Source organism: Budorcas taxicolor, chromosome X (assembly GCF_023091745.1).
Source record: "Budorcas taxicolor isolate Tak-1 chromosome X, Takin1.1, whole genome shotgun sequence".
In the NCBI taxonomy this organism is placed as follows: domain Eukaryota; kingdom Metazoa; phylum Chordata; class Mammalia; order Artiodactyla; family Bovidae; genus Budorcas; species Budorcas taxicolor.
The window spans coordinates 43,179,342-43,248,168 of NC_068935.1; the positions used below are offsets into that span (position 1 = coordinate 43,179,342).

Here is a 68,827-nt window from a genome sequence, read left to right on the forward strand (position 1 = left end):
TGTCACTTCCACCGTATAATTGTAAGGGATTTGATTTAGGTCATACCTGAATGCCTTAGTGGTTTTCCCTGCTTTCTTCAATTTAAGTCTGAATTTTGCAATAAGGAGTTCATGATCTGAGGCACAGTCAGCTCCCAGTCTTGTTTTGCTGACTGTACAGAGCTTCTCCATCTTTGGCTGCAAAGAACATAACCAATTTGATTTCAGTATTGACCATCTGGTGATGTCCATGTGTGGAGTTGTCGCTTGTGTTGTTGGAAGAGGGTGTTTGCTATGACGAGTGTGTTCTCATGGCAAAACTCTGTTAGCCTTTGACCTGCTTCACTTTCTACTCCAAGGCCAGACTTGCCTGTTACTCCAGATGTTTCTTGACTTCTACGTTTGCATCCCAAGCCCCTATGATGAAAAGGACATCTTTTTTGGGTTTAGGCCTTGTAGGTCTTCATTGAAGCTTTCAACATTAGATTCTTTGGCATTAGTGGTTGGGGCATTGACTTGGATTACTGTGATATTGAATGGTTTGCCTTAGAAACAAACAGAGATCATTCTGTCATTTTTGAGATTGCACCCAAGTACTGCATTTTGGACTCTTTTTTTTGACTGTGAGGGCTACTCCATTTCTTCTAAGGGTTTCTTTTCCACCATAGTAGATATAATGGTCATCTGAATTAAATTCACCCATTCTGGTCCATTTTAGTTCACTGATTCCTAAAATGTCAATGTTCACTCTTGCCATCTCCTGTTTGACTACTTCCAATTTGCCTTGATTCATGGACCTAACATTCCAGGTTCCTATGCAATATTGTTCTTTACAGCATCAGACTTTACTTTCACCACCAGACATGTCCACAACTGGGTTTGGTTTCCACTTTCACTCAGCCTCTTCATTCCTTCTGGAACTATTTCTCTGCTCTTCTCCAGTAGCATATTAGGCACCTACTGACCTGGGGAGTTCATCTTTCAGTGTCCTATCTTTTTGCCTTTTCATACTGTTCATGAGGTTCTCACGGCAAGAATGATGAAGTGGATGATTGTCTTGAGATAACCAATATTCTGTTTTCTATAAACATTTAGTTTTGACTATTCTTGACATTAATATAAAAAAGGAATCATATAAGTCTATACTTTTTGTCACTAATCATCAGGAAAATGGAAATCAAAACCACAATTAGCCATCATCTCACACTTGTCAGAATGAATATCATCAAAAGAACACATATATATGTTAGTGAGGATGTGAAGAAAAGGGAACCCTCTATTGTTGATGGAAATATAAATTGGTGCAGCCACTGTGGAAAACAGTATGGAGGTTTCTCAAAAAACTAAAAATAGAACTGCCGTATAACCCAGAAATTCTACTCCTGGGCACATACCCTCCAAAAAACACCACCACTAATTCAAAAAGATATTTGTATCCCAATGTTCATAGCAACGTTTTTTTACAATTGCCAAGATATGAAAACAACTTAAGTGTTCATCAATAGATCAATGGATCTAGAAGATGTGGTATACATATACTATGGAATACTGAGCCATAAAAAATGAATTTTTGCCATTTGCAGCAACATGGATGGACTTGAAGGCTATTACACTAAGTGAAATAAGTCAGAGAAAGACAGATACTACATGATGTCGCCTATGTTGCTGTTGCTGTTGTTTAGTCACCAAGTCTTCTCTGACTCTTATTGTGACCTCATAGACTGTAGCCTGCCAGGCTCCTCTGTCCATGGGATTTGCTGCTGCAGCTGCTAAGTTGCTTCAGTCATGTCGGACTCTGTGCGACCCCATAGATGGCAGCCCACCAGGCTCCTCTGTCCCTGGGATTATCCAGGCAAAAATACTAGAGTGGGTTGTCATTTCCTTCTCCAATGCATGCATGCATGCTAAATCGCTTCAGTTGTGTCCAAGTCTGTGCGACCCTATGGACAGCAGCCCATCAGGCTCCTCCGTCCACAGGAATCTCTAGGCAAGAACACTGGAGTGGGTTGCCATTTCCTTCTCCAGGCAATCTTCCAGACCCAGGGATCAAATTTGTGTCTCGTGCATTGGCAGGCAGATTCTTTACTGCTGTGGAAATCTAGATACTACAACAAACTGGTGAATCTAACAGAAAGGAAGTGGGCTCACAGATACAGTAGCACAGATATAGTAGCTACCAATAGGAAGGAGTTTGAGGTAGGTCAGTATGGGATAGATAATTAAGAGGCACAAGTTATCAGGTATAAAATAAGCTTCAAGAGCCACTTCTCTAGCAGTCCAGTGGTTAAGACTGCCCTTCCAACACAGGGGTCCTGGGTTTGATGACCGGTTATGGAACTAAGATCCTGCATGCCATAAGACATGACAGAAATAATAATAAGCTACAAGAATATATTGTACAACACAGGGAATATAGCTAATATTTTATACTAATGATAAATGGAGTACAATGATTAAAAATTGGGAATCATTTTATTATAAATCAGTAACTTATGTAATATTATACTTCAATGAAAAATAAAATATGATAATAGAAATAATTTGATAATAAATAGAAAAAACATTCAGTGTCTTTGGCTCTGACTCATGCCCCTGCCCCTCTCTGGAGCCCACCTAGAGAATCCTTGGTCCTGCCCGACCCACTCGGCCCTGCCCCTCCTACCCCGCCCCTTCCACTGCCCCTTCCACTGCCCAGAGAGTCCATTAGCTCCGCCCCCTCCCCCTGTACTGAGCCCCTCTGTGGAGATAGGCTTCCTGTCGCGCCTGCGCATTTACGACCGCCAGTCCACGTGGGCGGAGCTTCAAGAGCACCGGAGACCGCCCCAGGCCTGGGAAGCCTCAGAATACACGCAATTCCTGCCACGCCTCCTCGAGGACCACTGTGCACCCTGCAGAGCCCAGCAAAGCGAGCGAGGCTTAAAGGACGGCCGAGTGCAGCTGATCAAGGCCCTCCTGGCCCTGCCTATTCGGCCACAGACGCGTCGGTGGAGGAACCCGATCCCCTTCCCCGAGACGTTTGACGGCGACACCGACCGGCTCCCGGAGTTTATCGTGCAGACGGGCGCCTACATGCTAGTGGACGAGAACCTGTTCACCAACGATGCCCTGAAGGTGACGTTCCTCATCACCCGCATGACCGGGCCAGCCCTGCAGTGGGTGATCCCCTACATCAGGAAGCAGAGCCCCTTCCTCAACGATTACCGGGGCTTCCTGGCCGAGATGAAGCGGGTGTTTGGATGGGTGGAAGACGAGGATTTCTAGGCCGGGAGCGCCTCAGGTCTGGGGGCGGGTGCTCGGGGGAGGGTCCGCCGCTCCAATCGCCGCCTCCCAGATCGCCACAGGCGCCCTCCCGCCGTGTCCCCCCTCACCTTCGGGTGGCCGCGATCTCCCCCGTGCTCGTGTCCCCTCCCGCGTAGTGCTTGCCTTTGTTCCAGGAATAGCGCTCCAGGTTCCCGCTGCTGCTGCCGCCCTCTCGAGTCAGCCCGGCCTCTCCCCTGCACACTTGGACTCTGTCCTGCGCTCCAGCTGCAAGCCGGGCTCCTGTTACCCACTGGGCAGACCACCCACACCTGGCCGCTGCCAACCGCCCGCCCCCTGCCAGACTCCCAGGCCCGCCTCCGGGTGGCCAGAGACCTGCGCTGCGGCGGCCATCACCGTGCACCGCATTCCACCCACAGCCTGCAGCCTTTGGCGATCTGGACTCACCCGGGAGGTGTCTGAGCTGGCCACAGCCTCTGGACAAACAAGGATTCCAACAGCTCACCACCGTCCTGGAGGGGCTGGCCAGCCTTTCACCTGTGATGGGACCCAGGCCTTTCCTATCCTAGAGACATCTTCCTGCTGGGTGTGACCACTAGGTCCCAGGGCTGCCTGGCAGCCAAATCGAGTCACTCATTGTCTCCTGTGGACCTGTTGGTTTCACCCAGAACCCAGTTTTCTTCTGAATGTGCAGCTGTGTCTCTGATGTGTGCCTTTTGTTCAGCACAGTAACCCCTGCACTCTGCCCAGCTCTTCTGCACTACCTGGACAAATTTTTTTTCCTTATTTTCAAAATGTCAGATGATGTTCAGAAAGAAATTGAGTCTCCATGAATATGACACCTCTCCCTCCATGGTCCAATAAGTGGGGTCCATGACTTGCTCAGAAGGTATGTCCTCTGCCATTCTGTGACTGATGTGGTGTCTTATATTATCCAGCAAAAAAGATAGCCCTGTGGTGGTCCTGGTAATGGAGACCCTGCTGGTGATCATTCAGTTTTAGATGTTGACTCTTCCAAACCAGTCAGGTCTGTGCCCCTTCCTTGGGAAACAGATCTGGATCAAATTTTTGGTCGAGACGATGTCAGGAAGAACAGCTAGGAGGCTCTGGGGAAAGGGTTTCTCTTTTCCAAAAAAGCTGCTTTTGAAAGCATAATAGCTAATTCTTACAAATGAGGAATCCCATACATTTATGGTGAAAACCTGTCAAAGTTTTATTTAATCTATTACTCAGGAAACTAGCAGAATGACAGGTGGTTTAGAAAATGCATTTACATTTTGGAGCCTTGATTGTTAAATGGAAGAGGAGGAAGTTCAGAACTGCTCTTATTAATCTAGGTAGAAACCTGGTTGAGAGCCTGCAGGAAAATAAAATTATAACTTTCTGCAATGGGCAGAAAAGCAAAAATGGTACTCCTTACTACTTCTCTTCATGCTAACTTGTTAAATCACCAGTGCAGCTACTTCATCTATGTCTAGGGAAGGTTAAAGTTTCTGAGTAGAGTCTGATAAAAAGATGAAGTTACAGAAGGATACTGAATCAAGTCTGCCTCATTTCTAGTTTGGGTGATTTTTCCCAATCATTACAGAATCAATCATTACAGTGGTTTTTCACTTTATTGACTCTCTTAATTTGAACAGGTAAACTTGAGCACTGGTTCATATGACTTAGGTGGAGCTGGAGGTACTAATATATTATCCTCATTTTGTATTAGAATTTTTTTTTCAGTGTCATCAGAAACAGTGGAAACAGTATTAACTTGCCTTTGGCATATAATAGGCCAAAATTTTAAAGTGAGAGGCAAAATTTGCATCACTTACTGAATTGGAGTTTTATGATGCACAAGTTCTTAAAATAATTGACAGCTGGCTAATTTTGAGATTCCAGTTTAAGTTGCTGGAGGTCAGCCATTCTGGATGGGTGTGAAAGATGATTGTGTTAAGCATATTCACTGTTTGGTTTTAAACGTAGATTCTGCTAAAGTGGTTTGAGAAGTGCTTGGAAGCAGTTTATGGTGTAGATCCAGCATATTCCCTACAGTCTGTGTCCATCTGGCTCTCAAGGTAGGTAGAATGGCCTGGGACAACTCGGTATCCTTTCAACAGTGTTGGTAACCCCTTGCCTCCCTCAACAAAAATGCCCCTGGAGCCTTCTTCCTCCTGCCAGAATGGCTCTGTTAGGCATTATTCCTTTGTCTATACCAGTTGTATCATCCCAGGTCCTTTTTTGTGATAACAAATGTTTTGGGGAGAGGCAATATTTTGCAAGAATTAATCTTGAATGTCTTAGCAAGTTTCTGTACTGATAGAAAGGAATGGCATTTTTAAGGCAGAAGGGAGATTTTTTTTTTCTCATAACTTTATAAGTGCCCCCTTTGCAATTGTCATCCTTAGGTTGTTTCCCTCACCTCATTCTATTAATGTCCTCAATATACAATCGAGAATCATTACCTCAGAAGGAGAGAGAAATATAAAGATTGTCAAAACAGAAGATGAATGCATGAGGGATTATAGAAAAACATAATTAATCATTTTTATCTGTGCTTGAGGCCAATAATGTCTTGAAACCCATATTTGAGATAATACAGAGAGATTTTGTCATGCTGAAATCCACAAAACTTTAATATGAGAATAAAGTGGCCTTTGGGTGTTTTAGTGTCACAGGGGACTCTTGGGTCTCAGGGAAATCTTTATAGACTGTACTGGTGAAATACCTCATTCTTCCCCAGTGGCCTAAGTTAACCCCTGTACACAAAGGCAGCCCTAGGGAAGAGATGAAGTAGGGAAGGGGATTCCATATGGACTCTTTGTGAGTGTCCCTGGTTTGTCTACCAGAAACTTGGAGGGAGCTGAAAGAGCAGCGTGAGAGAGTGAGCACCGGGAATCCTGGGTACTACAAAGTTTCCTCCAGTAACATTTGCAGGCATCTGATGCCCTGCTTGCTTATACAGGTGGTGACACACTTTGGCTTCCATCATGGTAGTAGTGTGACTACTTCAGTTTATGTCAAGCAGTTCTGAACAGTAATGAGTCTACAATGAAAGGCAGCACATCTAATGACACCGGGTATGGAAAGGACAAAGATCAGTCAAAACACACATGCTCAATGAAATGAAATGAAAATAAAGTAAAATGAAAGCCCATCATGAAGTCAGGCTAGTAGCGTGGTGAAGTGGAATGCCTGAACAGGAAGAAATAAAAGCAGTATACCAGTTAATACATAGTGGGATCCATCAAGACCTCTCTCTACCTTCCCACCATAACAGCTAATCACAGACCCCAGACGGAAAGTATCTGGACTTTGTGTTTATGTTTGTATGTGGAGGAAATCCCTGACATCATGACAAGGGAGGTTATGAGCCAGAGGAGGCTGCCTGGCTGGATTCAGCAGTCACAAGCCTGGACCAGAACTCCTAATCTTCCCTGTATTCTGTTCCTTTTAGTCCCCTTGCAGGTCACACTACCATCCCTCACTCAACGCAAGTGCTCTTCATGCCCTCCCTCTTATTGATTATCCACAGACAGTCACCAAATCCATTCTGCCCTCCTTGGTAGCTCAGCTGGTAAAAAATCCACCTGCAATGTGGGAGACCTGGGTTCAATCCATGGATTGGGAAGATCCTCTGGAGAAGGGAACAGCTACCCACTCCAGTATTCTGGCCTGGAGAACTCCATGGACCTTGTAGTCTGTGGGGTTGCAAAGAGTCGGACATGACTGAGCAACTTTCTCTTTCACTTTCTCCCCCCTAACCTCAAGGATGCCACCCCAACTCCAATGGCCTGCCATCTTTAGCCTTCTGATAACAAAAGCCCTGCCTCCAGTGCCCTACTGATCCCAGAACCTATTTCCCTCTCCCTGCTGCTGCTGTTTCTCTGTCTCATGGCAGCTGAAAGCATACTGTCACATGATCAAAGGAGGGACATTTAGAATTTCAGAACCTTGTTGGACCTATGGATATAATAAGCCTGAATTTGGGCCTTGAGCTAAAGACAGCAGCCATACCTGTTGTGCAAGCTGAGTGGAGGACTGCATAGTTACACTCACTAGAACCAAGCACATTCTTTATAAGGTCATTAGGCTAGAGTCCTAAAATGAACGTATAGATCAAAGTCCATATAACACTATTTTGACCCATCAAAATCTCACCTCAGCAAGATTTTCAAGTTACATTCTCACTAGTAATGTGAGGGAATATCTGTTTGCCCCTATCATTATTAAATGTTAAAATTTCAATCAAGATATAATCTCCCAATGATAAGTACTCTTTTTGTAAAGTTGTTTTTAATTAAGTAATTTATTTTAATTGGAGGCTAATTACTTTAGAATATTGTGGTGGTTTTTGCCATACATTGACATGAGTCAGCCATGGGTGCACATGTGTCCCCCATCCTGAACCCCCTTCCCACCTCCCTCCCGACCCCATCCCTCTAGATTGTCCCAGAGCACCAGCTTTGAGTGCCCTGCTTCATGCATTGAACTTGCACTGGTTATCTATTATACATATGGCAATATACATGTTTCAATGCTGTTCTCTCAAATCATCCCACCCTCGCCTTCTCCTACAGAGTCCAAAAGTCTATTCTTTACATCTGTGTCTCTTTTGCTGTCTTGCATATAGGGTTGACATTACCATCTTTCTAAATTCCATATATATGCATTAATATACTGTATTGGTGTTTATCTTTCTGGCTTACTTCACTGTGTATAATAGGCTCCAGTTTCATCCACCTCATTAGAACTGACTCAAATGTGTTCTTTTTTATAGCTGAGTAATATTTCATTGTGTATATGTACCACAGCTTTCTTATCCATTTGTCTGCTGATGGACATCTAGGTTGCTTCCATGTCCTGGCTATTGTAAACAGTGCTGCAGTGAACATTGGGGTACACGTGTTTCTTTCAATTCTGGTTTCTTCGGTGTGTATGCCCAGCAGTGGGATTCCTGGGTCAGATAGCAGTTCTATTTCCAGTTTTTTGAGAATCTCCACGCTATTCTCTACAATGGCTGTACTAGTTTGCATTCCCACCAAGAGTGTAAGAGGGTTCACTTTTCTCCACACCCTCTCCAGCATTTATTGTTTGTAGATTTTTTTAATGGCAGCCATTCTGACGGTGTGAGATGATACTTCATTGTGGTTTTGATTTGCATTTCTCTAATAATGAAAGATATTGAGCATCTTTTCATGTGTTTATTAGCCATCTGTATGTCTTCTTTGGAGAAATGTCTGTTTAGTTCTTTTGCCCACTCTTTGATTGGGTCATTCATTTTCCTGGTATGAGCTACATGAGCTGCTTGTATATTTTGGAGATTAATTCTTTTTCAGTTGTTTCATTTGCTATTATTTTCTCCCATTCTGAAGGCTGCCTTTTCACCTTACTTATAGTTTCCTTTGTTGTGAAAAAGCTTTTAAGTTTAATTAGGTCCCATTTGTCTATTTTTGTTTTTATTTCCATTACTCTGGGATATGAGTCATAGAGGATCTTGCTGTAATTTGTGTCAGAGAATGTTCTGCTTATGTTTTTCTCTTGGAATTTTGTAGTTTCTGGTCTTACATTTAGATCTTAATCCATTTTGAGTTTCTTTTTGTGTAAGGTGTTAGAGATAGGTACTCTTTGCCACATAAAATGTTCTCTTTTGTCCTGCTTCACCTCTGTCAACAAAAAATGAGGTTTTTAGAATATATTTGCTTTGTGCCTCTGCTCTCTTCTACTTTACCATAATCAAGACATTTGGAACACTTTTGCTTCCACTTTCACATCCCACTCTCATCCTCAAACAGTGAGGTTGGTGGAGATTGTTGACATCTGAAAGTATGAAAATAATACAGCTAGAATTTTAAAAATCATTTTTAGGTCTCCATAAGGAGCAATATTTAACTCATAATATGAAAGCTTATCAATCAACTTTCAAGTATTGGATGTTAAATGACATTCTAGAGATAAAGACAATGATGAAGTTGAATTGAGACCTTTTCAGAGTTCACGGAGGTCTACAACAATGAAGGGTTCCCACCCTCCCAAAAGAAGAAACACAGATATACTCAATTAATTTGCTAACTCTAGCAAATTTGCCAAGTAGAATATTGAATAAAATAGAAAGAATACCTGCCATGAGATGTTGAGAGAAAACAAAAGGACTGAACATCAAATAAAACTTCATATGTAACTACCCACAAATGTGGAGCCCACAATCACACCCACTAAGAAATCTTAAGCAGAGGATTTAGTCTAAAGTGGTTCTGGACCAGTTGTTTAGAGAATGTATGGTTAAAGGATATGAACATTCAAATTTACTTTCAACATGGAGGATTGCCTATAATCCTCCCAATGGCTCCAGTACTCTACTTTGTTCTACCTCCATAGAATCACACAGAGACAGCCTATCTTGAAAGTCAAAGATGCATAACATCTTGACTATAACCATCATTCTCAGTTCTTTTCTGTACTTTCATTACTTGAATGGCACTCATACTTTGGATGCATTCAAAATCTTTCTCTCCTCAACCATCCAGTTATCTCCCAAATGAGTTGAATGGATATTCTGCCTGAATGTTCAGTTTTATCAGATCACTAGAGCGTTTTGAGTAGGATACTCCTGGGCAATCCCAGAGCCTCAGGTCACCAGGGGTCATTTGAACCCATTATTTGATGAATTGATATCCACACAATTTACATAATCAAGGCCGTAAAGATGAGGAGCAAAGAACTTGCTGTGTAAGGTAGCCATAACATCAGGGCAGCGTTGTTCACTCTGCCTAAAATAAAACGTTAATATCTAATATTAAAAGTGATGAAGACTTACGTGTGTTGAGCTCCTAATAGGTACCAAAAATATTAGATGTACATCATTCATATGATTCTATTTCATCATCATCTTGAGACAAGGTCCATGTTTCTGCCTACTTCTTCAGAACAGCACGGATAAACAGATATCTGCAAACAAGATAATATACTCCAGATATTTTAAGCAGGTATATTTGAGCACTTGCTGCAAACAACTGTAAGAGGGACTGAAGGGGCAGTCTCTAGGTGTCGTGTTATTGAATATTGAAACTAATGCCTATCGAAGCAGATGCTGTTAATGCTGTTTTAGAACTCTCTACCATTTTCATGCACCTCAGCTCCTCTGTGCTTTTGTTCCCAATAGCCAGAATCTGTTTCTTTTTCTCATAGGACTGCCCACAGGCTATCAGAACCCCCTTTGTTTGTAAGGATGAAGAGTGAGTATCTTGTAATTTAAACTAATGATTGATGGATATGCTAAAGGGATTCTCTGGGAGACTTTGGTTGGTAGAAAATATTGCTTGACTCTCTTCCCTGCACCCCCTCCACAGTTCACTTCCCCACTTTCCTGTCCATATGTTTTTTGGACCACTTCTTGATATATATTACTTTTACATGAATCCTTGGCCAGAGTCAGCTTATAGGGAAACTAATCCAAAGGCACTGCCAAGTTGTTTTCCAAAATAATTCTTAATTTATGCTCCTCAATATATGTGTTCCCATTTTCTCACTAGTAGTTGGCATTGTCAGAGTTTAAGTTTTTGTCAATTATATTGTTCTAATTTCTTTGTATCAGTTAATTTTCTATATTGTTAAACATGGATGTTAACTTTTCAGAGCAACCACTAAAAGAATAAAAATAGAGAATTTAACTTCTTAACTAATAGAAGAAATTAATGAAAGAATACAAAGAGCTTGGAACCTTTTAATTACAAATAATCACCTCTTGTGATCAGGGTAAGTACTCTTCTTGTCATTACTTAAGCTTCATTCATTTTTTAATCTCAAAATTAAATATTTGTACTATAGTTTGTTTAGGTTTAGCCACATATCATCTCTTCTTTCATCCCAGACATTTTTACTGGTATCATTTTCCTCTTATAAAGTATCCTTTGGATGTACTCTTTTAACAATGATATATTAGGGGGAAATTCTATGCCTTTCATTTCTGAAAATGTATTTTTCCCCATTCTTTTAAAAAATTATTTTTGTTAAGTCTCTTTCATTTACAGAATCACCCATGTGTTTGTTTATCCTCACAATATTGCACTATGTGCCCAAAACACTATTCCCACTCTCATTTCCTTTATCTATGGGAATTAGTTCTGAAAGATTTGCTGCAAGTACTTTTTCTTTTTGCACAGGAGCAGGCAATGATACTATGTCACAATAGCCACTTGGTCAACAACAATTTATAAGATTAAAATTAGTTATAGGAAACACCCTTATATTAGAAATATTAAAATGTGATAAATTTTAATCATAGTGTTGAAAACAATATTATTCCATGGTCTTTTAGCTTCTATTTTTACTGTTAATAAATTAGCTGTCAACTTAATTTTGTGTTTCTTCTTTGGTTGTCTTAAGAGCTTTTCTTTGTATTTGATGTTCTGCAGCTTCTCTATTATTTATCTAAATATGCAATCCTTTCTTTTCTTTTCTTATATTTAAAAACGTGAGATATAGATTACATCCAGTAGAGAACAAAAATCTTAAGCATAGGGTAGATGACTTTTTATATATGTATGTATCAATGTATACCGCCCAGATCAATGTATAGAATATTTCCAACATTCAGAAAGGTTGTTTTAGCTTTCAAATTTAAGTCTATAATTTATACTGAATTAATTTTTATGTTTGCTGGGAGGTAAGGGATAATGTTAATTTTTTTCAATATGGATATCTAATTGACCCAAAAATATTTATTGAAAAGACCATTCTTTCCCCTACTGAACTGAGACAGTGAGTTTGTCATAAATCAGGTGACTATATAAGTGTAAATTTTTTTCCTGGATTTGTTATTGTATTCCATTTGTCTGTTTGTCTATCCGTGCACAATTACCATGTACTTTTTTTTTTTAATAAACCTTGATGTCCTGTAGTGTAAGTCATCCAGCTTTGTACTTCTTCAATAGTGACTTGGCTATTCTAGATTCTTTGCTTTTTCATATACATTTTAGAGTCACTTATCAATTTTTTATGGTGAACTTTTGTATCTTTTTTAAGAATAACCGAATATCAGGAAGATATCCTCCTGTATTTTCTTCTAAAGCCTGCTTAATTTTGACTGGAATCACATTGAATCTAAAAATAAATTTGGGAAGAATATATAATGTAACAATTTTCAGTCTTTCAATTCATTAACATATTATAGCCTTCCATTTATTTTGCTTCTCAGTTTAGTTCAGTAATATTTTGGATTTTCCAGTGTTGAAATATTGCAAATATTTTACTCCTGGGTATTTGGTAATTTATAAGCTATAATAAATTGTATTATTTTTGTTAAATACTATTCCCACTAGTTTATTTTTAGGAAATAGGAATACAATTAGCTTTTTACAGTAGCTTTGTTGAGATATAGTCCACACACTACAATATTACTCTTTAAAAGAACTATACAAGTCAGTAGTTTTTAATATATTCACAGAGTTGTACAACCATTGTGTGCGTGCATGCTAAGTCCCTTCTGTTGTGTCTGACTCTTTGTGACCCCATGGACTGTAGCCCCCCAGGCTCCTCTGTGCATGGGGATTCTCTAGTCAAGAACACTGGAGTGGGTTGCCATGCCCTCCTCTGTACAACCATTACAACTACCTGTGCTGTACTCAATATGCCAGAAAATTTGGAAAACTCAGCAGTGGCCACAGGACTGGAAAAGGTCAGTTTTCATTCCAATTCCAAAAAAAGGCAATGCCAAAGAATTTTCAAACTACTGCACAATTGCACTCTTCTTACACACTAGCAAAGTAATGTTCAAAATTCTCCAAGCCAGGCTTCAGTAGTATGTGAACTGAGAACTTCCAGAAGTTCAAGCTGGTTTAGAAAAAGAAGAACCAGAGATCAAATTGCCAACATCCGTTGGATCATAGAAAAAGCAAGAGAGTTCCAGAAAAACATCTACTTCTGCTTTATTGACTACACCAAAGACTTTGACTGTGTTGATCACAACAAACTGTGGGAAATTCTTAAAGAGGTGGGAATACCAGACCACCTTACTTGCCTCCTGAGAAATCTGTATGCAGGTCAAGAAGCAACAGTTAGGACTGGACATAGAACAATGGACTGGTTCAAAATTGGAAAAGGAGTACATCAAGGCTGTATATTGTCACCCTGCTTATTTAACTTCTATGCAGAGTACATCATGAGAAACACTGGGCTGGAGGAAGCACAAGCTGGAATCAAAATTGCTGGGAGAAATAACAATAAACTCAGATATGCAGATAACACCACCCTTATGGCAGAAAGTGAAGAGGAACTAAAGAGCCTCCTGATGAAAGTGAAAGAGGAGAGTGAAAAATCTGCTGAAAACTCAACATTCAAAAAACTAAGATCATGGCATCTGGTCCCATCACTTCATGACAAATAGACGGGGAAACAATGGAAACAGTGACAGACTTAATTATTTTGGGCTCCAAAATCACTGCAGATGGTGACTGCAGCCATGAAATTAAGACACTTGCTCCTTGAAAGAAAAGCTATGACCAACCTAGACAGCATATTAAAAAGCAGAGACATTACTTTGCTGACAAAGGTCCATCTAGTCAAAGCTATGGTTTTTTCAAGAGTCATGTAAGAGAGTTGGACCATAAAGAAAGCTGAGCACCGAAGAATTGATGCTTTTGAACTGTGGTGTTGGAGAAGACTCTTGAGAGTCCCTTGGACTGTAAGGAAATTAAACCAGTCCATCCTAAAGGAAATCAGTCCTAAATATTCTTTGGAAGGACTGATGCTGAAGCTGAAGCTCCAATCCTTTGGCCACCTGATGTGAAGAACTGACTCACTGCAAAAGACCCTGGAAAAACCATAGCTTTAACTAGATGGACCTTTGTCAGCAAAGTAATGTCTCTGCTTTTTAATATGCTGTCTAGGTTGGTCATAGCTTTTCTTTCAAGGAGCAAGCATCTTTTAATTTCATGGCTGCAGTCACCATCTGCTGGGAAAGATTGAGGGCAAGAGGAGAAGGGGATGACAGAGGATGAGATGGTTGAATGGCATCACCGACTTGATAGACATGAGTTTGAGCGAGCTCTGGGAGTTGGTGATGGACAGGGAAGCCTGGTGTGCTGCAGTCCATGGGATCACAAAGAGTCGGACATGACTGAGCAACTGAACTGAACTGAATTTTAAAACATTTCCATTACTCCGAAAAGAAACCCTGTGCCTCCCCATTATCCCCTCCCCCAAGCTGCAACAACCACTAATCAACTCCCTGCATCAATATATTTGCCTGTTCTGGATATTTCATATAAATAGAATCACACAATATGTGGTCTTTTGTGTTGGTTTCTCTCACTTAAGTGCTATGTTTTCTAGGTTCATCAAATATATCAGTCCTTCATTCGTCTTTATGGTTGAATAATATTCTAGTACATGGATATACCATATTTGGTTATTCATTCATCACTTCCTGGACTTTTGAGTTGTCTGCACTTTGGGGTAATTATGAATAGTGCTGCTATAAGCGCTCATGTACAAGCTTTTGTGGGGATGTGTATTTTCAATTCTCTTGAGTACATACCTAGGAGTGAAATTGCTGGTTGTGTCATATGGTATTATTAACTCTATGCTTAACTTTTTGAGGAACTGCCAGACTGTTTTTCACAGTAGCTGCACCATTTTACTAGCAATATATGAGGACTCTAATTTCTCCACCTTATCACCAATACTTGTCATTGTCTGCTTTAAATTTGTATATATTATTCATAGATTCAGCAAAATCATTAAATTTATTATTTCTAATTATTTGTAGATTTACTGGAATTTTCTGTATACTGTCAGACCTTCAAATAGTGGGTTTTATTTCACTTATCTTAATATCCTTTATTTCCTTTTATTGACTAGTTGTGCTAAAACCTCCAAGACATTGCGGACAAAAATGGTGCTACTAGATAATTCTGTCCAGTTTGTGACCTCAGAAGAAAGCATTTGGTATTTAACCTTTAAATATTATCTTAGTTGTAGTTTTTTTCTAGATATACTTTATTGTTTTTAATGAACTTACTGTCAAATAATTACAAAATTCATATACATAGTGATATATGTGTATATGTACATATATGATATTATATAAATGATTTATATGATTATATGATGTATTATATATATTATGATGCATATGATTCGGAAAATACATATTTTATATATATATATATAGATAGATACAGGTAGATAGGAAAAGAGAAAAAGCTAATGCAATAAAGAACATAGGAGTTTCTTGAACTATTCTTGAAACTTTTCTGAAATTTAAAGTGACTATATATAAAGAGGACAAAAAGAAATATCTATATATACAGGTATGTATGCATTTTCCATAATGATATTTAATGTTTCCAATTTTCAGGGACTACAAACAGGGATGCTGCTTATGGTCCAGAAGGTTGTTCACTTCTGAAGTGCCCCTTACCAAGCTAGTAACTGAGGCTGCACTCCAGCCCCAAGCCATTTCACCAAGTCAAACAATGGAACTTACTATGAGTTGCTTTTTTTTTTAATTTTTAATTTTTTTTTTTACTTTACAGTATTGTATTGGTTTTGCCATACATCATATATTAAGCAGAAAAATACCATCTGGTTGCCGCACTGTGCACACGTAAGATTGCTTTCACCACAAGAGGGCACCTTTTATTAATGTAGACAATGGTGCTATACAGCTTAAGAGAGTTCCTAGTCCTAACACTTTTTTTTTTTAATGCTACGGGCAATATCTTTATCAGAATTGCTTGTTTGTAGGGTATGTATGTCAAATTTTATAAGGCATTGCCACATTCATCTCCAATTTTGTTGTACTGTCAAAAGCAGTATATGAGGACTTTCCTGGTGGTCCAGTGGTTAAGAATCTGCCTGCCAATGCAGGGGACGTGGGTTCTACCCCTGGCCTGGGAAGATCCCACATACTGAAGGTCAGCTATGCGCATGTGCCACAACTGCCAAGCCAGCACACTTTAGAGCCCATGTTCTTCAACAAAAGTAGCCACCACAACGAGAAGCCCCCACTCAGCAACCCAGCACAGCCAAATAAAATTTAAAAAGAAGTATATGAGAATTCTCATCTCCTCATGTCACTTTAACATTTGATATTGTCATTATTTTTACTATTACCAACATAATAGTTTTGAAATGGGGTCCCATGTTGTTCTATTTAAAATCTGATTACTAATATGATTGTGCATCTCTTTGCATATTAGAATGGATTGTTCATATATCTTCTCAATATCTTCCATTTGTCCTTTTATAACCACTCTCTTCCACCCTACTCTGTGCCCAGGAAGCTGACCGTTATGGACTGCATATATGTCTCCCTTGCCTTCTGGATTCTTGCTGAGTTTGACCACTGGGAAGGCTCCATCTCTACCAGACTAAAAGATGGTTGTGGCTGAGTTCTACCAAAGGCCACAAATTCTGTCCAGGTTACTGTGCTCCAGTAACCATTCCCTGCCCTTACTACCCCTTCTTCCCTGGTGGCTCAGATAGTAAAGAATCTGCCTGCAATGCAGGAGACCCAGGTTCCATCCCTGGGTCAGAAAGATCCCCTGGAGAAGGAAATGGCAACCCACTCCAGTATTCTTGCCTGAAGAATTCCATGGACAGAGGAGCCTGGTGAGCTTGCTACAGTCCATGGGATCACAAAGAGTTGGACAAGACTGAGTGACTAACACTACCCCTTCATGCTTTGGCGGGGAGGTAACAGTTCCCCACTATTACTAACCCCAGGGTATTTCAAAATCCCTTGTTGGTATCAGTAATAGTTAGCTATTGCTACAATAATGCTGTATAAGATATCTCCCCAAAACTTAGGACAGTCACCTGTTCTTGCTCATGTACTATGAGCTATTTGGGGCTATTCTACTTCAGAATGCAGTTAGGATGGGCTTGGCTCTAGGATGTAAACTGTTCAGATCTGCTCCATGTGAATTAGTATGTAGCTCAAACACTCGGATCAGCAGTTACCTGGGGCAAGCTCTTCTCAAGACAGTCATAGGAGTGCAAGAAGACTAGTAAAACCACACAAACATATTGAAATCCTCTAGGCACTTCATGTCTGCTCATATCTCACTGATGAAAGCAAGTGCATGGCTAAGTCTAAATTCAGAGGAACAGGTGTGTATACTCCATACCAAAGGTGGGGGGGGCAGGTAGTGAGGAATGAGTATTATCTGTACAAAATTTATCCAATGAATTACAGTTTCTTTTAACCACACTGAAACCCTTTTACACAGTCTCTTCGTTAATTTTCCTTCACTGCCACATTTGTATGTAGCAGCTATTTCTTGTCAGGACCCCGATTAAGGTTATATCACTCTCACAAGTTTCTATTGATTTTCCAGTTTTCAGGGATACATATTAACCCCTCCCAAAGCCTCCTAGATGATTCCTTCCTGACATCGCCTTGGCCAAAATCTGATCCAGATCCATTTCCCATTTTAGTGCAGCTTTTTTCCTTTCCTTTTGTGTAGGAGTCCTCCACAAAAGTCCCTACTCCGTCTATGGCATCAACCCTTTCCCACTTCTTGTGATCCATACTAACCACCTAGTTCTTCATGTCTACATAACATGTGTGTATGTGTGTATTCATATGTAAGCCTTTGGGGGGCTAATGCATATTTAACAAAAAAGGGGGTTACATTAGACAATTTTCTACACATTTTATCTAGAAACCTTGCAACAATCTCTCCAAAGCAGCTGGCATAAATGTATCTTATTCCTTTTAAGTGCTGAATTATGTTCCATCATACTGATCCCATTCCTTTCTTGATGAGTGAAGTGGATGATGTAATGCACTGCCCAGATCCCACTTTTATGATTGAGGCACTCATGCCCCCAGATGCTAGGAATATAGGCTGCTGAGAGTCATAGCTGAATCACCCTCTAGGAATTGCTATGGGTTGAAGGGAGCCGCCTTGCCCAGGGGTATGCTACTTCCTCCAGGTAAGACCACATCCAATGACTGGTCAGTGTGGAGGCACAAAGACCTGACACCATCTTCTCCATTCATAAATGTTCTGAATGGCCATCCTAGCTTTAGATATCTCTGTAGGATAAGCTGAGGCCTCTATTGCAACTGTGCACACTCAGTTGTGTCCCACTCTTTGCGACCCCATGGACTGTAGCCTGCCAGGCTCCTCTGTGCATGAGATTTTCCAGGCAAGAATACTAGAGTGGATTGCCACGCCCTCCTCCAGGGGATCTTCCTGACCCAGGGATCAAATTTGTGTATCTTGTATTGCTGGCGACTCTTTACCACTGTGTCACTGGGGAAGCCCTTAGAACTGTATAGCTCTTCAAATTCTCCCTTTAGGCAAACCTTCATTCCCTTACAAGTGCTTTTGAGATGTTTCTGGGGGAACTTACGAGTATAATATTTAGTTGGCCAAAAGGTTCATTTGGGTTTTTCTGTAACATCTTAGGGAAACTCAAACTTTTTGGCCTATCCAATATTTGGTTCTAGAAGCAGTCTTAAGAAGCAGATTATGAAATAGGATTTTGGAGCACAAGTACCTGAGAGCTGGCTAGAAATGGGGACTATATCACTGGTGGTAAGTGATGTGCTGATCACCCTTGTGATGTGGTCATGGTGCAATGGTCAAAAATTTTGCTAGTGGTAAACTGATATTGGACACTAATGGAAATAGATTTCCTGGAAGGTGCAATATCTCCGGAATTTGAGTGGTCCAGAATAAGTCACAATTATTAATATAAAGACTGTGAAAATAGATGATTGTTACAAAAGGCTATTGATGAACTGCAGAAAGACAACAAAAGGTGAAGGGTGATTAAACAACAATTTAAGACAAAGTCGAAAGTCAGATGACTTAGACGCAGAAGGAAGAGAAGTCAAAGGATTGGCCTGTGCTCTTTAGTCTTTTTTGTCCTGAAATCATGGCCCATTTTTGCTTTCTACCACATATTAAGCCAACCCATGCATGAAATAAGCTGTCTTTTCCTTACCTCTTCCATGTATTCTGGAAAAATAACTCAAAATAAAAATCAGGAAGAGATGATTCTATTGCCTTTAACATCACACAAGTGTTGCCCTATAAGCCCATCTGCAATCATTGACTATTAGGAAATTTAAGTTGCCCAGCCATAGATGAAGTAGCAGAGGCTTTTTTCAGCACTCATGATTTAATAGGTTAGCATAAAGAGAAACAGTAAAGAGTAACGTTTTTTGCTTTTCTTTCCATTGGAGAAAGATATAATTTTATTTTCCTGCATTATCTCAACCAGGTTTCCACCTAGATTTAACAAGAGCAGTTCTGCACTCCCTTCTCCACTTAACAATCAAAGCTCCATGAATGTAAATGCTTTTTCTGAACCAGCTCTCATTCTGCTAGCTTCCTCAGTAACGGATTAAATAAAACTTTGATGGATGTTCACCAGCAATTGTGTGGGATTCATGATTTGTAAAAATTAGCTATTATGCTTTCAAAAGCAGCTTTTTGGAAAAGAGAAACTCTTTCCCCAAAGTCTCCTAGCTGATTTCTTCCTGATATCTCCTTGGCCAAAATCAAATCCAGATCCATTTCCCAAGGAAGGGGCATGGAACTGATGGGTTTGGAAGAGTCAGCATCCGGGACTGAATGATCACCAGTGGGGTCTCCATCACCAGGACCACCACAGGGCTATCTTTTTCACTGGATAATACAAGATACCACATCAGCCACAGAATGGCAGAGGACATACCTTTTGAGCAAACATGGACCCCACTTACTGGACTGGGGAGGTCGCAGTGCCATATTCATTGAGACTCAATTTATTTTTGAACAGCATCTGACATTTATTGAAAATAAGGAAAAAACGTTTGTCCAGGTAGTGTAGAAGAGCTGGGCAGAGTGCAGGGGTTACTGTGCTGAACAAAAGGCACACATCAGAGACACAGCTGCACATTCAGAAGAGAACTGGATTCTGGGTGAAACCAACAGGTCCGCAGGAGACAATGAGTGACTCGATTTGGCTACCAGGCAGCCCTGTGACCTAGTGGTCACACCCAGCAGGAACAGAAGATGTCTCTTGGGTAGGGAAGGCCTGGGTCCCATCACAGGTGAAAGGCTGGCCGGCCCCTCCAGGACGGTGGCAAGCTGTTGGAATCCTTGTTTGTCCAGAGGCTGTGGCCCTCTCAGACACCTCCCCGGTGAGTCCAGATCGCCGAAGGCTGCAGGCTGTGGGTGGAATGCGGTGCACGGTGATGGCCGCCGCAGCGCAGGTCTCTGGCCACCCGGAGGCGGGACTGGGAGTCTGGCAGGGGGCGGGCGGTTGGCAGCGGCCCGGTGTGGGTGGTCTGCCCAGTGGGTAACAGGAGCCCGGCTTGCAGCTGGAGCGCAGGACAGAGTCCAAGTGTGCAGGGGAGAGGCCTGAGTGGCCTGAGGGCGGCGGCAGCAGCGGGAACCTGGAGCGCTATTCCTGGAACAAAGGCAAGCACTACGCGGGAGGGGACACGAGCACGGGGGAGATCGCGGCCACCCGAAGATGAGGGGGGACACGGCGGGAGGACGCCTGTGGCGATCTGGGAGGCGGCGATTGGCGCGGCGGACCCTCCCCCGAGCACCCGCCCCCAGACCCGAGGCGCTCCCGGCCTAGAAGTCCTCGTCTTCCACCCATCCAAACACCCGCTTCATCTCGGCCAGGAAGCCCCGGTAATCATTGAGGAGGGGGCTCTGCTTCCTGATGTAGGGGATCACCCACTGCAGGGCTGGCCCGGTCATGCGGGTGATGAGGAACGTCACCTTCAGGGCATCGTTGGTGAACAGGTTCTCGTCCACTAGCATGTAGGCGCCCGTCTGCACGATAAACTCCGGGAGCCGGTCGGTGTCGCCATCAAACGTCTCGGGGAAGGGGATCGGGTTCCTCCACCGACGCGTCTGGGGCCTAATGGGCAGGGCCAGGAGGGCCTTGATCAGCTGCACTCGGCCGTCCATCGCGTCTTGCTGGCTGCTCCGAGCTCCACTGGACTAGGCAACGGGCCGCGAAGAGGCGTGGCGGGAAGTGCGTGTATGCGGAGGTGGGCCCGGTCCCAGGTGGGCGGGGCAATGGGCGGTAACTGGCGGGGCTGGGCTCCGCCCACACGACCTGGTGGTTGCTAGTGCGCAGGAGTGATGCTCGGGCTGAGTTGGGCGGGGCGGGAATAGGGGAAGGAGTCTGGGCTAATGCCAACCCGAGGAGGCGGGGTCCGAATCTGAGGGGCGGGGCCGAGGTTTCCTGACGAAGAATGCAGGAGTCTTAAGTGGTTTGGGTTCCGCCCACGAGACAGGTGATCTGAAGTGCGCAAGTGCAACAGTGGTGGTGAGGGCCAGCCGCCCTAGGTTTGGAGATGACCAGGGCTCCGCCCCGCGAAGGGAAAATGGGCGTGGCTAACGTGCCGTTTCCACAGTTCATTGTGATCCACACTGTCAAAGGCCTTGGCATAGTCAATAAAGCAGAAATAGATGTTTTTCTGGAACTCTTTTGCTTTTTCCATGATCCAGTGGATGTTGGCAATTTGATCTCTGGTTCCTCTGCTTTTTCTTAAACCAGCTTGAACATCTGGAAGTTCACGGTTCACGTATTGCTGAAGCCTGGCTTGGAGAATTTTGAGCATCACTTTACAAGCGTGTGAGATGAGTGCAATTGTGCGGTAGTTTGAGCATTCTTTGGCATTGCCTTTCTTTGAGATTGGAATGAAAACTGACCTTTTTCAGTCCCGTGGCCACTGCTGAGTTTTCCAAAGTTGCTGACATATTGAGTGCAGCACTATCACAGCATCATCTTTCAGGATTTGAAATAGCTCAACTGAAATTCCATCACCTCCACTAGCTTTGTTTGTAGTGATGCTTTCTAAGGCCCACTTGACTTCACATTCCAGGATGTCTAGTTCTAGGTGAGTGTGAGTGATCACACCGTCGTGATTGTCTGTGGAATAAACTGTGGAAAATTCTGAAAGAGATCCTGCCTTTTGAGAAACCCTATGCAGGTCAGGAAGCAACAGTTAGAACTGGACATGGGACAACAGACTGGTTCCAAATAGGAAAAGGAGTATGTCAAGGCTGTATAGTGTCACCCTGCTTATTTAACTTATATGCAGAGTATATCATGAGAAATGCTAGGCTGGAGGAAGCACAAGCTGGAATCAAGATTGCTGGGAGAAATATCAATAACCTCAGATATGCAGATGTCACCACCCTTATGGTAGAAAGTGAAGAAGATCTAAACAGTCTCTTGATGAAAGTGAAAGAGGAGAGTGATAAAAGTTGGCTTAAAGCTCAATATTCAGATAGCTAACATCATGGCATCTGGTCCCGTCACTTCATGGCAAATGATGGGAAGACAGTGGAAACAGTGTCAGACTTTATCTTGGGGGCCTCCAAAATCACTGCAGATGGTGACTGCAGCCATGAAATTAAAAGATGCTTACTCCTTGGAAGGAAAGTTATGACCAACCTAGATAGCATATTAAAAAGCAGAGACATTAGTTTGTCAACAAAGGTCAGTCTAGTCAAGGCTATGGTTTTTCCAGTAGTTATGTATGAATGTGAGAGTTGGACTATAAAGAAAGCTAAGCGCCGAAGAATTGAACTGTGGTGTTGGAGAAGACTCTTGAGAGTCCCTTGGACTGCAAGGAGATCCAACCAGTCCATCCTAAAGGAGATCAGTCCTGGGTTTTCATTGGAAGGACTGATGTTGAAGCTGAAACTCCAATACTTTGGCCACCTGACTCATTTGAAAAGACCCTGATGCTGGGAAAGATTGAGGTCAGGAGGAGAAGGGGACGACAGAGGATGAGATGGCTGGATGGCATCACCGACTCAATGGACATGGGTTTGGGTGGACTCCAGGAGTTGGTGATGGACAGGGAGGCCTGGCATGCTGCGGTTCATGGGGTCGCAAAGAGTCAGACACTACTGAGCGACTGAACTGAGCTGAGTGCGCCGTTGAAGAGGCGGGGCCATAACCGAAGGGGCGGAGCCGAGGTTTCCAAGGTGGGCACCTGGCTAGGAACGAGAATCAGGGGAGGAGCCCTAGACTTTGTTTTTTGTAAATTCATGGGGTTCTCCTGCTAAGTATACTGGGGTGGTTTGTCATTCCCTCATACAGTGGACCACGTTTGGTGGCTCAAGTGGTAAAAAAAAATCTGCCTTCAATGCGGGAGACACAGGTTCGATCCCTGGGTTGGGAAGATCCCCTGGAGAAGGAAATGGCAACCCACTCCGGTATTCTTGCCTGGAGAATTCCACGGACAGAAGAGCGTGACAGGCTACAGTCCATGGGGTCGCAAAGAGATGGACATGACTGGGTGACTGAACAACAACAGCAACATAGACTTTGTTCTGTAGGGCCCACAGCACGTGGAGATGAACACAGTTCCTCTTCTTGGAGTTGAACAGTGTTTCCTTTTCAACCCAACTTGTCCACTCACTCCAATATTCCTGCCTGGAGAATCCTATGGACTGAGGAGCCTGGCATGCTACAGTCCATAGGGTTGCAAAGAGTCGGACACAACTGAAGCAACTTAGCTAGCTAGCTTAGCTAGCTAGCAAGCCCCTCTGCCCTAGAGTATCCTTTGCCCACTTTCAGAATGGGACACTACTTGGGTGCAGTTCTTTGAACACATTGTCTTACTTATCCATGCATCTCTCAGCTGGAGAAGTATCACACTGCTGGTTGTAAGTATGGTTGCTTTTCACCACACCAAATATTAGTCAACATAGTTCAGAGTAACATATTCAAGGAGTAATGTACCATGACCAGTCAATGTGAAGAGGGTCAAATGATACAAAATTTCTTAATCTGGTATATTAAAAGACCAAGTTTATCAGTATATAAACCAAAAGACAAAAGAGGTGTTGGATGCGTTCCAAATATGATGGTATACATTTCCATACATGAGAATAAGGGGAAAAAGTAGCTAAGACATTAACCAATTGAAAGAGGGAAAACTAACCATTACAGGTTATATCTGAATTCATTTGTATGGCTGAGTACAAAATTAATATATATTCCATACACACTTTCATATAATTCAGTAAATAATCAATTAAAATAGATAATACTGTTAATGACTCAATTCAGAAAAGCAATTCAAAAGAAATAGTGCCTAGGAATATACTTGAAATATCCTAAAAGCCACTTAAAGAACATTTTGAAATGTGAAAGGGGGGATATAAAAGAATACTCAAGCAAACACAAATGCAAACTCGGGTCTCAAATAGGATGGCACAACATCCTATTTGGCACCACTAAAGATGCTAATTTTCCCTGTGTGAGGAGATAGAGGAGGTGTGGACTTGTGTGCTGCCTCATACCAACAAGGTGACAGCAAATTTGTCTCCACTTGTGTGAGTTGCAACAGTGCTTGGTGATCTCATGATCTTCAAGTGTAAAATCTCCTGTGGACCAGGCTATTCCAGAATTATCCACAAGTAAAACAAATTCAAATTATATGAAACACTAGTTTTGTGACATTGGACATCAGGCAGCCACAGTAGTATTCCTAAGTGTGAAAAAATACTTAAAGTGAACCCTAGTATTGCCTCAGTTTACAGTCAGGAGCAAACATCCAACTTGCCTGTTTGTTTATGAGTGTGCTTTGGCTTGTTTGTTTACTCTTGTTAATCCCAAATGGAAAGCAGATGTGAAAAGTCCTCCAAGACTCCCAAAGTTTTCTCCTGATTTTTGTCCTGTAGATCTTAACTTTCTATTGAGGATGTTTAACATCCGCTTCCCATTATGTCTCTTTCCCCAAGCCTGGGCTCTCTCCATCCAGAGTGGGCACTTCTTTTTGCCACGAGTTCCCCTGGGGGAGTTAGAGTGGGAGGGTGAACCAGCCCAAAGCTCTCCCTGGTCTGTGGACGGTGACAGCTCAGAGAACCTCCAATAGCTGAGGGGAGACAACACACACTTGGCTGAACAGGAGTGGATCCAGTCATCCAAGCCACATCTGAATGATCTTAACCTTGGGATCAGCAAGAGTAAACAAACAAGCCAATGCACACTCATAAACAAAGATTCATTCCTAGATTCCCATCACATGCTTGGGAAGGCCATCTGTTGCCACCTGTGGCTGTCCTAGGCTGAAATGGAGTCTAGTTGGTGACAAAACCCCATATGTCACTGACTATCTGCTCATCGAACTCATTTCCTTAAAAGCTGCTCACCACCCAAGACAGCATTTCTGAGAATCTCTAGAGAGAGGTATACACACTGAAATGGAGCAGGACCCTATAGTCCTTTCCCCCAAATCCATGTCTTCCACCTACCTTTTGTCTTTAGAAAAACTTTAGTCAAAGAATAAATTTAATCAGAGAAGTGAGAAAATGTAAAAGCAAAGGAAAACAGTCTAAAAAGACAAAATAATATTAATTTAGTTAAAAGTCAAGGACTTTTATTTCCTCCTCAAGGATTATAGAGAATATTCTGAGCCATCTGAGACATTTGACAGCTCCTTTGAGCTGTCTTGTAGATATACTGAAACCCCAACCAAGTGGAAGAAGTTAAGTACAGGATGACAAAACTGCTGCTATGACATAAGCTGCCACAATTCTGAGAACTGGTCTCAAAGATATGGGAATAAACTAACCCTGGAACTGACAATAAAGTTGAAGCTAATCAGACCACCGCGTGACAAATTTCAAGATTACTGTTAGAGCTGATTGTGCTGTTTCTGCATGTAGCCCCATCTGTCTGCCTATGCATCCCTGAAACTCTTGCCCACTGATTATCAGTGGTGGGGAGTCAGCCTTCGGACAGGAGTGCCCCACCCTTCTCTGTTGCCAGACTCTGACATAAAACAAACTCCTTTCCACCAACCTTGCCTCTTTATTGCCTTCAGAGTAGTGAGCAGTCGGACCCCACTTTTGATAACAATACCATGGAGATAGTATACGGGTTGGGGGTGCAGTGACCATAACCGAGTGGGAGTATCTCACACACTCACTCTTTAACACAGAGTTTAATAAGGCTGTAAATAAAGTTCCAAGTGCTATGGGAGACCGGGGGAGCTTCTCTGGCCTCTGCATGCTGAGGAACCACTCGGGCAGGACATGACATGTTATACCTACCTTGGGGCCCTCTAGACTGGATAACAAGAACTGAGTTGTGGATATCTCAGCCTAAGATCTTCATAAAATCCCAGGGAGAGACCCGTGCCTACTCACCCAGGACATTTCAATCAGGACAGACCACAGAGGTCTTGCTCTATTTTTCCTTGGAAGAAGATTTTAAGGTCTATAAACATTCCTTTGTTGTTGTCATTTAGTCTTTAAGTGGTTTCCAACTGTTTTGCTACACCACGGACTGTGTAGCCCGCCAGTCTCCTCTGTCCATGGGGTTCTCCAGGCAGGAATACTGGAGCGGGTTGCCATTTCCTTCTCTAGGGGATCTTCCCAACCCAGGGATCGAACACACATCTCCAGCGTCTCCTGCAATGGCAGGAGGATTCTTTACCATGGAGCTACCTGGAAAGCCCATAGGCAGCTGAAAACTCATCTGACAATTCTCTGGGACTGGGGTTCCTGAAACTTGAATACATGCTCAGCTCGAGAAAGGATGTGTAATTCCAGTTTATTGAAAATTTTACACAAACAGTGGGTAGAGTATTGCAAACAATGTCAAAAAGATTCTGACCTTGACTTATGTATTTTGATTCTGGTTCTTCAAAGCCAGGTCTCACCCCAACACCCACTAGGCTGCTTTCTACAATCACCCAGGACTTGCTACTTCAGGGTTTTTCTCCTTGCCCTTGGCACATGCTGGATGTGACCCAAAGCCAGTTGGAACTGTGAGAGATTTATTATCCTTGGAAGCATCTTTGTTAAATAATGGTTGGGGTTTTGGTGGCTGCATACTCCAGCTTCCTTGTCCCATACTTGAGATGGATTTGAGGTGCATTCTACATAGTCTCCCATCATACTCCCTCCATGAATAAGCTCCAGTTGCCCCTAGTGCCCACCTGCTAGATCATCCCTCTTAACCGGCTGCCTTCCTTCTAAGTTTCACTTCCCCACACACTGCTCTCTAAGGTTCCCTCTCAAGTAAACTATTTATATTCACAGGTTTGTCTCAGGGTCTACTTACTGGAAATGCACATATAGATACCATATACATGAAAAATGCATTTAACTTACTCTCATACTCAAATGTTTGGCTGGAAGTAGAATTCTAGGTTTCAAATTATTTCCCACCAATATTTGAAAGATAGAGCCTATACCATTATTTTTCTCTTGGGTGTGACTGCCTGTATTTTTGATATATAAGGTCTCTGTGCATACATTTCTGGAAAGTAGACCCTGAGAAAAACCTGTGAATATAAATAGCACTTCCAACTGGCCTTGGGTCATGTCCTTCTCTATTGATGAAGTACATCAGGAATATGGAAATGTATGGAATGTATGGGAAACAGTATAAGAAATGTCTGTATACTCATCTTCCAGCTAAGGAAATAAAACTTCAAACACAGTGGCTCCATTTGTCCCTCATGTAAACACTATCCTGGATTTGGGCTTTGCCATTCTCATGTCTGTGGAATGATTATGTAGAGCAAGTAGGGGTCAAAATCCAATAATTTTGGAGCTTCCAGATTGGTGAGCCCACGGAGATGCAGGGAGAGTGGCCTGCCTGGCAAGGGTACAGAAGCTCTGTGCCCTTTCCTCATACCTGGGCCTATGCATCTTCCATCTGGCTGTTCCTGCATTATGTTCTTTTAAAATGAACTGTTCATCTAGCACTAAAAACCTCCTATGTTTGGTGATTATGAAGCAGAGAGAGACACTGGGGAGAAATTACTTATAATTTACCAGTCAAACAATGGTATTTTAACAGCAGTGATAAAATGTACAGTATTGGAGATTTGATTATTCACCTCTTAAACCTTATTATAGGCTTCCTGGGTAGCTCAGCTGATAAAAGAGCTGTCTGCAATGCAGGAGACCCCAGTTCAATTCCTGGGTTGGAAATTTCCCCTGGAGAAGGGTAGGCTACCCATTCAAGTATACTTTGGCTTCCCTGGTGGTTCAGACAGTAAAGAATCTGCCTGCAGTGCGGGATACCTGGATTTGATCCCTGGGTTGGGAAGATCCCCTGAAGGAGGGTGTGGCAACCCACTCCAGTATTCTTGCCTGGAGAATCCCCATGGACAGAGGAGCCTGGTTGGCTATAGTCCATGTAGTCGCAAAGAGTCGGACATGACTGAGCGACTGAGCACATATCCCCAAACAAATGTGAAAATGTTAACAGTACTAAAAGGTTTGCTGAACTTTTTGCTATGAATGAATGAAATCATTTTCAGAATCATGGAATTACTGGAAAGGAAATGCTGAAAAGTCACTGCTCTCCACACAAAATAAATATATCTGAAACCAAAGCCCAATGGAGTCTTTCATTTTCTAACTACTGAGTGATTGAGACATATTTTAGTTTTACAAAGCAGAGAAATTAAACTGTGTTCTATTTCTAAGAATGCTGACATACATGAATGCAATTAAATGATAAATTTTCTTAATTTTAAATCTAAGTGATTTAAGTGAAGCCTTTTTAATTACTCATGATCTTTAATTCTAAACTTCCAGAATCATTGTTTAAGTTAAATGGGCTTAGATAGGATTTCATCCTTCTCTTCTTTTATTTAATGACATGGTTCAAAGTTACCACTGCCATTAGTGTTGATTCATGCCATGCTTCACGTTAACTTGGCTGTGTTAATTCTGTATCAGTCTAATTAGCCGAAATCCATCTTTACTATAGTATTCAGTTGGTAAAAACAATAAATTCATGTTGTTCCTTATGTAAAAATGTGTTTTCTTTAGTCCCTGTGCTAAAGAGAAAACAATCATTTTTCCATTAAAAAAAAAACACAATAATTTTGTTCTCTAACCCCTCCCAATGCCCTTGGGTTCTTCTTTCTCTGCTCCCCATCATCAGTCCCAGGGTCAGCCTCATGATTTTTTGGAGCACTCTCAGATAATAGAATGTCTTTGGTAACCTTAGTATTCCACACAATCAGTGTTCAGTAGTTTATATGTCCTGTTCAAGGTAATAATCACAACTCTAATCTTTCAGTGTCAAAGCCTCTCCTTTCTCAGGCCTGGCCTGGGCTTCAGGCTGCAGTAGGAAAGGGAAGCAGGGTGTAGCATGATGCTTCCACTGGGGCTCAGCCAGCATCTGCTTCCCTACCCCTTTTCACCTACTTGTCCCCCAGGGTCTGTTGCACAAAAGAACAAGAGGTCTAGGTCACAACCAGTCCCCCTATCTGGATCAAGTTTGTGGTGGTGTGGTGTTTAGTCACTAAATTGTGTCCTACTCTTTGCAACACCATGTTGCAACCCCCATGTTGCAACCCTGTTAGGCTCCTCTGTCCATGGGGTGAAGTTTAGCAGCTGTTCAAATCTGATTGTTTAAATTTTTTCCCTTGGTGGGGTCTTTCATAGCTACTTTAAAGACCACATCTCTGGGCTTTGATGTATGTAGTTCCATATGTATGATAATGTACATATGTAGCTCCCTGACATACAGCTTCCACACAGAGGAGAGCTCCCCGTATCCTCCCAGTCTCTCCCATTTTAAATTTACTTGTGGTTCTGACTTCTTCCCACTGTCTCCCTCGAACCTCAGGGGAGACAAATCAAGTGGTCTTCTTGAAGGCCTAATCCCCTCTAGTAAATTAGGGCATTTTTCACATGTAAATGCAAGATTTTCCAACTTCTCTCAAGAGGGCCCCTCTAAACTGAAATCCCTCAGACTCTAAGTGAGTCAACATTCTCCAAAGGTGAGTAACCAGACTTCACATGTTTGTGGCCTTTGGGTAGCAGGGAGAAGGGTCAGAGGTATAGGCAGCCCATGAACAAAAAACACATCAAACCAGAAGAGGTGAAAACACAGCTTCAATTTTAATAGTCCCTTCAGGGGAAAGATTTGTTGACCCACACCATTTTTGAGTATTTTTCATAATTCTCAGGGGCCATATGTGGGTAAGTCACATGACGTTTAGGTAAAGGCCAACTCCATCCTGGTGTTTTTTGTGTCAGCCCCCACAGCCACTTTGTCAGCGCCTCATCATTTCTGTGCCTCCCTAGTTGCCTACCAAGTAAAAACATCGACATGTTTCTGGAGGCCATGGTGGGTTTTCGGTATTCATCTGCTATCCTTCTGATGATGGGTGTGGGCCTTCTAGGACTGACTTCAGAGGCTCCTTTATCCATGACTGGTTAATGCCAGAGACGGGCTTCAGCAAGAGAACACAACTGAGAAAACCTGTGAAAGATGATGGAATCCAGAATCACCAGTAGGAAAAATACCAAGTGGTTCCAGAAGCCCCTCTGCATTTCCATCTTCCCTAACAGACACATGTCCCATGCACACGTGCGTGTGCACACACACACACACACACACACACACACACGGTCATAAAATACTGCCTTGAGGCAACATCTGATTGCTTTATCATTTAATTCCCACATATATATGAAAACATTTTAAGACTCTCTATTTTGTTCCATTAACATTTATTAATTCCTGTTTCAACTGTTAATTCTATAGAGTAAATTTTAATATACTGTATGACACATGCCCCCACCCCCACCCCCTGGACTAATCCCTCACATTTTCTCTTCAAGGTATTTTTATAATCTAGACCTCCAGTTCCACACATACAATCAAAATCTTGTGATTTATGACTGAGATTGCACTGAATTCATAGATTAATTTAGGGAAGAATTTATATCATTCCAAAAATTAGTCTTCCTTTCCAAAAGAAAGTTACTTAAAAATATTATAAAGTGTCCACATAGGAAGTTCATAAAAATTTTCATGTATGTTTTTCCTATGTTTTTTAAAAAGTTAATTATATTTGTAGATGTTTTACACTGCTTGATACCATTTGAATAGAATATTTTATTTCCATTATATTTCCTAATTATTAGAAGCATATGCAGAATCTGTTTTTATGTGTTTAACTTATATCAACAATCTCTCCTGATCTACTTGCCTTGAATATTCCAAGAAGGCAATACCTGAAGAAAAAGACAGTTTGCTACCTTTCTGTTAATAAAATACTATAACACTAATAATAGCTCTCATCCCTCTTCAGTTTCTTTTAGACACTGAACACACTATTTTAGTCTCTTTCCATGACTCTATATGAGATGGGAGGAAATCTGGAAGACAGAGCCTCTCAAAGAAGGGTGTGTGTGACCTGGGTCCATCTCAAAGTCCTCCTTGCCTCAGTTTCTTCAGTTGTCACATGAAATTGACCACAGTAGGGTCACCAGTGTAGGAATGTATCAAATTTCTTCATAATACTCATGCTAGACTCTTAGGAAAGCACTATAAACACAAAAACAAAAAACACCACCACCACCACCAGAGTCCTGTCCTCACAATTACCCCTCTTGCAGCCTGTGAGAACCCACGTCATGACACTAAAGCTGGGACTGGAACTAACCAAGCCTGTTTCTAGAACCTGTGCTCCACATCACTTCTCTATAAAGCAAATGACAGTCTCATACCATCCCCAACTTGTAGGGTTGGAGTTTATCAGGTGGACTAGTATGGTGATGGTAAAAAACAATGTTACTTTACTTCGGATCACTCATCAACGTCAGCTATATGGTTGTTCTGTATCAAAGACTTGCAAGGTCATATGGCATGAGAAGTATGGCTACTCATAGTCAAATTTTCTACAATTAGACACCCCACTTATGACGTGAATTGTGCATTTCAGAGTTGTGGCCAAGGCTGTATCTAGAGATCGAGAAAGAAGCAGAAAATTCTACCTGAGGCCAAGTTCCTGTTTGGCACTTGAGGCCAAAACTGCTGAATACTGCCCAGAAGACCTATGGATATGCAATGGATATTTTAACTCCTAACACAGGAAACATTTCATGGGAGAGATTTTGAATGAGCCAGGGAAGATCTCTGAGCCCAAGAGAACTGAGTATCCTTCCAGGGAACAGATATGAAGATGGTACCCAAATATGGGTAGTATTTTCCCCTTTCTCTAGCACCTCTCAGTCACGCAGTGCTCAGCCTCACACCAGAGATAACCTAGCTGGTGGTATCCATGGCACCAAAGTCAGAAAGTTCTTCGAGGCATTGTGAGTCATCATGACTCCTGGGTCTGACCAACCAGGCTCTCACAACAAGGGATAAGACAGGGAGAGAGAGAGAATACTCCTGCTAACTTCTTGCAGTCTCTTCAGGACTCCTTCCAGAGAAACCTGAGTGGTCTGTGTGATAAGCTATCCAGACATACCAAAGCAAAGTAACATTGTTTTTTACCATCACCATACTAGTCCACCTGATAAACTCCATCCCTACAAATTGGGGATGGTACGAGACTGTCATTTGCTTTATAGAGAAGTGATGCGGAGCACACATTCTAGAAACAGGCTTGATTAGTTCCAATCCCAGCTCTGTGTAACCTTGGATAAGTTAGACGAGACCACAAAGCAATCTCTTATGAGCACTGCTGGTAACATGTGTGTGTGTGTGTGTGTGTGTGTGTGTGTGTGTGTGTGTGTGAGATTGTGAAGGGAAGAAGCCCCTGGGTCCACTGGATTCAGTGTATTTCATCATCTTTTTCAGGCCTTCTCGGTTGTGCTCTCTTGCTGAAGACTCTCTGTGGCATCAACCATTCATGGATAAAGGAAGCTCTGAAGTCAATCCTAATACACCTACATTAACTAACAAGAAGGAAGAAAAACACCCAAAATCCCGCAGGGTCTCCCAAAATGTGCTGATCTTTTTACTTGATAGGCAACTGGGGAGGAACAGAAGTGACGTGGATTTGTCCAGGTGGGTGTGGATGCTGACATAAGCCGCACCCAGCGTAGGGTTGGCTATTGACAAAAAGTCATAATATCTACTTGCTTATGCATGCCCATAATTTTAGAAAAAAAAAAGAAAAAAAATGTGGAATAACACACTCCTTTGTTTCAGCTGTTAAAATAAAAGCTGAATTTTCACCCCTTTTGACTCAATATGTGTTAATGCTGATACAGTTTTCCTGGGTTACACTGGAGGGGGGATTCTGTTCATCCTAACAGTCTATGCAGAGGCTCTCAGACATAGCAGAGATGGTGAGATCACACTGCATGTCCGATTTCTTTCACCTTTAATTCAAAAAAAAAATCAAGAGACATTATATAGTTCTAAGTCACTCAAGGACCCAAGACTCCTGTCCCCTAGGCCTTTTGGAAGGACACTCACTGTGTTGCATTCTAAAACCTGTTTGCTTATCCTGGTGAGAAGACACTGTTTAAGAACAGGCCATAAGGTGGGGTGGGGGGTGGTGGTGGCATTTAAGACAGTCTTTTTAAAATGTTGATGTTCATGAGAATATCATTTAAATATTCTGCAGCATCAAATCGTCTTTGTTGGCTCTATTTACTATAAAAAAAATCACAACACAAGGCATTTAAAAATGGGAACACATATTCAGAGCTTTCTAATGGTACTACTTGTCATTGTTCCCAAAGAAGTGGAATCCTCAGGTCCCTTATCTGCACCATGTGAAGTACACCTGTTCAGGCCACAGCTGGGTGAACAGAATCCATTGGACTGAAGTGATGCCAGCGGAGATAGCTCCTCAAGAGATGTGCTGGGAAAACCATGATGCCCACTGGGGTACATTGGAAATGGGAGATTGGGAAATTGGGCATTCAGAGTGGGAGCTAAGCTAAGAGGAAGACAGGATGAGCTGAGAGGCAGGAGCTGTTGGGGTGTGGGAAAGCCTGCTAACCAGTGAGATGTTCGGCCGGACTCTTGCCCTTGTTGGACTTGACAGACTCCCCAGAACAATTGGTATCCATACTGCACATCTCCCAAGGGTGGTCTGACTATCCATGGAGGACTGACGGCTGACAAGGGCACCACATGTACTCATGTGACCTCCGACTTCTCACCCACGGAGGGGCAGGATATGGACTCACATAAGAGTCTAGGGGGCTTCAAGCCCAGAGAGGCCCTCCTCACATTCAGAGATGTGCTGAGTTTAAAAAAGGCAAATATCCCCTATGTACTAGGAGCATGAGCTCTCAAGATGTCCACTTGGAGGGCTTGATTTGTTTCTCCAGAAGTCAGAATCACAAATATGAAGTTCAAAAAAAGAAAAGGGTAGAAAATATGAAATTCAAAAAGGTTGGCAGAAAGAGAGAGACAGAGAGACACACACACACGCAGATATGGCTGGGATCCTCCTAAAGGAGTTTCTACCATGAGATGTTTGCAGAGGCTATATGCAGCTTTAACAGAGGATCAGGATGCAGGTGAGGCTCAGGGACTAGGCTAATTGGAGAGTGCTTCATACAGTGCCACAGAGAGACATCCTGTCTCCTTAATTTCTGCATGCTGCCTCTCCTTGGCCAATGTATCTGCTAGCCAGAGAGAGAGAAAACCATGGTAACAGCAGTCTATGGATGTCAGCCTTCTGGGGCACAGAGCAGTGGAGAGAAGGGAATAGGATTTATCTGGGTGGACAAACAGAATAAACAATCCTCCACTTTTTCCACAGGCAGCATCTACTGTTGGTTTGCTCAGATGAAGGAACACTTTGCCCAACATAGCCACCTTATCACTGAAAGGTGAGATAAATTTGGCCATAGTCCTGCCTGGAAGCTAAATCATAACCTTAGTGGCCAGCTGTCAGTTTTGTAACCCAAAGACCCAAAAACGGATGGTTAACGATCCACCGACCAGGGAGTACTTAGGGCTGGTTCACCCTGCTACCCTGACTCCCCCATGGAGAACTTAAATGAGAAGGAGAGGCTCTCAGCCCAGATGGAGAGGGGCAGGAACCGGGGAAAGAGAGCACAGCAGGGACAAAAGGTCCCTCGATATCATATATTCCCTGTATACATATATTTCCAGATATATTATATTTAAGTTGGTACCTTAATTATTAAAATAATTACTGACAATAACAATACTGTTTCCAGATATATTTAAGTTGAAATAATTACTTAAATGTATCAGTAATTATTGAAATAATTACTGATAATAACAATACTCATCAATTCATTCAACAAATAGTTCTTGACAATTCTGTGTGCCAGCCACACAACAATGATCAAAAGATATAATATTCCTGCCCTCATTGAAAGAACTTCCCTGATACCTCAGTTGGTAAAGAATCTGCCTGCAATGCAGGAGACCCGGTTCAATTCCTGGGTTGGGAGCTTACATTACAATTAAGATTTATTGATTTCTCAGGTCCTGTGACTCTGATGCTGGGAGGGACTGGGGGCAGGAGGAGAAGGGGACGGCCGAGGATGAGATGGCTGGATGGCATCACGGACTCGATGGACGTGAGTCTGAGTGAACTCCGGGAGATGGTGATGAACAGGGAGGCCTGGCGTGCTGCGGTTCATGGGGTCGCAAAGAGTCGGACACGACTGAGCGACTGAACTGAACTGAACTGTGCCAAACACTTCATGGGTACTGTATATTCCTTTCAATAATGCTGTGGAGTAGGTACTCTTAGCTAGTCTTTCAGCTAAAGAAGCTATAATTCAAATAACTTCAACAATTTGCCTAAGATAAAACACACTACTGCAGTGGGTAGCCTATCCCTTCTCCAGGGGATCTTCCTGACCCAGGAATTGAACCAGGGTCTCCTGCATTGCAGGCAGATTCTTTACCAACTGAGCCATGAGAGAAGCCCATATTTTGCAAAAATGGATTTCAAACCCAAGCAGAGCTTCACCTAAAATCAGAGCTCTTAAATACTATGTTACTATTTATATTCAAATTAGCTAAATATGGTCATAGAATATCCACATGACTACTGAGTATTTAAGTTTTATTTAATAAATGAATAAAAGTGTTTAATGAAATCATTTATTTAATAAATTGTCATTCCTCAGAGTCAATCATTCACATGAATATTAAATTATAGAACTCATTTTGTATTGCCTTTGATAGATTCTTTCTGTACTTTGTAAATTTACATGTGGTCATGTATGACAATGTATGACAACATGGGTAATTTTTCAATTAAACTTGGAAGAGACACAGAGATATTTACTAAAGTTTTGTGAAGATAAGAGATTATATCACATATCACACAGTTAAACTTGCTAAAAATAAACCTCTAGTTTCCCAAATTTAACCTAACTACTGTTAGATTTATCACCTCAGTATCAGTGTCTTCTCTCTCACAGGTTCCCCCAACCCTCTCCCAGGCCACTCTACATCCTCAGAATTTCCCTAGTCCTTTATAGCCCATTGCCAAAATTTGGTTTGCCAGTCTACCTATTAATAATAGGACTCATTCAAGCAATTCAAGATTTCAGCAAAGCAGATATGCTTGGCAGCCACTCTCTTTGTGTCTCTGGCTAGTTTCATCTTAACACATTACATTTTACAAATATTTTTACAGTTTGAATTTTATATTTTGTAGTTTTTAATAGCTTGACAATTGTATCTCATATTTTAAAATCATTTTATTTCAATGGAAATTTTAAACAGTGAAAAATGTAAAAAAAAGGAATGTTCTATAATTGCATCCATGCTCAACAATTAACCAGAATTAAAATTCAGAAATATATTGTGACCATGTTTCCATATGATTAAATACTTTCCAGATCACACAATCTTTTACTGAGTCAACATATATTCATTGACTCATTAAAATAAATTTTTAGACCTCTACTTATGTGCTCTTAACATGTGTATGGTGTTTTGACAAATTATATAGAGTAAATAATAATTTTTAAACAAAATTTCAGCCGTATACCTTTATATTGCTCATTTGTGATTTAATACATTAGCTTTAGATTTTATGCTGCCGCTGCACCTGCTGCTAAGTCACTTCAGTCGTGTCTGACTCTTTGCAATCCTATGGACTGTAGCCCTTCCTCCAGGCTCCTCTGTCCATTGAATTCTCCAGGCAAGAATACTGGAGGGGGTTGCCACTTTCTCCTCCAGGGGATCTTGCCCACCCAGGGATGGAATCTGTGTCTCCTGTGTCTCCTGCATGCAGACAGATTCTTTACCACTGAGCCACAGGGAGACCCTTAGAGTTTATAGAACTAATCAAATGAAAATATTAAGATAGAGTATGGAAAAACCATTGAATACATTTTTTAAAACATGGTTATATAATTAAGAACCAAAATATTTATTTTTGCTACAGATTTAATTTTTCATTAAAACAGTAAAACTAGTCTCTGAAATATGTACCTTTGAAATGAAAGTCATCTTTGAAAAACATTGTCATTTTTGTTGAGAACATGTATGCTTGGGGAAAACATAATTGTTTTGTTTTGTTTCTAGGTAGCAAATTATGCTCAGAGACTGAGATTGTCTTTGACAATTTATGTAACACAGGTTCACTGTGGGAGATGAGTAATTTCACAATCCAATAGCATACAGGATAATGTCTCTTAAAAAGCCAATAAAGAAAGAGTTCAAATCAATACTAGAGTAATGACACTATGGCTCCAGACAAGAGGGAGATGAATAAAGTCCAAATTTAGTTGAGCTGCACCTTTCTACAGCAGGCCCTCCAGAGTGGGCTTAGTCGACCACAAGCAGATGCCCATCTGCCAGGGCAAAATGTTGCTAGACCACGTTGCTAAGGAAGGTAGAAGCTATGCTGGAGGACAGGGCACGTTGCTAGGAAAGGAAGACACCTATATTGGCAGCCAAAGCGATCTCCTTAGGATGCTGCAGGCAGGCAAAGAATCATTTCATCCAGGTGGGAGCTCATCCTCACCCCTACCCCACTCTTACCCACCCCTCAACACAAAGTCTTCAGAGAATTATTTAGATCCGCAAAGAGCTGCCTTGCCCAGACCGAACGCTCTGGAGATACTGTTCACATCTCTTGGTATTTAAAGCTTAAATGTCCCCAGCCATAGTCCCTCCTCCATGTGTTCTTATCGATAAACTCCCAGCAGTGCTAAAGCTGAACTATTCAGTGCTTATAGTCAACCACAGATATATCAGTGATGACACACTTCCTTAATGTAAACAGCTTCTCTCTTAGATCAAAACAAGTGGGTTGGAAATCATGTTAACAAACACACAGCACTGGAGAGGGAGCTCTTAATCCAAAAGAAGATTATTAAGAAAATCAGGAAAGTGAAGAAGGTTGAAGAATTGGTACAAAATTCAGAAATCGAAACAGAAGAATATGAACTAAAGAATATGATGACTAGACCACTGGAATTGTGAGAAAATGTGCCAGGTACAGGGAATCAGTTGTGGGTTGAGTCAAAATCTGAGTGTTTAGAAACCTGCACTTGATTCTTTAGGCAGGAAGGAACCACTGAAAGTTTCTGAGTCATTTAAAACTGTTCATATTAAGTAGGAACATTATTGGGAACAATTTGATGAATGTATTAGAGGTAAAGGGAACCTATTACGGGCTAGCAAGCTACAAAGCAATCCAAATACAATATCCCAGTTAGAGGCCTATCAATGTGGTCCAGGTGAAGGATGATGAGAACCCCAACTAGGCTGATGTGAAAAGAAGCAGGACACAGTTCAGTTTTAAGATTTAATGAAAACAATTTTTTGGACAAAGGTTAGCGATTCATTAGATTCGAGGATTTAGAAGTGGAAAATGACTCAGAAATCAATTACTAGCCTCAGTGGCTGACATAGTGGGTATTTATTTAGCTGAAGTAGGGCACAGAGAGATGGAGAAGGCAATAGCACCCAATCCAGTACTCTTGCCTGGAAAACCCCATGGACAGAGGAGCCTAGTGGGCTGCAGTCCATGGGGTTGCTAAGAGTCAGACACGACTGAGCGACTTTACTTTGACTTTTCACTTTCATGCATTGGAGAAGGAAACAGCAACCCACTGCAGTGTTCTTGCCTGGAGAATCCCAGGGACGGGGAGCCTGGTGGGCTGCCGTCTATGGGGTCGCACAGAATCGGACACGACTGAAGCGACTTAGCAGCAGCAGCAGCAGCAGGGCACAGAGAAGGAGAAACAGTTTTTGAGTTTAAAGTAATAGAGTAAGCTTTGGACAGATTTAAGGTGTTTGGGAGACATCAGTGAGGCAATACCTACCAAGCAGTTAAACAAAGGTATTATTCATAGAGGGCTTACTGTGTATTGGGCACTTTGCTAAGCCCTTGACATACATTATATTGCTTAAAACTTACAATAGCTTTACAAGGCTTCTTTTGTCACCATCTTCCCTGGGAGTTCAGCGGGTCAAGAAACCACCTACAATTCAGGAAACCCTGGTTCAATTCCGAGGTCGGGAAGATCTCTCAGAGAAGGGATAGGCTACCCACTCCAGTATTCTTTGGCTTCCCTGGTGGCTCAGACGGTAAAGAATCTGCCTGCAATGTGGGAGACCGGGGTTTGATCCCTGGGTTGGGAAGATCCCCTGGAGGAGGGCATGGCAACCTATTCCAGTATTCTTGCCTAGAGAATCTCCACGAACAGAGGAGCCTGGTGGGCTACGGTCCATGGGGTCACAAGGAGTCGGACACAACTGAGCGACTAAGCACAGTGCTCTGTTATAGATTTTTTTTAAAAAGAGCCTTAGAAAAGTTAAGTAACCTCCTCTGAGCCACACAACTTGCTAGTACTGAGTCAGTTTATATATACCTAAGCAATCTTAAGAACCTGGCTGCGAATGCAGGAGACATAAGAGATGCGGGTTGGACCCCTGGGTTGGGAAGATCCCCTGGAAGAGGGCATGGCAACCCACTCCAGTATTCTTGCTGGGATAATCCCATGGACAAAGGAGCCTGGTGGGCTACTGTCTATAGGGTTGCAAAGAGTCGGACACAACTGAAGCGACTTAGCACACACAGCACAGTCTTATTTTATAGCTCACTGCATTGGCCACTGCCCTGTATCAGCTCCCTAAAATGTAGATTTGGAGCTTGGGAGAGAATCAGGGCTAACAAAGTAGATTTGGAAGTTTATTCCACAAGCCTGTATTGAACTCTTGCCAAGGTCCAAGCACAGTGCTCTGAGTTGTAAGCACATGAATACCATCAGTATGACCCTAGAGTGGAAATTAAAACAGTGGACTGAATCAATGCGTGTGAACAATAGGAAGAGAAGAGGCTAAAAGTTGGGCACATGAATAGGTAACACTCAAGAAGAGGGACAATAAGCAAAACAGCCCCTCTGTATCCCTCCGTATCTGTAGGTTCTGCATTCACAATTACAGACCATTTTATATAAAGGTGGATTTTGGTCTCCACAGGGCTCCTGGAATCAATCTTCCTCAGATAGAGGGTTGACTGTATAGTTACTAAGGTTTTGATAAGTTTACAAACTTAACAATAATTACACAGACTATTCATTTTTCCTACAAGCATTATATGTGAACTAAGAATTGACTTCACCCTCCTAAACTGCGTGCTGGGCCTTCAGCCTTTTGAGTAGCTTTGTTGTTTGTTAGTTGGTTTTTTTTACGATCAATATTGGGGTTGCAGACAATCACAAAATTCTCTAGAAGTTGAAATTGTTTGTGCCAATGAATAGGAAGGGATATTCTTATTCCGTCCCAAATACAGAATGTGCTGTGCTGTGCTCAGTCCCTTCAGTCATATCCCAACTCTTTTGCGACCCTACAGACTATAACCCACCAGGATCCTCTGTCCATGGCATTTCTCCAGGCAAGAATACTTGAGCATCAATTCTTTGGCGCTCAGTTTTCTTTATGGTCCAACTGTCACATTCATATATGACTACTGGAAAAACCACAGCTTTGACTAGATGGACTTTTGTCAGCAAAGTAATGTCTCTGCTTTTAATATGCTGTCTAGGTTGGTCATAGCTTTTTTTTTTTGGATAAGAAAATATGTTTCTCACTCTCAGTGAGGTGACAGAATTCTCAGACTCTTGCTCCTCTTTTATGTTTTGCACTATTTTACATATATATTATCTCTAATTCCCAGCTTTTATGATAACATGGAATAGAGGAACAAATAACATGATGGCATAAAGAAATAACTGGTCAAACTCAGAATGTGGGAGATTCTTTAAGAATAAAAATCTTATTCCTTTTTTAAAATTTTTATTCATTTTTAATTGGAAGGAAAAAAAAAACTCATTCTAAAACCAAATCAATAAAAAGGGGTGTCAGGAGCAAATGACTGAATGAATGAAAGAGAGCCAAAAAGCAAAGTAACTATGTGGGTGTTATTTGGATCTTCATTTGAACAAAACAAGAGAAATTTGAATATAAACCTGGGACTTAAATGATATTAGGTGATTTCTATTAATTGGCCAGGGAATCACTATTAATTGGGATATGGCATATCCTTATGATTAAGTGATGCATAATGCAGTGGTCATGAGTAAAATAACATAATGTCCTGGATTTGTTGTGAAATACTTTGTCAAAAGAAGCCAAATGTTCATCAGCAGATGAATGGATAAAAAATATGTGGTATGTATATACAATGGAATATTATTCAACCATGGTAGAGGAAGTTATCTTTCCATTTGTGACAGCATGGATGGCTTTGAGCACATTATGCTAAGTGAGATTAAGCCAGAGAGAGAAAGACAGCTATGGTATGGTATCACTTATATATAGAATCTAAAAGAGTGAAACTTGTGGAAAACAGTAAAACTGTGGATATGACAGAATGGAAGGGGGTTAAGAGTGATGGTGTTTAAGGGTACAAACTTATAACAGGTAGTAAATAAGCCATATAGATTTAAAGCACAGTATAATGAATACAGACAACAATATTGTACTATAGTTGTATAATGTGATAAAATATAGTCACATACATTAAAAGTTCTAAATGTATAGAATCTTAAACTTGAATGATGATACATGTCAAATTTATTCAATTAAAAATTTTTAATTGATTTTCGAAAAAGAAAGAAAAAAATCAAGGGAGGGATAAATGAAACAAGGTGGTCAAATGTTGACAATTATTGAATCTGGGGAACAGATCCAGGAAGCTCATTAAACTTAACTTTTTTTTTTAATTTTTTTTTTAAACTTAACTTTTAAAAATTATGAATGTTTGAATTTTTATAGTAAAAAATTAAAAATTAATTGAAAGCAAGTTAATGAATTAAACAGTAATCATGCAATCACCCAGGCTCTCATTTTCTTTTTGGCTGCCACTAAGCCCATAGGACACTGGAGCATTAACTAGACAAGGACAGGGAAAACTGATTCTCATTTTCTGAGAATCATTTTGAGACTCATAAGGTGTCCATAGACATGTTTCAGGAGAGTCTGAACTCTATGTAATTATACACTAAATTTTATTTGAAATTGTTTCTAGGGAGGTGGTTTATAGGTTTCACTGCATTCTCAAAGTCATTAATGATTCACAAAAGTTTAAGATATACTACATTAGAGAGTTTACAAAGCCTCTTCCAGGTTTAAAATTCTACAAACCTGAAGGGGATGAGAACATGCCACTCCAATATGCCACTTTGGCATAAGAATTATTTTGTGTGTGTGTGTGCACTCAAGTGTGCCCGATTCTTTGCAACTCCATAAACTGTAGCCCTCCAGGCTGCTCTGTCCATGGGATTTCCCAGGCAAGAATACTGAAGTGGGTTGCCATTTCCTCCTCCAGGGGATCTTCCCAAAACCTGCATCTCCTGCATTGGCAGGTGGATTCTTTACCACTGAGCCACTTGGGAACCCCAAGAATTATTTTGAGTTTCAGGCAATTGAGAAAAAGCAAATACAGGAAGAGCTCTTTGCCTTTCTCCTATGTGCCTAAAGCAGGACATAATTTTTCCTTTCAAAGGTATCCCTTCTCTTCTAGTACTAGGAGGAGGAAAACAACCCTTATCACTGGACATGAAACATGGCATTGAGATGAGTCTGCACACACAGAAAAGAACTCCTTACTGAAATACCCTTTATAATTAAATATCTTTATAATTTCCCATATATTTACCTTCCTCCAATTTACTGCACAGACAGAAAAGAACTCCTTACTGAAATACCCTTTATAATTTAAATAGCTTTATAATTTCCCATATATTTACCTTCCTCCAATTTACTGCCCCTAGAAGCCCAACACCCCTCCCCAACTTTCCTTTGTCCAGTCACTTCTTCATAATTTATCTCCTTTTGTTTCCACGGTATATAAGCTGTCAAGTCTAACAGCTTCCTGGATTTTTCACTTCCTTTCTGTCAAACCTTTGTACACATATAATTAAAATAAGTTTGCATGCATTTTCTCCTGTTAATCTTGCTTTTATCAGTTTAATTTCTACGTCCCAGTTACAGAACATAAGACAGTAGAGGAAAGTTTTTTTTCCTCTACCAACCCATATAAGAACAAGAAATGTAATTGTCCTGTAAGAAAGACTCCCTGCACAGTGGAAAGGACTCTAGATTTCATGAACAACTCACTTAGAATGCATTTATGTTCTTATCTTACAATAATGCTTAAGTGTCATCAGATATATTTTAATGAAATCACAGATACTAGACCAGTTCAATCACTAACAAACGGCAGTATATCAATGTAATTTTCTCTTTTGTAGATGCTTATCAATGTCACTCAAAAGTCTGTATGGTAAAATCTCACCTTTAAAAGTTTTGTTTCCCAAAAGCTCTTAAGAAGTGGGAAGCATTACAGCAATAAAAATCCCCTGGCTAAATAGTAGAGGGAACTATAATATGTTTAAGTGCCACTATCTTATTGACTGTGAAGAAAAAACATCTTCTAGATAAGACCTGAGGTTTCTCTAAGCTATAAATTGAGATCATGAAGGTGGTAGCTTGTCAATGCAGTTCTATTTGCTATTGTATTATGCTATTATCCTACCTTTTTAAAAAAGTAAAATAATTTTGCAGGAAAACTGAAATATGTTGTATAATGGCTTTATTAAAAAGCCTGGAGCAGTGCAGCCAATAGTAGCAGCCTGGTTTAAATTCAAAGACAAAATTACTATCCAACTGCTCATCATTTAGTGTTATAGTTAATAATCATGCTTTACACCCTGCATAGACTCCTAGTCATAATTTTCCTGTTCTTGTTTTAGCCAAGCCTGATGATGAACCAGTGCAGAGCAGATAGTGTGTGCATGTGTCTGGGTGTATTAGTGAGGGTCATTTATTTGTTAAAACTCTGTATTAGCTATAGCAACAATAATGTCCCAAACTCAGTGGTCTATGATAACAAGCATTTATTTGTATATTTACAATTATGCACATTGCTCATGAGCTAGGGTTTGTCAGTTCCTGCCTAGGGAGCCATGTTGCAGATATGAGTTGTCTGAGTTTGGCTCCAGCTGCAGGCTGGATTCAGATGAGCTGTGTGCTGTCATTCTGGGCCTAGGATGAACTGGGCATGCGTTTTGCATGGTGGATCACCAGAACATCAGAGGCACTTACTCACATCCCATACTCTCACATCCCATTGACTGTATCTCTCACATCCCATTGACTGTATCAAGTCATTTGGCAAATCCCAAGGCTTTTCAAGTCTTTAAAATGCACCAAAGGACTTCCCTGGTGGTCCAGTGGCTAAAACTCTGTGCTTCTGATGCAGGGGGCCCATGTTCGATCCCTGGTCAGGGAACTAGATCCCACGTGCCACAGCTAAGACATGGTGTAGCCAAATATTTTTTTAATGCACCAAGCTTTTTTCTGCTTCAAAATCTTTACATATATCATCCCCTCTACTCAATATGGTCTTCCCTGACACCTAACCTAACATGGTCCCCATCACCACTATTATATCACTTTCAGAGCAGCCTATTTCTTCCTTCCCAGTCCATCATAATTTTTTACTTTCATGGTTACTTAAGTGATCATATTTACCTTTCACATTAGATCAACAGTGTCATTGACCAAAAAAAGCTAACCCACAACCTCTTTTTTTCCTCAGCTTTACATTGGGTGTATTGTATCCAGCTTGTTATTTTTAAAAGGCTGGTTGAATGAATTAAGTGAAAACCATTAGACCCCTGCAGGGACAATTTCCACTTTTCAAATGTACTGAGTTTGCAAGGTTGGAGACAAACAAGCATGATTGATTCCCAGTTCTATATATTTGTTAAAAGGCCTCTGTCCTTTACAAAATCACTTGACTTTTCTGTGCCTGTGTTTACTAACCCTGTACTCCCTATCTCTGACTGTGCTTTTGAGGATTAAATGAGATTGTGGATTTAAGCTCCTAGCCTGATGCTGTGAGGATGTTGTCTGTCAAAATTCATGGCCATTTTGCTCTCTTCACCCCACTCCCTGACAGCAGAGCCCCAGTCCCATTCTCATACCAAATGGCCAGCACTTTAGAGCGTTTGTCATACATTCTGGTTAATGTAGTAGAAATAGTGCTCTTAGATACTATAAGAAAGTAATATGATGTGTGGAACTTGAAACTAATGAACAGTGTCCTAACTGATACTGTTTACATATCTATTTCACATATGTTTCCCTTGAGCCTGAAATAGATGTAATTTTTACAGGCAAAAAAAAGGAATTGTAAAGATTATAGAGATGAAATTCTAAGGGTGAATAGCATCAGCAAGAATAATGCAAAAGGAAACCATGAAGCATGTTTTAAGAGTAGTGCATGTCACCTGTGAATGAAGAATTTTCTGGTCCTAGTCACTAGGCATAGAATATAGTGAGTCCAAGGTGTTGCTTCAAAGATGGCAGGTGAAAAGTTATTTATGACAGTTGAGTTTGAGCTCCAGATAGACTGCAGCAGGTGATTGGTTACACATTTAAGGAATGTAGGCAGCACACCTAGGTGGGAGTGGATATTTGAAATTCACATTTTAAGTGGCATCTGATACTATCTATAAGTGTGACCACTTGAACGTTTGCACTTGGGTCTCAATGCTTATAGGGCTTAAGAACCACTTGAAGAGCTAACTTTATTTTTTTAGTATTTATTTATTTACTTATTTTTGGCTGTGCTGGGTTCACTGTTTTTATTGCTGCATGCAGGCTGTCTCTGGTTGTGCCAAGTGAGGGCTACCTTGTAGTTGTGGCACATGGGCTTCGCATTACAATGGTTTCTCTTGTTGTGGAGCACAGGCTCAAGGGAACGCAGGCCTCAGCAGTTGGCACATGGGGTCTAGAGCACAGGCTCGATAGCTGGGGTGCATGGGCTTAGCTGTCTTGTGGCACATGGGATATTTCTGGAGGGGATTAAACCTATGTCCCCTGCATTGGCAGGTGAATTCTTAACCACTGGACTACCAGGGAAGTCCAGAGCTAACTTTAAGATGTAGTGAATGGAGTGAATATGTCTAAAAAAGGTGAAATATACAATCTGATTTTTATTTCTGATATGGACTGTTTTTAAGTGGGAGTGAAAATGTCCTAAAATTAAGATTGTGGCAATGGTTGACTACCACTGCACATATAGTACAAACCACTGAACTGTACACTTGAATTGGGTGAATTGTATATTATGTGAATTTCATCTCAGTGAAAGTGAAAGTTGCTCAGTCGTGTCTGACTCTTTGCGACCCCATGAACTACACAGTCCATGCAATTTTCCAGGCCAGAATACTGGAATGGGTAGCCTTTCCCTTCTCCAGGGCATCTTCCAGACCCAGGAATTGAACTGGGGTCTCCTGCATTGCAGGAAGATTCTTTACCAGCTGGGCTACCAAGGAAGACCTCCATCTCAATAAAACTGATTAAAATAAAAAAGGCACAGTTCAGATTTGGCCCAAGGACTGTAGTTGGCAGCTCAAGATGACTGTCTTATTTCTTTTCCTGTTGCATGTATCCCCTGAATGAGCTGAAGGGAATCTGCATATCAGCACTTCAGGCTGGGAAGCTCTACCACACAACGCTGGAGTCCCAGAAGTGTGTGATGACAGGTCCCTGTGTTTACATGTTACTTATTAAAACCCCATTTCTAATACAAGCCAGACTCATACTTTCTGCTCCCCAGTCCCGGCACCATGATGTCGTTCAGTCAGGGAGACCAGGTGCTGCACTGATGGGGATCAGATGATCAAGGACTCTGTATCCCTTGAGGTGGCAAAGACCTCAGAGTTGACACAGCCCTGAAGCAAAATGCCCAAAGTAAAGCTCTGCTGGGCCAGCCCTGTGAAAGCGGACAGATTCTGGAGTTTGCCAAAAGGAAGAAGGAAAAGCATTCTGCTCTCTCCCCTACTCCCACCACTGCACGCCAGGTGCTGACATGATTCACTCACTCCATTTGGGAAATTTGTGAACTGGCAACTAGGATCGAATCACCAACAACCAGATTTACAACAATCCACTGTCACTCTCCAAGAACAGTCTTCTATGTCAACCAAACAGGAGAATTCAGTAGGGAGCTGGCAGAATCCAAGGCCCATGCATCTTTCAAGTCCAGTGGTGGACTTTTCTGGAATTCCCACAATGTGTGGTGCTGCTTTGGAATAACCACTTTCCTAGGATCTGGAGCCACAGCAGCACCCACTGGCCCCTTTCTATCTGCAGAGTCCATAGGTCAGGAAGCCAGGTGGGCATTCACAGAACACAAGTTCCATCAGGGCACAGAATTTTGGCCATTGTGTTCAAGGTTATAACCCTAGCACCTAGGAGTCAATCACTCTTTCTGAAGTGGACCAATGGGTGACTATCTAAAATCTAGAAAATATTGACTCCAACTACCCAACCATAAAGTGGGGAACTAACCACTAGATGGTAGTCCCACTGTACCACAAGCACATGAGTTCTAAAGAAACATTTCTTGGATTAGAAACTCTGAAAGGTGAAAAAAATCACAGAATGTAGATTAATTTTTAAAAATAAACACATCCACTAAAAACAGAAAATCATGAACATAAATTATTACAAGGGATGAAGATGAAAATGCCTTTAATCAATAATTTAAAATGCTAAACACCCTTCAGAAGATGCATTCCATTTAGCTAGACCACAGAGGATTTTAAAGGTTGTCTTTGAATTAACTGTTGAGGTTTACTAAGCTATTTTTTTTCCAGAACCCATTTAAACCAAGCCGTTTATTGCCAAGAGAAGAAAAGATGCACAGGGAATAAAAACGTTGCTTTCTTATTACCCCTTTTTCACTAGAGTCATAGAAATTGCTCTCCAAACATAGCAGGACTGAACACTCTCCACCACGACTGCATCGACCATGTCAGATACTCGAGGTACGTAGCCATCAGGAAGTTTCAGAGATTCCAGGGTGAAAAAGATAGTATCATCTAGCACCCCATTTCTTCCCTGCAGGCTAGTAATGCAGACCTGTAATTACAAATAATGCAAATGTTTATGTAAAAGACTCGTGTACTTTCACAAGGTCTGCATCTCCTCACTCAGGATTTAATCTGTTGTTTAGTCCCTAAGTCCTGTCTGACTCTTTGCAACTCCATGGACTGCAGTGCTCCAGGCTCCTCTGTCCATAGGATTCTCCAGGCAAGAATACTGGAGTGGGTTGCCATTTCCTTCTTCAGGGGAATCTTCCTGACCCAGGGATCGAACCAGTGTCTCCTACATTGGCAGGCGGATTCTTTACCACTGAGTCACCTGGGAAGCCTGGATTTAACCTGTAGGTCACTCCAAATCAGTGATTCCCAACATGGCTGGCACATTTGAGACACCAGAGTGGAGCGCTTTGTAAAACTACTCATGCCAAGACCCCATCTCACATCAATTCAGTCAGAATCTCTGTGGATTCAAGTCTAGTATTAGAAATCCTGCTCTAAATATAACATACTCTGTCCATTAACCTCCACAGTTACAGCAGAGAGAGTGAAAAGGATTGAGTAGGAAAGGAATGCGGTGGTAAACAGAACATCATTTCCCCCACTTCCTCTGTCACATTTCAAGCTTCATCTGTGAAAAGTGAAAGTGAATGCCGCTTAGTCCTGTCCGACTCTTTGCGACCCCATGGACTATACAGTTCATGGAATTCTCCAGGCCAGAGTACTGGAGTGGGTAGCCTTTCCCTCCTCCAGGGGATCGTCCCAACTCAGGGATCGAACCCAGGTCTCCCACATTGCAGGTGGATTCTTTACCAGCTGAGCCACCAGGGAAAGCCTGCAAACTGAATTTCTATTAGTCTCCACGACCCAAACCACACCGAGCGTTTACTGTAAGATCTAGTCCCTTCACCCATGCCATTCTTTCTTCCCCAGCAATTCCCTGAACATGATTTGTTTCCTGTTCTGTTGCTCTCAACATTTTAATACCTCTCATATAAACTGTATAATTTAGATCTTAATTATATATCTCTTCTATATTATTCTTTATTTCCTTTCAGAAGCACCACCTTTTCAATAAAAAATAAACTCTTTGGCAAACAATGTATTTTCTTTTAGGTTTTCCAAGCCAACCAATAGAATCCAAAGCAGCAAATTATCACCATGAACAGGCTAAGTCAAAACAAACAAGGGCAACATCAGATGAATTACCTTGTGCACGTGCTTGTGTCTCAGAGGCTTCACTGAGAGGGCCTTTCTGCTTTGTGTGTCTGGCTGGATGGAAAATACAACTTCTACTCGGTCACCCTGATAAGGCTCAAAATCTAAAACCCACCAGGGAGAGAAATCAAGTTGGAATTATCTCACAATGTTTTCATGTGAAATTTCACAAGTTACTCTGATGCTGGAATACCCTAAAGTAGATTCTATGATATTGAAGTTCCATTTTAAACATTTAAAAACATTTAAACATTTAAAAACAGGTAACCTGTCTTCCCGTCAGAAAGGAAGTTAATAATTTTTTAGGCATTGATTCTCTCTCCTGACTTCAAGCTGTGAGTTGGTGATGGACAGGGAAGCCTGCAGCCCATGGGGTCACAGTCAGACACAACTGAGTGACTGAACTGAACTGATAGGAGAAGAACATACTGCTACAGGAAGAAACAATTTTCTCAAGTGTTTTGGACCAACAATGAGCTCTATATAATTTACATTTTTCAACTGTCAACAAATCTTTACAGATTTTACACAAGTTAAAAGCGAGTCACAGTGCCCAAATGTACCATGGAGCGTTTAAAGCCAATAGAATTATCAAATGCTGCTACTGAAAGTGAAACTTGATACAACCACTTCAGAAAGCTGGCTGCTGCTGCGTCGCTTCAGTCATGTCCGACTCTGTGCGACCCCATAGACGGCAGCCCACCAGGCTCCCCCGTCCCTGGGATTCTCCAGGCAAGAACACTGGAGTGGGTTGCCATTTCCTTCTCCAATGCATGAAAGTGAAAAGTGAAAGTGAAGTCGCTCAGTCGTGTCTGACTCTTAGCGACCCCATGGACTGCAGCCTACCAGGCTCCTCCGCCCATAGGATTTTCCAGGCAAGAGTACTGGAGTGGGGTGCCATTGCCTTCTCTGTCAGAAAGCTGGCAATATCTATTAAAATTAAACATTTCTGTACCCTATGATCCAGCATTTTCTAGTTCCATCATAGCCCTTTCTTTGTTCTCCTTGGTTCCATCACAACCAAATTTTAGAAGGACCGAAGACCACATGAGGGACCTCTTGTCTTCTTTCTCTCCACATTTCCTTTGTGTGGCTTTCTATAATATCCATAGGCTGATAATTCCAGTAACTGGAGCTCTAACCAATTTCAGATTCATATATCCAAAAGTTTACTCAGATTATTATGTCTAAAGCTGAGCTCTTCCTAGTCTTCTCATGCACCCAGTTTTGCTCTTTGGTCTTTCCATATCTCAAAAATGGAAACTCTACCCTTACCATTGTTCCAGCGAAACACTTAGGAGTAACTCCTGACTCCACTTTCCTTCACACCAAATGTCCAGTCCATCAGCCAATACTTTGATTTCTAACTTTAAAGTATTTCTAAAATCAAAGCAATCCTTACAGCCTTCCTTTCTATCAATCTTAGCCAAGTTTCCATCATCTCTCACCAGGACTATTGCAATAGATTCCTAACTTGTGTTCCCAAATCTATCCCTGTCCCATGTAACCTATTCTCAGCAGGACAGCCAAAGCAAACACCTTAAAACATAACTCACTTCATATCACATCATTGTTCAAAGTTCATCCCTCCCAAAAAGGCCAAATCCTTAATATGATCTATAAATCCCTGTGTAGCTCACCTCTTTACGCTTCTCTTTAAGGTCTTTATTGAAACTACTTTTTTCAGTAAAACCATGCCTAATTTTTCAACCCATAGCTCCCTAGATTTATCATTATCCTGAAACTATGATTCAGCAGTTTCAAGCTTAGTCCTAAGAATCTAGCCCGGACAAAGAAAATCATATGTTCACAAAAAAGACTTGCATAAGAATGTTTTTTAGCAGCTTTATTTGTAATAGCCAAAAGCTGACAGAAGCCAACACGACCTTCAATAGGAAAATGGAGAAACTGTGATATACAGAGTGAGCTACAGACACATGCAACAACATAGATGAATCTAAAAATACCCTTCTGAGTAAAAAAGTATTAAACAAAGAAGTATATATGTCTGATTTCATTATATCTGTAAAATTCTAGACCAGCAAATTAAATATATGGTGGGGAAAAAAACTCAAAACTGTATTTTGCCTTGGAGATGGGGGCGGGGGGTTGACTGGGGAGAGGCATGAGGGTACCGTTTCGGCACTTGGATTTGTAAAAACCTGAAGACACTCTGAAAAAAAACTAAAACAAATGAACTTGAGCTGCTGACACAGATATGATGCCTACTCACAATGCTCCAGCCATCCTGCCCCTCCTTCTTTGCCGAGGCAATGCCAGCATTTTTCCACATTAGGACTTTTCTCACATTTCTTCCCTGTGAAATATTTTTCCCAGGTGGTTCCTTTGTCTCCCTCAGGTCTCGGCTCATGTATCACCTCCTCAGAGAGGCCTTCGGGAACCTGCTGTCTATAGTAAAGCTCACCTCACTCTACTCCCAGTTTTACAATCACAATGCCTTCCTCAAGTCCTGGAGAGCAGAAAACAATCTGTATCTCTTTTGGGAGTGGGGCTGGGGGAGGTTTACTTGCATATTGTCTGAGTTCTACCTCTTTCTACCTCATTAGAATATAAGTATTATGAAAACTGTACCTGGAACAGAGTGAGGTACTCAAGTATCTGTTGAATGAACAGAAACAAGGAAAGAACATACACGGACTCAGCATGATGTGGAACAAAACAAAAAAAATCAACACAATTTTTCCTTCTTTTAGATTCCTATTGGAGAAGGCAATGGCACCCCACTCCAGTACTCTTGCCTGGAAAATCCCATGCGTGGAGGAGCCTGGTGGGCTGCAGTCCATGGGGTCACTAAGAGTCGGACATGACTGAGCAACTTCACTTTCGCTTTTCACTTTCATGCATTGGAGAAGGAAATGGCAACCCATTCCAGTATTCTTGCCTGGAGAATCCCAGGGACGGGGAAGCCTGTTGGGCTGCCGTCTATGGGGTCGCACAGAGTCGGACACGACTGAAGCGACTTAGCAGCAGCAGCAGCAGATTCCTATTATGCTTTAAATTGTAACAAGTTTTTACCATTTTCATTGGGTTTTATAATTAGATTAAAAACAGCTATTCTGGCATTTCTAAATATGACTGGTTAGGTGCTCAAGTCTTCTTTTTCATCTACTCTTTCACCCTGCTGCTGCTGCTAAGTCGCTTCAGTCGTGTCCAACTCTGTGTGACCCATAGACGGCAGCCCATCAGGCTCCCCCATCCCTGGGATTCTCCAGGCAAGAACACTGGAGTTGGGTTGCCATTTCCTTCTCCAATGCATGAAAGTGAAAAGTGAAAGTGAAGTCGGTCAGTCGTGTCCGACTCTTAGTGACCCCATGGACTGTAGCCTACCAGGCTCCTCCGTCCATGGGATTTCCCAGGCAAGGGTACTGGAGTGGGGTATCATCACCTTCTCCGCTCTTTCACCCCAGGCAGTCTATTATTTCAATTCGCTCGATTTATTTTGCAACAGTAAATCCCTCCACCTGTGCTTTGAGTCCCATCCTCTCTTTACAACCAGGGACTGTGTTTTATCAGTCCTTCCTGCTCTCTTCTTCACTTTCAATTAATCCCTTTGGCATTACCAACATGTTCAAGTGTTTCCCATCTTGAGAAGAATTCTCCTAGCAAGGGCTACCATTGGTGGTGACTTCCTATTGACATGGCGTAGAGGGACCAAGAGATTGCCTTTGGAGCTTAGCAATCCAAGGGGCTTCTTCTCTTAGCATTAGTATTTCTGACTAAATGGGTCTTAAGATCCTAGTTGCCACTAGACAATCATTTTGGGGGACTTCTCTTTGGACTTAGGTGCAATATTTTTACTTATATTCATCTTTCAAAATCCAGCCTGGCAAGGGGTTGCAGGGGTACAGAGACCAGCTGGGAAAGCATCTCACCCAGGCAGCCATTCCCAGTTCTCTCCATAGCAGTCAATCATTCTGTCTCCTCTACTCAATAATGTGTTTTTCCTTTTTTTTTTTTTTGTAAAAAAAACATTCTTTTAATGTCAGTCTCTCCCAATTGAACTATCAGCTCTTTGCAGGCGGGGTTTAGTAAAGTCTTAGTTATCTTGGTCTTGCCAATATCTAGCACTCTACCTTGAGCTGAATTAATAAATTGAAATAGCATCAACAAACCAGCAAATCATTGCTTTAGGCATAAAATAACAAAATGTTATACCTGATAATTAATGGACACACACATACACACACACTTGGAATGTGTTGGAGGAGGTTACTGAGAAGATGTAACCACGGTTGACCCACAAACTGGACCTGGGCACTTGGAGGCTCCTCCTCTCTTCCATGGTCCTTGGAATGCATTTTCCACCTACTGTTCCCACGTTTCAAGGACACAGCCTTGACAGAGTAAGGTATCACTGAGACCATTTGGGTGGTATTTGTGACTGAACTCTGTCAAGGCCTCTGTATAAAGTGTTGAAATTCTGGCAGGGGAGGGTATAGATCTACTTGTGCACTCAAAATAAGGTTCATACATTAAACTCCCTTGCTTATTAAACTTGCTCCCTACCCATCTAGAGTGGCCTGCCTCTTTCTAGGTCTCTGCTTGTTTTCCACATACAGGGCCAGTTTGTGAACCAACAGAAAGGTACAAGGCTACTTCCAAACCTTATTTTAAAGCTTTTGAAGAATAAAAAAAACATTATCCCTGTATACTTGTATGAATAATATTTTTCAGTTAGATTAGAAATTCAATGCCTATAGGAATGGAAAAATTACACAAATACTAGTGAATCCATCTAATAAATGAGAATGCAACAAATGACAGGATGAACTTTTAAAAATATAACGCATCTGTCCCTTGCTGTACATAATTTTCAACTCCAAAAGTACACCTCAAGTATTAAAGAGCTTCCACTTGGAGTGAAGGACAATGGAGAAGTAATTAAATCCTCTTACCAATTAGTGTTAAGCATGTCACAAATTTGACCCTGGAAATGATGCCTATAACCATCTTCAAATGCAATCTATAAAATTAAAAAATAGGTAAAACCTAATTTTAAATTTTTTACTTTTCTGGCTGAGTCCCTTTGCTGTCCACTTGAAACTATCACAACATTGTTAATCAGCTATACCCCAATATAAAATTAAAAGTTTAATTAATAAAAAAGACAAAGTTGGAGCATTTAAGAAGAGATGATTTACAATGTTTGAAATGTCTTTGTGAAAAGTATCTTGTGTATATATCTGGCATTTCCAAAAATCTCTTTTGCACTGCTTATTAAAAGAACATTTCAGCAATCTAATAAAATATATATATATATAAACTGTACCTTTACAAACAACATCTAGAGAGAAGTAAGCTGTGTGATGAATGAACTCAACACCTTCTATCAGAGAGTTCATATAGCCAAGTGAGATTCTAGTACAGGAATCTGGCAGTTCATCGCAATGGCTATTATCACAGAAAGCATCCACCTACGAGAAGAAGAAACATTTACTTCACACATAACAAAAATTTAAAAATCAGAAACATATGCTTAAATCATTGTTGTTTAAGAAATAGTTTAAATAGCTCTAACAAACAGTGTTGAATATATTTTACGTAGCAAACATATCATAGACATGAGATGACAAAATAATGCCTGAGCTTCATATATCTTTAATTTTATGTTTTAGAGCAGTTTAGGAAAATTAAGCATCAGTTCAGTTACTCAGTTGTGAGCTTCCCATATATCCTTTTCTGCACTCGCAGTTTCCCCTGTTACTAGTATCTTGCATTTGTTCAATTAGTACATTTGTTCTATTGATGAATCAATATTAATTATATTTAATTAAAGTCCATAGTTTAAATGAGGGCTCACACGTTGTGTTATACCACCATATATTTCAAAAAATGTGTCTGAAAACATTATTTGTGCACCAACAAATTAAATGCACTGACCATATTAGATGCAAAAATAAAAGATACTATTCCTGCCTGTATGAATTCGTAACCAAAGGAGAGTAAAATGCAAAAATAATGAATTCAAAGCAAGTATGACAAATAGTAAAAATATGTGCAAAAACTGGCTTTTGGGAATTCCCAGTAAGGAAAGAATTTATGATTCAGAGAATACAGGACAATTTCTTGGAGAAAATGGGATTTGATCTAGGCTGTGAAAGAAGAGAAAGATTTTACTAGCAAATGAGAATAGGGCTGAGGACAAGGGAGATAGCAAAGGAGGAGAGAAAACACATGGAAAAGTAGTGAACAAGGAGGAAAATCATAAGATTTCAGATCATGGCACTTGGTGGGAGAGTGCTATAAAACATGACAAAAAGTTGGGAAAATAAAGGCGGGGGGGGCATAGCTCTAAAAGACAAGTCAAATTAGGACTTAATTTATCTACAACAGAGAGGCATTCAAAAGTTTTATTATTGAAAATGAAAAGGTCTTTATATTTTTCTTTGCTAATTACACTAATAATACATGTTCATTGTACAAAAAATACAAGGCAGAGAAAAGAAAAAAGCAAAAACCAGTTACACATAATCTGTAAACCCAATACCTTTCTAAAGATAAGCATTGACCGTATTATATTCTGGTACTTACCCTGCTCTAGATGTTTTTACTATGCATAAATGTCTATGCACTATTTGAAGGAAAATTTAATAATATATATATATTACTAATGTACCCTCAAATGATCACAAGTATGTCAACAATTCATAAAAGCACCATGACTAAGGAATAAAAGTTGCCCAGGAGGGCATGAAAGGGGATTTTTGCTTTTTCATCCTAGAATTAGAATTATTTCTGTATTATTTTGTGTATATAAAACTTTCCAAATTTAGAGAAAGTTTATATTAAGCATTCAGTTGAGAGCTGCTATCTAAATAATAGAGATACTACTAATAATAATAACAACATATATCTTAACCATTTAAGAAAGAAAGGCACAAAGGAAATTTCAATGTTTTCCATCAACCAAGTTATATAACAAAAATCCATACTTTATAGTGAAACCAAGTGGGACCCTGTGGGCCTTTCCTGGGAACAGACCCTCTGTCCCCCACTCCCTGCACCCTGCCTCTTGTTTGTAGAAAAGCTTTAGCTTCCTAAGCCTTCTCCAACTTCCAAAGAGCAAATTTATCAGAGAAGTAAGAAAACACAGAAAGGAAAACAGTCAAGTAAGACAAAATAATTGTTTAGCCATAAATCAGGGCCCTTCAGTTCCTCCACAAGGACTATAGATAATATTGAGCCACATCCTTTGAGCTTTTCAGCAGATACTGAAACCCCCACCAGCCGGCAGAAGTTAATTGCATGCTGACCACCAGCACATAGACCTCAGACCAGTTGGAACCATAAGGTTAACAATGTTGACTTCTGAAATACCACCCAGTTCCTCATCACCAACCAATCAGAAGGATGTCCACCAGCGGATTAGGCACACTGCTCCCCCTCTTCCCTAGCATGAAAGAAACTTGAAATCTACTCTGAATTACTATCGTTCCTTAGGGCATTAGTCTGCCACCTTCTCCGTTTGCTTGCCTTCCAAATAAAGTCGATTTTCCTTGCCCCAACACCTTTTTTCTAGACTTACTGGCCTGTCATGGGATGAGTAGAACGAGCTTGGACTCAGTTACAGTAGGAGACAAAATTGGTTGGAACACATAATATATATAAATATATAAATACGTTGACAATGGTTTAAATTATCCTAAAAGCAAAAAGCTTATTTTTTAGAGTTTATTTATTTGTCCACTCTGAGTAGCTTTTGGGATCTTAGTTCCCCAACCAGGGATTGAAACTGGGCCCCTTGCTGTGGAAGCACTAAGTCCTAACCACTGCTCAGACAGGCTGAATAAATAGAAACAAGGTTGGAAAAAAGACAGTTCCCAAACTTATCTTACTTTGATTGCTTTCAATCCATGAGATGTTTTATTTTCCTCCACAACTGCAGTAACCTTTTGCCCAACTTTCAGAAGCACATTGCCAGTCACAACATCACTGCTGAAGTAGATCAACTCATCGATCAAGCCATAGTTACTACAGAACTTTGTCACGACTCCTTGCACAGTTTTTGACTCGGTGTGACCTAAGAAATGAGTAAAGGTTTCATTATTCTCCAAAGGAAACACACATTATAAAGAAGCCCTACCAGAGGAAGATGGGCTTCCCAGGTGGCACGGTAGTAAAGAAACTGCCTGCCAATGCAAGAGACTCAGGAGGTGCCTGTTCAATCCCTGGGTCGAGATCATCTGGAGAAGGAAAACGCAACCTACTCCAGTAGGTTGAAAAATCCCATGGACAGAGGAGCCTGGCAGGCTACAGTTCATGGGGTCGCAAAAAGTCAGACACAGCTGAGCATGCATGCGTAGGTGATACCAAAAGAAGATATAGCAGAAAATGAATTAAATCTAAAAATAAATTGGGTTAGATTTAAGATACAGATGACAATGAGAGTAGAACATAGTGGTAAAGTGTGCAGGATTTGGGAGGCATATTACTTAAATTGAAATGCTGGTTCCACCATTTATTTCTGTTTGGCACACTGGCTCCATGCCCAAGGCAGTGGGGCTCTGAGGTGAAGAAAGCTGAGTCTGGAGCCTGACCTGCTTTCGAATCACACAGCTCTTCCCGCTTACCTAAGTCTGTGTAATCTGGGGTTCATTTCTTACCCTCTCTGAATTTGTTTTCATCTGTAAAACCAGGGCAATGACAATGTGAATTCACAAAGGTGAATCTTAAATGGTCTCACCTTACTGGCCAGGGATCTTGGCCTCCCTAATCAATTGAAATTGACTAGACGCCAGACAAGAAATTCAGGCAAGGCTTTACTGGGGCCCTTGGGGGTGGGGATGGGGGCTGGGTAGCTAAGGAAACAAACAGGCGTCTTTACTTCTCCCAGAGCCTGGTGGCAAGCAGGCTCCTTATGTGGGATGGGGTAGGGGGTGTGTCCAGGGGTCAGGCCTAAAAGGTGGCTTAGGGAGTTTGCACACCCTTCTGGTGATGCATGCAGGGGGCAAGCACAGTACCCTGCTTTTGCTCCCAACCCCCTGCTTGTGCTCCAGGCTCTTCAAAAATGGCAGTTGGGTGCTTTTGGTCTCTTTGTATCTTTTGGGTCTGGAATTTGCCCCAACTGCACCCGCATGCTGTTATTTTTGGTCCCAGTTTCTTTGCATTTTGTTGCTCAAGGAGAGGTGTGTACAGGTGCAAACACTGCAGCAACTTGGGTCCCAGGTTCCAGTCTATCTCATCACCACAAAAAATAAGATAATTTTATCAGGCGATAGAGGCATTAACTAGCCTTATTGTGTAAACATTTCACAATGTATACATATATCAAATCATCACATTTTACACCTTAAACTACAATTTTATATGTCAATTATGTCTCAATAAAGCTGGTGGGAAAAGGTTGTTATAAATATTAACTGACATATACATATCAACTGCTTAGAACTGTGAGTGCCTCCCACCAGTTAGAGCTTATATGTTAATTGCTATCGTGGTATCTACATCTAGACAGTCTAATGTATCAATTATGGTATATAATTTTACTGTAATCAACAACAGCATGAACAGCAGATCTGGAAATTCTTGAGCAACTCACCAGACAAAGCACATAAGGATATCTGGGGATTTAAATCTAGCCCAAATGTGCATCTGAATCACTTGGGTTTATTTTATTTTATTTTATTTTTGTGAACCATCACAGCTAGTAAGCCATAATTTGGGGTCTGAACCTAGAGGTCAGCCTGCAGAACCCATGCTATGAACCACAATGCCTTAGGTGCTTGACCAAAGACTTGGGTGAACTGACTGGGGAAGGCTAGGGAATAACTTGATTATAACAGATTATAGAATCACAACCCAAGAAAATCCTGAAAATTTGAAAAAAAAAGAAAAGAAAAAAGAAAGGGGAGGAGTCACATTTATTATTTTAAATCATAGCACTGAAAAAAGAGAAATACAAGAGAGACAGCTCCCACTCAGGCACATGATAACTGGTCAAAGATTCCTGTGTTGTTCCTTGGGAGGGAAATTAATGGATGATGCAGTGTCAGCTAAAAGCTAAGCAGCAGCCTCCCATCGCAAACTTCGCTAAGACTCAGACACCTCTCTGGGGCTCAAACTCCTGCAGAAGCTGCAGGGAGATTCGGGCACCTGGAAGCCGGGGCCCTGCTGAAGCAATAATGCTGCGCAAGAGCCGTCTCTGGCAAATTGCCACCCTACGCGAGCGCACAGTGGATTTACTCCCATGGCATGAAGCGCCTGCGGCGGGAGCGCAGAGGTCGGGAAGCGTTTGCAGGGCCTGGAGTCTGGGTGACACCAGCTGGTGTCCGGTCCTCCCTGCCTGTGTCTCTCTGACCCCGCCGTCCAACGGATCGACAACCCTGCGACTTCTCTCGGGGAGATTTTTGAAGATTAAAGCACGTGGATGCCCCTCAGCCCCTGAGCCCAGTGGTTGGCCACAGACAAGCACTCAGTACACAAGAGAATTAAAGCAACCAGAGCAGGGACTCCACGTTTTCATTTTAACGGATTCCCAGCAACAGAATGACGCCTTCTCAATGCTCCCCGAGTCACCCCTCAGTGGCAGAATCTGGGGCAAGTTTTTAGGGCACAAAGGTGAGCAAGTTAAACGCGGCCCCTGCCCTCCGACCGGGGACAGATGTATGATTCGTCCATTTGCCTCCAAACACGCGCTTTTGTGAAACCATAGCAGATTTACCCTCAATTAAGGGTGATGCCCAGTATGGAAAGGCAGTCGCAACACACTCGCATAACACAGGCACAAATTCCAAAGGCATTTGGGGAAATGCAAGGGTGGGGCACAGCTCCCCAGGGAGCTTCTCAATCAACATATTAACTATAGACTCGGGACTCCGGGTTGTGTTCAGGGACTCGGACGCCCCTCCCTACATGGAGGCGCTGCCTGGGGCACACAGCGCCCCTCTGGGCTCATGCGGCCTAGAACTAGGAGTGGGACGCACCGTTAAGTACTCAAGGGGAAGGAAGGGATGAGGTGAGTACCTTCCAGGAGCCTCTGATGCTGCTCCCTCTCTGCTTCCGACGAGTCCACCTTCCTCCAAAAGGCAAGAGCCCTGGAAATAAACCGGAGCATAGTCCTGTAGTCAGGGAGACCTGGGCTCCACGTGACACTGGGCACGAGGCTTGCTTCTGTCTAATCCTCTGCCTCCAAGCCGCACTCTGATCACAGCAGCTGCCTAGAGGCCGTGCCTGCCTCTCTGCACCGCCCAACTTCTAGTAAGGCCCTCACACAGGACTTGGCTGAGGCTGCTCTACGAAGAACTTTACGGTTCCCACTCTCCAGCCAATCCGGGCGTAGACTCCTGGGAGGAGGGCCCTGAGATGTAGCGAGCTGGTGGGCGGGACTTCGTGGCTCCTCCCATCACAGATGAAGGTGGAAACCTGGAGCCCATGCTGGAAGTCGCTTCCAGTCTAATCCTTTTTTGCATCTGTTAGGGTAGACGAATTCGCCCATTGGGCAGGGAGAGCCTGGTGCCTGTTTTGGAAGATGGCATCACAACTTGCCCTGAGGATGGAGGCGGGCTTCCAGGTGTGGAGCCCCATCCCTCAGGGCCTGAGTTATTTTCCTTTGCCTCTAGAACTCCTACACCCACCCGCACCCCAACAGCACCACCTCCTCACCCCTACACACGCTCCACAGAGGGTTCCGTGATCCGCTCTAAGCAACAGTTTTCTGTTCAACGTTAAACCAATACCATCGATATTGTGGAAAAGTCAAACTTTTGCATCAGCTTGGGGCTCAAAACACAGAGGAGGGCATGGCAACCCACTCCAGTGTTCTTTGCCTGGGAAATCCCATGGACAGAGGAGCCTGGCGGGCTACAGTTGATAGAGTCTCAAAGAGTCGGACACGACTGAGCAAAGCTACAAAGCTGCTTGGAAGCTGGAGCCAACTGCTGCTTTATAGCGAAGCACTCATGGTCCTGAGAGACAATTTTAAAGTGTGAGCTGGGTGGCTAAGTGAGGAGGATCAAATGATGCACCATGCAGGGAGTTTGGATTGCATCCCGACTAGTATTTGGCTGAGCAGGGGTGGGGGTGAGGGGGAAAGGACCATGCAGACATGGTCACATTAAGAATATTAAATGAGGATTTGGGTTGTCTTCAGTAAACCACCGGAGAAGGCAATGGCATCCCACTCCAGTACTCTTGCCTGGAAAATCCCATGGACGGAGGAGCCTGGTAGGCTGCAGTCCATGGGGTCGTGAAGAGTCGGACACAACTGAGCGACTTCTCTTTCACTTTTCACTTTCATGCATTGGAGAAGGAAATGGCAACCCACTCCAGTGTTCTTGCCTGGAGAATCCCAGGGATGGGGGAGCCTGGTGGGCTGCCATCTATGGGGTCGCACAGAGTCGGACACGACTGAAGCGACTTAGTAGCAGCAGCAGTAAACCACTCACCAAAAAAAAAAAAAAATCTGTTTGTAAAACATCGTGTAGCGTTGCTCAGTCACTGAGTCGTGTCCGACTCTTTGCAACCCTATGGATTGTAGCCCACCTCAGAGAAGGCAATGGCAGCCCACTGCAGCACTCTTGCCTGGAGAATCCCATGGACGGAGGAGCCCGGTGGGTTGCAGTCCATGGGGTGGCAAAGAGTCGGACATGACTGAGCGACTTCACTCTCACTTTTCACTTTCATGCACTGGAGAAGGAAATGGCAACCCACTCCGGTGTTCTTGCCTGGAGAATCCCAGGGACGGGGAGCCTGGTGGGCTGCCGTCTATGGGGTCGCACAGAGTTGGACACGACTGAAGTGACTTAGCAGCAGCAGCAGTTAAGGCAAATTCTGAACAGAAGATACAAAGAAAACCACCCCCCCAAAAAAAAAAAAACAACTAAACTCGACTGCCACTTTTGAAGAGCCGTGAGCAAAAGCAGGGTACTTACTGAGCATGCTCCCTGCACACAACAACATCAAGGAGAGGGCAAAACTAAGGCACCCCTCCAGCCAGACTCTTGGACACACCTCTACCCTCACCCTATATAAGGAACAAGCTTGCCCCACGTCGAGGAGTGAGCAAGCAAGTGAAGTTGTTTGTTCTTGCTCCCTGCTACTGCAGCAGGGGGCACCAGTAAAGTCTTGCCTAAATTTCTTGTCTGGCCTCTAGTTAGTTTCTATTGATTTGGGAAGACCAAGAACCTGTAAAATCTGTTACTTTTCTCAATATCTTTAAAACTCTTACAGGCTGCACCTGACAAGCCTCAGAAATAGCCCTAGACTCTGGAGTCTGGAACAGTGCACACTATCTCCATGTGCAACCTTCCCTGGACAGTGGGCAGCTTAATATCCATAGCATCTAGTGGTTGTCCAGCAATTCCCTTCCCATTTATCAAGTTGAGGTATTTCCACTCTATTCTCAGTTTTTCGAGTGACTTTATCATGAAAGGTTGTGGCATTATGTCAAATGTTTTTTTAATTGAGATGATCATGTGATTTTGGCCTTTATCCTATTAACATGGTGTACCACATTGATTTTCAAGTTTAACCAACCTTGTGTTCCTGGAATAAATCCCACTTGGTCATTGCTATGGACTGAATTCTGTCCCCTAAAATATATATGCTAAAGTCCTCAGACCTCAGAATGTGACTGAATTTGGAGATAGGGTTTGTAAAGGTGTAATTGGTTAAAAGGAGGTCATTAGGATGACACTGATTCAATATCAGTTCAATATCAAATTCCACTTATCAACCCTTGTAAGAGGAAAATTTGACACAGATTCAGATAGAGGGAAAGCAAAGAAATAAAATAACCATCTATAAGCCAAGGAAAGAGGCCTTAGGAAAAAATCAACCTTGTTGACATCTTGTTCTTGGACTTCTTAGCCTCTAAAATTGTGAGAAAATGAATTTCTTTTGTTTAAGCCACCCAGTCTGTGATACTTTGTTATGGCAGTCCTAGAAAACATACAGTCATTGCAGACAGTTCTTTTATATGTTACTGGATTGATTTGAGGATTTTTGCCTTTGAATTCATAAAGGACATTGGTCTTTAGTTATTTATTTTTTCTTGTGTTGTTTCCATCTAGTTTTTGTATCAGAATGAGTTTGGAAGTATTCTCTCCTATTCTGTTTTTTTGGAAGAGTTTGAGAAGGATTGCTATTCATTCTTCATAAAATGATTGGTAGACTTCAACAGTGAATCAATCTAGACCTGGATGTGTGTGTGTGTGTGTGTGTGTGTGTGTGTGTGTGAAGTGCTTTACTTACTAATTCAATCTCTTTACTTGTTATAGATTTATTCAGATTTTCTGTTTCTTTCTTATAAGGGTTTTTGGGATTATGCTTAATTTTTATAACAGCATTATTGAGATATATTGTTACTGTTAGTAACTCAGTTGTGTCTGACTCTTTGTGACCCCATGGCCCATAGCCTGCCAGGCTCTTTGTCTATGGGATTTCCCAGGCACGAATACTGGAATGGGTTGCCATTCCCTTCTCCACAGGATCTTCCCCACCCAGGGATCGAACCTGGGTCTTCTGCACTGCAGGCAGATTCTTTAATGTCTGAGCCACTGGGGAAGCCCCTTATTGAGATATAATTCACATACTATTGAAAATTGCTCAGTTGTGTGCAACTCTTTGCAACCCCATGGACTATACAGTCCATGGAATTCTCCAGCCTAGAGTACTGGAGTGGGTAGCCTTTCCCTTCTCCAGGAGATCTTTCCAATCCAGGGAGTGAACCCAGGTCTCCTGCATTGTGGGCAGATTCTTTACCAGCTGAGCAAAGAGAAGCCCTCATATACTATAGTACTGACCTATTTATACAATTAAATGTCTATTTCTTCTTTGGTTAGTTTTGATCATTTTTGTCTTTCTAGGTCATCTAATTTTTTAGCATACAGTTGTTCATATCATTGTCTTATAGTCCTTTTTATATATAGGGATGTCCTCTCTTTCCTGATTTTAGCAATTTGAGTCTCTTTATTTGGTGGGTCTAACTAAAGGTATATTAATTTCCTGATCATTTCAAAGAACAAACTTTTGATTTCATTTATATTCTCCCTTTCTTCTCTGTTGTCAACTTCATTTATTTCTGCTCTGATCTTTGATTTCTTTCCTTCTGCTTGCTTTGGGTTTAGATCACTCTTCTTTTTCTAGTGTCTTATGGTAGAAGGTTAGATTATTGATATGATATCTTTGTCCTTACTCTGCAATTTCTAAATTGATTCTCACTAATACTCTTTAGTTGCTCTCACAATAAGGCCCAACACCCCAGTGGGCCCTTGGCTTGGCAACTTCATCTTGGATCCCTTACACTGGGTCAGCTGTCAAGGTGCCCAGACATACCACAGGTGCTCAGAGACACCAGCATTCTGAAAATTTCCTGTGAACATACACTGCCTTGCTGTCTCCCTTTCCTCCAGACACTGAGTCTCATTTCTCTATTTTTCTTAGCATAGTGCTTGGCTCTGGCATAAGCCCTCATCAATTTTTACAGACTGACTGATAAACTGACCAGTGGACCTATCATGCTATGTGGTAACTGCCTATTCCCTTGGCCATACCCCTCTTATTAGAAGTTCAGGTTCAATGCATGATACTGGATGCTTGGGGCTGGTGCACTGGGATGACCCAGAGGGATGGCACAGGAAGGGAGGAGGGAGGGGGGTTCAGGATGGGGAACACGTGTATACATGGTGATGTATGGGAAAACCAATACAATATTGTAAAGTAATTAACCTCCAATTAAAATAAATAAATTTATTTTAAAAAAAAAGAAGTTCAATGAAGTCAGGACCTTGTCTGCCTTGCTCCCTGAATCAGTTGAGACCAGTCAGTTTAAACGAAAACATTACAGGCATTTCAAGAAGGAAAAAAAACCTAATGCTGGAATTAGATGTTGACTAATCTGTCTAAGGTCTGGAGGAGCAAAGGTCAAGGACTACGGATACCACAAAGAAATTAGCACAGTGCCGAAATTAGTATGTGCCAAACCCATAGAGCTTTCCTGATACCCCAGTGCTGGAGACTGACAGGTAAGGCTGCAATTCAGGAAAGCTGCAGGAACCTCCACCCCTTAAGCCTGCAACTAGTCTGCCACCACCAATATTAGAGAAAGAATGCATTCCTTCTGGCCTCCACATCTTGCAGCAATGTCTCTCAGAGAGACTGTGATTAGAACCTTGCCTGCAAGAGGTTATGGGCATGAGAATAGGTCCAAATGCAAACAAAACCCAGAAGTAATGACTTGCTTGAGTAAAGTGTGTGTGGTCCTATGAGCATGCACCATTTGGCTGATACCTGCCTTTTATATTCTGACTCCCTTTATGGATCCCAATAGTAATTTATCATGGACTTATTTCTTAATCACTACTACTGTTTATTAAGTGCTTACATCACTATGCCATCCAATCGTTCTGCCAAATACTTTCCATTTATATAGTCATTTAATTAATATTTGTTGAATGCTATGAGCCAGACAACCCTTCTGAGCAGTTAGAATAAATCAGTGAACAAAGAGACATAAACCTTGGTCCTTAGAACTAACCTTCTCGTGGTGGGAGAAGGGTAGATGATAAAAGCAAAAAAAAAAAAAAAAAAGTAAAACATGTGGTATGTTGGAAAGTAACAAGTGCCATGGAAAAAAAAAATATCAAGACAAGGAAGTTCTGGAGTGCTGGGGAGGATTGGTGAGTCGCATTTTAGAATAGGGTAGTCAGGGTAAGCTTCATTAGGAAATAATAATTGAGGAAGGGCTTGAAAGAAGTTAGGGAGTTAGGGAGGTAGATATTTGGAGTTAAGAACTATCCAGGGTAAAACTTTAAAAGCATAATCTTTAAGATCAAGATAAAGACAAAGGAAACTCCTGAGACTAAAGGTTTTAACAAGGTTTATAATGCAACAAAAATCAGTTTTAGTGTTGGAAAGGAAGATACAAAACAATCATTCTTTTTTTTTTTTAATATACGTTACAGATGATAGCATTTTCTACTTAGAAACACAAAGAACCAGATATTAATTTCTGCAATTAATAGGAAAATTTAGCAAGGGTGCTAGATGTAAAGTCAATATAAAAATCAATTTTATTTCTACCAAACAATCCAATAGAAAACTGGATAGAACATATGAAAGAAACAGTTGTTAAAGGAGGAAACCAAATTGCCAATAGACGTTGACAACACACTCAGCTTCATCAGTAACTGGAGAAATGTAGATTAAATAGACAATGACAAGCCAATTCACGTGTCTCAGATTGGCACAGATTTTAATTTGGTTATATCAAGAACCGGAAAGAATGTGCTGGTACAACTCTCATCCACTGACAGAAGGCATATCAATACTGTAGACACTTTGGAAAACAAATTGGAATTAGCTGTTAAGTGTTGAGATGCACATACATTTTGACTCTGGATATCACTCCTCAGTGTATACCATAGAGAAACTCATATATGCATCAGCAGACAAGTAGAAGCATGTTCATATCAGTACCGTTTGTACTAGCAAACACTAGAAATAACCCGTATGTCCATCAATAAGCCCTTAAAACAGTGCCTGGCACATAGCAGCATCCATTAACTCTAGGGAGAGGAGCTGCATAGATACATAAACTATGAACGATTCATAAAATGGCATGTTACTTAGCCTTCTACTCAAAGTGTGGTCCAGGACCTCAGGGTTTATTCTTGCCTTCCTTCTTGCTGACTTGCAACTTCTTTTTCCGACAGTGAAGAACCTGACTTTCAATGTCCCATGTAGGTATTTTTATTTTTACCAAAATGGTGCTTTATTATAGGTCTCATCCTGTTTCTTACTTTTTTTCATTTGCACTGGTCAAGATCTTCCTATGTTGCTGTGTGTACATCTAGTCTCTTACTTCCAACTGCTGCTGCTGCTTCTAAATCGCTTCAGTCGTGTCCGACTCTGTGCGACCCTGCAGACGGCAGCCCACCAGGCTCCCCCGTCCCTGGGATTCTCCAGGCAAGAACACTGGAGTGGGTTGCCATTTCCTTCTCCAATGAGTGAAAGTGAAAAGTGAAAGAGAAGTCGCTCAGTCGTGTCCAACTCTTAGCGACCCCATGGACTGCAGCCCACCAGGCTCCTCCGTCCATGGGATTTTCCAGGCAAGAGTACTGGAGTGGGGTGCCATACTTTCAACTACAGCATACTATTTCATCATATGTATCCCCCTGTCTTACTGACTTGCATCATTCTTTGCAGAAAAATATATGTTACCACCAAAAAGAGCTTAAGCAAAGACCTCATCAACAGTCCCAAGGGAGAATCAACCTCAATGCCTTTGCAATCGCTGTTTCCTCAGCCTGGAATGCTCTTCCTCTAGCTTTTCCATGGCTATTTCTTTCCCACAATCCCTTGGATTTCAGCTCAAATGTAATCTTAGAGTTCTTTTCCGTACAGGATTCTATAAAAGTGTTCTCTCCTCCTTCTACCATGAAACATCTTACCACATATTCAAATACTGCTCTATTCTCTTTATGTCCCTGGTCACTAGCTTCAAAATCTTATTTACTGATTTATTTACAAATGTACTGCCAGTCTCCCTCAACTCAAATATTGACTTCTTTTTAAATTTCATTCTTACACTTTTTAATGTTCAGGATTCCATAAAATGCTGAGTTTCCAGAAAATAGGGTTAGTCTCAGGGCTGTCACGTGAAGCTCCTTGGGTTGTGCACTGCATATTTACATCGTATTCTGTTGTGATTGCATAGGTTTCCAGGGAAAATTGCTAGGAGGCCGGGAGATGTGACTCTTGACTGGTCCTTCAGGAGCAGCTCTCAGAGTCACATCTCCAAACCTGCCCATCTTGGAAGCTGCTTGCTCTGCCAGTCAGGAAGGTGGGGAGAGGAATTTGCTGGATTTGTTCATTGGAACTTTCATCTCAGGATCTGGAAGCTGTCGCTTGCCACCACCGTACCTGCCTCTCAGCTCCCAGGAAGCTATTGATTGGTCACTGAGAAACTGCTACAGAAAAATCAACATCTCCATGACTACACTTGCCAGCATAAAAAAGAATTTCAATTTCTTGAGGGCAGGGATTCCGTTGGCATTTTTCTCTGCTATGTTTCTAGCACCTAGAACAATTCCTGGCATTAAAGAATAATTGAATGAAAGAAAGGTAATGTTCTGGGCAATTCCAGATGACTTATAGGGAGGATACGTTTCATAACCAAGATGAGTCAGACCAAATCAGAATATTTTACTTTCCCACTTGTCCCTTACTCAACAGACTTCATCCCTACTCCTGATAGTGTTAATGTTATACAGCTGGCTGTAAGCAGAGGGGTGTTTCTCAGAAGTTAACGTGGTTCAGTCCTTAACCCTTCCTGATTTTGTGACCTGCCC

The 68,827-nt window shown here is 41.7% G+C and overlaps 1 protein-coding gene across 1 annotated transcript; it reads right to left on the minus strand.

Moving 5' to 3' along the window:
* Positions 1-48,147: 48,147 nt before the first annotated feature.
* CT55 (cancer/testis antigen 55) lies at positions 48,148-60,591 on the minus strand. Its single transcript, XM_052662622.1, has 5 exons — positions 60,501-60,591; positions 57,374-57,558; positions 53,152-53,167; positions 49,509-49,621; positions 48,148-48,339 (listed from the first exon to the last, which is right to left on the minus strand). The coding sequence occupies exons 1-5, from the start codon at positions 60,589-60,591 to the stop codon at positions 48,148-48,150; spliced, it is 597 nt and encodes a 198-aa protein (XP_052518582.1).
* Positions 60,592-68,827: the final 8,236 nt, after the last annotated feature.

Excerpts from the sequence above, each read along its gene's own strand:
- CT55 (XM_052662622.1), bottom strand. The coding sequence starts at position 60,591 with ATGCTCCGGTTTATTTCCAGGGCTCTTGCCTTTTGGAGGAAGGTGGAC. Across the intron at positions 57,559-60,500 it reads GCATCAGAGGCTCCTGGAAG|GTCACACCGAGTCAAAAACT; the intron begins GTACTCACCTCA and ends CTCATTTCTTAG. Across the intron at positions 48,340-49,508 it reads GACACAAGCACGTGCACAAG|GTCTGCATTACTAGCCTGCA; the intron begins GTAATTCATCTG and ends TTGTAATTACAG.